At 38.5% G+C, this 72,089-nt stretch overlaps 1 protein-coding gene and 1 long non-coding RNA gene across 3 annotated transcripts; one reads left to right on the top strand and one right to left on the bottom strand.

Annotated features, from left to right (window-relative positions):
* Window positions 1-24,711: 24,711 nt before the first annotated feature.
* olfm1a (olfactomedin 1a) lies at window positions 24,712-41,866 on the bottom strand. Of its 2 annotated transcripts, none has more exons than XM_039669093.2 (6): window positions 41,404-41,866; window positions 36,921-37,070; window positions 36,639-36,794; window positions 34,132-34,351; window positions 27,864-27,970; window positions 24,712-25,588 (listed from the first exon to the last, which is right to left on the bottom strand). In XM_039669093.2, the coding sequence occupies exons 1-6, from the start codon at window positions 41,467-41,469 to the stop codon at window positions 24,914-24,916; spliced, it is 1,374 nt and encodes a 457-aa protein (XP_039525027.1). In that variant the 5' UTR covers window positions 41,470-41,866; the 3' UTR covers window positions 24,712-24,913. The 2 variants fall into 2 exon arrangements, with proteins under 2 accessions (XP_039525027.1, XP_039525026.1); XM_039669092.2 differs by lacking the exon at window positions 41,404-41,866 and adding an exon at window positions 38,662-38,911.
* A 24,946-nt stretch (window positions 41,867-66,812) lies between these two features.
* LOC120475705 (uncharacterized) lies at window positions 66,813-69,086 on the top strand. The gene is made up of 3 exons (XR_016168172.1): window positions 66,813-67,041; window positions 68,111-68,223; window positions 68,388-69,086. It is a non-coding gene; the product is annotated as an uncharacterized LOC120475705 (long non-coding RNA).
* The last annotated feature ends 3,003 nt before the right edge of the window (window positions 69,087-72,089 follow it).

Below are 72,089 nucleotides of genomic sequence, written 5' to 3'. Positions count from 1 at the left end.
GAAACGCATTTCCACAACAGTGGGGCTCGACAGCCTTAGTCAAACGGGTCGGCGCGTATGGTTGGGTTGCGGAGAGTTCAGGTTATGGAGAGTTTGTGAGATAGTGGTTTTCTAACACCGACTCCCGTATAATGGAAATCATTATGAACATCAGCTACGCTAATTATTTCCCATCTGCCTTTCTGCTGTTATCTCGGGAAGCTTGTCCCAAGAAAAATGGCATTCGTCAGGTCCAGTTTTGTATCCAGCCTCTCACGGGGAATTCGGATGTCCCAACGCCTGTGATGAGGGGACCAACGCCTGTGAAGAGACGACTCATAAATACATAAACATAAACATTATTTATATTTAATATTTATATATAAACAATATGAATGTAAGCCAGAGGAGAACTGGCCCCCGACTGAGCCTGGGTTCTCCCAAGGTTTTTTCTCCATCCAATCTGATGGAGTTTTGGTTCCTTGCCACTGTCGCCTTGCTTTTGGCTTGCTTTTGGCTTGCTCAGGGTTATTTAGTGTTTAGTAATGTTGTTGATCTGTGTTGTACTACTTTCATGTTATCACTGTGAAGCTGTTTTGATACAATCTGTATTGTGAAAAGTGCTATATAAATAAATGTGACTTGACTTGTCTTCTGCTCGTGTTCTATCCATTTTGACTACAGTAAGGAGTCTCAGGCTAGGTCAGGCCATCACTGTCAAACATTTCCAAAGGGTTTTGGGCCTCATGGCGGCAGCGTCCAACGTGATTCGTTTTGGCCGGCTCACATGAGGGCCCTGCAGTGGTGGCTCAGGACCAGGAAGTTTTCCCCGAGGGACAACCCCTTTCGCACTATCAAAGTAACGTGCAGATGCCTTCGTTCTTTGATAATGTGGAAGAAACTAGGGTTCCTGTCCCTAGGCCCTGCGTTGGGAGCACCGTGTCAGAGAAAGGTGATAACCACGGATGCTTCCCTCACAGGCTGGGGTACGGTTATGGAAGGCTGCTACACCAGGGGTATTTGGAGAGGTCGTCATCTCCTGTGGCACATCAATTGTCTGGAGATGATGGCAGTTCTCCTGGCCCTCAGACATTTTCTATCAGACCTAAGGGGTCATCATGTGTTAGTAAGGACAGACAGCATGTCAGTAGTGGCTTACATAAATCGTCAGGGGGGCCTGAGATCACGCCCCCTATGCAAATTGGCGCATCAGGTTCTCCTGTGGTCCCTAGGGAAATTTCTATCCCTCAGGGCCATGTTTATCCCTGGGGTCAACAATGTGGGAGCAGACATCCTGTCAAGACAGGGGCTGAGGCCCGGGGAATGGAGGCTTCACCCAGAGACGGTGGAGCTCATATGGAGGGAGTTTGGCCAGGCGGAGGTGGATCTGTTTGCCTCTCAAGAGAATTCCCACTCTCCGCTTTGGTACTCCCTCACGCATCCAGCCCCACTGGGGTTGGATGCCATGGTACAGACGTGGCCGAGGCTACGTCTGTACGCGTTTCCTCCCAGGGGTTCTAGGGAGGGTCAGGAGGTACGGGATCAGTTTGCTCCTATAGTAGCCCCGTACTAGCCGGCCCGAGTATGGTTTTCGGACATCATGGTTCTATTAGCAGGCCCTCCGTGGCAAATACCGATCAGGAGGGACCTTCTTTCTCAGGCCGAGGGCACGATATTTCACCCTCGGCCCGAACTATGGAAACTGTGGGTTTGGCCCCTGATGGGGACCAATTCTTAAATGCCGGTCTCTCAACTGAGGTTGTTGAGACCATCCTAAACTCTAGAACCCCCTCCACGAGGAAACTTTATGCCTTAAAGTGGAATGTCTTTAAGCTATGGTGCAGAGAACGCCAGGTGGACCCAGTTAACTGCCCAGTGGCTTCAGTGCTGGAGTTCCTCCAGTGTCGATTCTCTGATGGGCTCTCCCCGTCTACACTTAAGGTTTATGTGGCGGCCATAGCTGCCTTCCACATGCCTTTAGGGGTGGATTCTTTGGGGAGACACCCACTTATTATACGTTTCCTTCGTGGAGTTAAGAGGATGAGGCCTGTCATCCAGTCCAGAGTCCCCACGTGAGGTTCTCGAGGGGTTATCCCTGGCACCCTTCGAGCCTTTGGATGAAGTTTTGGAGAAGTTTATGTCTTTCAAGGTTGCATTTCTGCTAGCCATCACGTCTCTAAAGAGAGTTGGGGACCTGCAAGCGTTATCTGTTGCTCCTTCTTGCCTAGAATTCGCTCCTTTTAATGTAAAGGCTATTCTCCATCCTAGACCTGGCTATGTGCCTAAAGTTCCATCAAATGTGGCACGGTCTATTATTCTTCAGGCCTTCCATTCTCCACCACATGTGTCAGATGAGCAAGCGAAGCTAAATTTACTATGTCCAGTACGAGCCCTGGAAATTTATCTGCGTAGAACCTCAGGCTGGAGGAAGTCGGACCAGCTACTTGTGTCTTTGGGTCTCCAAAAAGGGGTTTGCCTGTTTCAAAACAAACTATAAGCAGATGGATAGTGGATACAATCTCTTTAGTTTACGAGGTGCGTCACTTGCCTTCACCTCTGGCACTAAGAGCCCACTCTACTAGAGGAGTGGCTTCCTCTAAAGCTCTGTTGGCAGGTGTTTCCCTTCAGGAGGTCTGTGATGCCGCAGGATGGGCCTCCCCTCACACGTTTATAAAACACTACAGTCTGGATCTACCCTCTACTCCCTGTTCACGGGTTCTCTCGTCTTGAGTGTGCCAGTTTGATTCACACCAGGGCGTACCTCTCAGTATGGCACAGTGGACATTTCGTTCCCCAATGTGTCGATTCCGATGCAGCGGGAGTTCCCTTGAAAGGGAACGTCTCGGGTTACGACTGAAACGCTGCGTCCCTCGGCCACACTGCTTGCGCCCTGAAACGACTGTCTTCGACCAATCAGAAGCTGACTTTGTTTGTTCCGGGGTTCCTTATATAGCTTCCACTCACCGTCACATGCCACGTCACGGCTGACGTCACGACGCAACACCAATCGAAATTGGACTAGTTTCATTCATGCTTCAGATGCTACACGCTAAGAGCATTCCCCAATGTGTCAATTCCGACGCAGCGTTTCGTTCCCTTCTCAGGGAACGAGGGTTACAGTCGTAACCCGAGACGTTTTCTAGATGATGAAGAATATGAGTCTCTTGAGTCTCCATTTTTATCTGACTTTGAATATTTAAAAAAAAAGGCTAAAAGTTTTTAAAATTTCCATTTCATGTGTGTGTGAGGTAAAAGGACACGAGCTCTTGAAGCTCCGCTCCCTGTGCCGAGAGTAGCAGCTCACTTGCAATTAAAGGGACAGACACAAAAACGGGTTGTTTTTGCTCACACTCAAAAAGTAACAAATTTTAATGTGCTATGTAAAAATATCTGTGGGATATTTTGAGCTAAAACTTCACATACACACATCAGAGATTAATTTTGCATCTTTTGAAAAGGGCATTTTTCAGCCCCTTTAAAATGTATATTAAATGTAGGGTAGGTAATTTAGGAGTGTCTCCAAAACCACGCTTCCTTCAAAACACATGAACACAATTGTCACATGAGACAGCGTTAAATTACCTCATGTCTCAACGCACATAGCATTATAATAATAATGAACGTAAACAACTAACAGAGATCTGACTTCTACATGACTGCTGTTGTCGATGATAGTGTTGACATAGATGTGATGGATTTATGTATTTAAATTGTCTAAAAGTCTGAGGTCTGAGTCAGCTTCGAGAACGTCACGGGTTGCCGTCTCTAAATTACTGTTCCAATATGGCGTGAACACAGCATGAGCTTGTTGTTTTGGTTCAGGAGGAACTGTAATAAGTGCAGTTTGTTTGTGGCACTCGGTGACTGTGTGCCACAACTCTGCATAGGCTAAACGGGAACGCGTTGATTACGTGTAATGTCTGCGTGAGCAGCATGTGCAGTGGTATGGAAATACATATGTTGACTTGACAGGCAGGTTGAATTGACAGGCACCATATGATTGCATTTAGACCAATCGTAATGATTGAATGATTTTTTTGGTCCAGAGACTTCCACAGATGATATATGTAATGTTTTTGTTTTTTTATTTTACAATTTAGTCCACTTAAATTATTAATTGCTATTTTAATATATTAAATATAATATTTTTTATTATATTTTATTATTTTAATATAATAAAACAAAAAGTGACGTTAATTGAAAAATGTGCCTATCCTATGTTTAACATAGTATATTTAAACATTTTTGACATTACTTTAAAAACAAAATTCTCTGCATTTCTCCTCTTCTCATGCTTGCTTCCTGTTTAAAAAACCTTGCATTTTAAATTACGAATATTGTTGGCTCTTTGAAAAATGTATTTTGCTTTGGATAAAAACCTCTGCTAATTGCATACATGTAAATGTAAAAATAATAACTATTAAAATAAGTAATAATAACAAAATAATAACCCAAAATATCCAATAATACCCAATACCTAATAATAAAGGTCAATAATAAAGGTCAATTTCACGCTGTCACATGCACTCTTGACTGTGTCCCACTTGCTCACTCAGTAGTGCCCTATCCAAAAACCCACAATTGCGGTCTTTGCACTTGACCACTTGTCTACTGCATGACGTATTTTCTGTATTTGGCCCAAGTGTTCAAGTAGGCATGAAGACAACTGTACTAAAACTTTTCCCGATTAGTCATTGCCCAATGGGACAGTTATTGTGTTGCAAAAAATGCAATTGTTTACAGAGCTTTTTTTTTTCAGTAGCCTGGTTTGCATTTTAAAATAAACTTTCTAAATGTCTGGTCAGTAGTCACTATGTAGAAGACGATTTTAAAATAGTGGTGCTTCTTATTAAGTGATAAAAAGCATATGCAAATGTTGTACAAAATTCACATCCCCCACTCATCTTTGCACCAATAAAATGTGCAACATTTTATGTTTTACCAAATTGTATGTAATATCTAATTAATTTAACTTCTCACGATTCCGGGGCTCGTGAGTTCCCGAACACAATGTAGGCCTATGATGGGATGTGCTTTGCTTCGAAACTAGTGTGGGTTTTATTGAGCATTAAGGGCACTGCATTTGGGCGTTTTGGTTGCAACTACACAGGGTTGTTTTAAGACACACAGTCTTCCCGTTGAGTGCGCAATCTCTCACTTTAAAAAAAGTGTTGGTTATTTGGACAGGGCATCAAGCACTCACCCATTCCTCATCCCCTAATTAGCCTACTAATTGAACACCCTTGATGTTAATCTAATTAGCCCTCCGGACATACACATATAAATCTTACCTGTTCATCTTAACTGTTAAAGTGTACCAGTTCATAATTGTCTGGGTTCAGTAAAGGATGATAGATATGTTTCTCCTGTGGTACAGTGGGGCCAAAAATTATTTAGTCAGCCACTGATTGTGCAAGTTCTCCTACTTAGAATAATGAGAGAGGTCTGTAATTTTCATCGTAGGTACACTTTAACCATGGGAGACGAAATGAAAAAAAAAAAAAAAAAAAAAAATCCAGGAAATCACATTGTAGGATTTTTAAAGAATTTATTTGTACGTAAATTATGGTGGAAAATAAGAATTTGGTCAATAACAAAAGTTCAACTCAATACTTTGTAACATAACCTTTGTTGGCAATGACAGAGGTCAAATGTTTCCTGTAAGTCTTCATCAGGTTTGCACACACTGTAGCTGTTATTTTGGCCCATTCCTCCATGCAGATCTCCTCTACAGTAGAGCAGTGATGTTTCGGGGCTGTTGCTGGGCAACTTTCATCTCCACAAATTTTCTATGGGGCTGAGGTCTGGAGAGTGGCTAGGCCACTCCAGGACCTTGAAATGCTTTTTACGGAGCCACTCCTTCGTTGCCCGGGCAGTGTGTTTGGGATCATTGTCATGCTGGAAGATCCAGCCACGTTTTATCTTCAAGGCTCTCACTGATGGAAGGAGGTTTTGGCTTAAAATCTCACGATACATCGCACCGTTCATTCTTCCCTCAACACGGATCAGTTTTCCTGTCCCCTTTGCAGGAAAACAGTCCCAAAGCATGATGTTTCCTCCCCCATGCTTCACAGTAGGTATGGTGTTCTTGGGATGCAACTCTGCATGCTTCTTCCTCCAAACACGAGTTGAGTTTTTACCAAAAAGTTCTATTTTAACCATATGATATTCTCCCAATCCTCTTCTGGATCATCTATATGCTCTCTGGCAAACTTCAGACGGGCCTGGACATTTACTGGCTTAAGCAGGGGGATACACGCCTGGTACTGCAGGATTTGAGTCCCTCTCGGTGTAGTGTGTTATGGTAGCCTTTGTAACTTTGGTCCCAGCTCTCTGCAGGTCATTCATCAGGTCCCTCCGTGTAGTTCTGGGATTTTTGTTCACCGTTCTCATGATCATTTTGACCCCACGGGATGAGATCTTGCGTGGAGCCCCAGATCGAGAGAGATTATCAGTGGTCTTGTATGTCTTCCATTTTCTTGGACACAGTTGATTTTTTTCACACCAAGCTGCTTGCCTATTGTAGATTCACTCTTCCCAGCCAGGTGCAGGTCTACAATTTTCTTCCTGGTGTCCTTCAACGGCTCTTTGGTCTTGGCCATGGTTGAGTTTTTTATACCGATAATGGGTTCAACCTACCCTATCTCACGACCAATTCGTACGAATTCGTACGAGTAATTCAAAAGTGGCTAATTCGTACTAATTCATACGACCTCACTCGTACAAATTTGTACGATTTGTGACGGTTATGTTTAGGGGCGGGGTCAGGGGTAGGTCATTCGGACGAATTCATACGAATTGGCTAATTCGTAAAATATGTACGATTTAGCTAAATCGTACTAATTCGTACGAGTGAGGTCGTACAAATTGTTACGAATTAGCCACCTCGTAAAATTCGTACGAGTTCCCGTGAGATCGGGTTGGTTCAACCGGTGCCAATAATACAGGTAACGAGTGGAGGACAGAGGAACTTCTTAAAGAAGTAGTTACAGGTCTGATTTCAGAGACAGAAATATTGCTGGTTTGTGGGTGACCAAATACTTATTTCCCACCATAATTTACAAGTATATACTATATATATAGTATTATATATCCAGATGGTTTTCCTGTATGTGAATTATTCTTTCCTGGACTCTTACTTGTATGATCTTGCTTTCCCTGCAAGTAGAGTTTGTTTAGTGTATTTTGGTTAAGAGCTCATCTGAAGCATTTAATGTTATCTGTATTAATTATATCTGTTTAATAATTCCTATTGGACCCTGATGTGCTTTTGCAATTTTTGTGCTGACTTCTGATGTTTATGCATGTGATGAAACACTTGAAGTGTACTACTTGAATACTTGGATGGTTTTACTTTGTTTGAAGAATAAACTTTTGCACCCGAGTTCACAACTTTCTCTATTGTGGTCTTTGGTTGCACATAATTTGAATAGATCTCCAATAATCAAAATACACATGTAAAACTACAGCATAATATGACAAGATGACCATGACCATCTGAAGCCTTATCTGCTAGTGTCTCTGTTATACTGGTTACCCCCTTTTTATCTCCCTTTATTTTATTTTTTGTACTGTCAATTATTTTCCTATCCATTTTTTTTAAATTTATTTCTTGCCTCTGAGGAAAAAGCTCCTGGCTAGGAGTATTCCCAGAATTCTGTGTTGTCAAATAGGTTTCTTGATCTTCCTTGGTGTCTCAGACCGTATATCTTCACGATAGCATAGCCCCCCCGGAAGACCGAACCGGAAAGGGAATCAAGAGGGTAAAAATAGCACAGAGCAGATGCTCTGTTTTCTGAAAAGCCATTATCAGTCAGGAAAGAGGTGTTGCTCTGGGCTGCTGCAGAGGTATACACAGCAACACTTTAGCACCCTCACACATCCCAGGTGAGGTGAGAAAGAGACAGCAAGGCAAGAGAAACAGCCAAGCAAAAGAATATTGTACTGCTTGTATAAAACATCTGCTAAATAATGCATTGACTTGGTCATGTTTTCAGATTATCAGTGCTTCTAAAGATAACCTTCAGCTCACTGCTTTGCTTAAGTCCCTCCTGTACCTCTAAAAATTTGAGATTATCTCATTTTCTCTTGATACTGTAGTCAGGGCAGTAAGCAGTTTTTTTTTCACTCAGAAAAAGTGTTGAAATACTTTAATGTAAAATATTTTTCACAATAGCGTGCTGCAGGGAATGTATTTTTGCAGGCTAAAACATAAAAATGAGACATGTCCTGAAGTCTATTTTTATTTTAATTGTTTTAAATTTTTGGATAATTGCCTGAAACATTCTCAAGATATTTTAATTTCTATTCCACAACATAAAAAACATCAGTAATAACCCCTTGTGATTTTTTAAAAGATTTACTTGTCTTGAAAAAGTTGGCTAACAAGTGGCTAAATGGGGTTAAACGGTCAACATGCTGAACAGATAATCTACTCTCTATTATTTCCAGCCTCATTGTATTTATATCGCACTCTTCTAACTCAAACATTTTTAATGTATGAGTTGTTAGAAGCTTGTAATGAAACAACAGTGGTAGCCTGCGTTCAGAGATGGGTGAATACATGAAAATTCCCCATCTCCTGCTGGAAATCAATCCTAGATAAGTACGATGGAGACCCCAGTAAATGTTTTTTTTTTTTTAATGCAATGCTCTTTGTTCTTACCCCAGCAACCCCATATTTACTCAAAAGATTTCTCAAATATTTTATTTGTATAGCGCTTTTCATATTATTTGTTTAAGCAGCTTTACAGAAAATGCATGTCTATATTACAATTTAGTGAGATCTGTTATCAGAGGTGACTGTGTCCAAGTTACGTATTTCAGAAATGTATATATACAGATCACACAGTTAGCTAAAAAAATTAGTAAATTGGAATAGAGAAAGAGCGTTCACCTCTACCTATCAAAAATTTGAAGAGCATTTGTGGGAAGTTGTTGAGCAACCCAGAGGGGCTAGAGACCCAGGGGAGAGCCTGCTAAATTTATATCAAAATAAACGTACCGCTGCTGAATATGTGCTGCAGTTTAGCACTCTGGCAGTCCAGGGTACCTGGATAGAGGACACTTTGAAGATCCTCTTTAGGGTTATCCTCTGACCCAACTTGAGTTTTACCTTTTTTGAATCCATTCAGCCGATCTCCGGTTCTGGCGGTACCACTTTTAGCATAGCTTAGCATAAATCATTGAGGTGCACAAGACCATTAGCATTTCTCCCAAAAAATTACCAAAGTGTTTAGATATTTTTCCTATTTAAAACTTGACTTTAAGTGCGCCAAGTTCAGACTAAAAATTACCTTAGTAGAGTCACATCAAAAACGTCATTTTGCTTCATAATAAGCAGGAAGTCACATTTCATTGAAAAGTGTAGAGACTACAAACATTACCTCCACATTATTCCAGGGTGTGGGACCCACTCACCATACAGGCCTATTACAGATCAGTGGGTGGGACTTCACTTGCAGATACTAAAATCAATATCAGCCATCTTGTTTGAAAGCTAAGATAACAAGTGCTGTGATAAGTGCTAATTGGATTTTTTAAAGAAGAAGAGTTTTTTTTTTAATTCTGCTGCTCAAATCCGATGTTCGTGGCTATTTTTACGAGCCGCAATCTAGTGAAGAGCAGCTGAGGCTAATGGAGGAACAGGAGGCGTCTGCCTGCCATGGATGAAGAGCCCGGACTGGCTCGAGCTGGGCGGACTGCTGGTCCCTGTGCTCTCGCTGTGTGCTACGGACACAGATAGAGTCCGTCTGCTGCAGAAAATGTAAACAATGGCAATTTCTCCTGGAAGAAATCTCTGAATCAGACGAGCACACGGACTTTTGTGTTGTAATGTGAACCATAGTTTCGCCTGACTGAACATCCAGGTATCATGCAGTAATTCACCATATATAAAGAAATGAAGAGTTCAGATGCAAAAGCCTCTAAATGCCATTTGAAATTTTCTTCTTTAATGATGATTTTTATCAAGCTTGTATATTTAAGTTCAGTAATTTCACTTAAATGGCGATGATAATTACCTATTAATTGCTATTTAAGTGAAATTACTGAACTTAAATATACAAGTTTGATAAAAATCATCATTAAAGAAGAAAATTTCAAATGGCATTTAGAGGCTTTTGCATCTGAACTCTTCAAATACAAACGAGGAGTAATTCACTAATGAGTGTGCCAATGCAACGTTAAGGGGGTTCGTTGTTGTGGGAAGAAGGAGGTGGGAACAGGCGGACATTTAAACATTTTAATAGCAGTGTTGTAGTACTTGAGACTCGGACTCGTCTCGGACTCGAGACCATATTTTAATGGTCTTGGTCTTGTCATGGACTCATGTGCATTTGGACTCGGAATTGACTCGTACTCGAACATTTTTTTTTTTAGGACTCTGACTTATTCCCGAGTCCACTCGAGTTCAATTCAAAATATTTTTCATGATTATTAATGTATGTTAATAAAATATTTCTTTAAATTGATTGACACGCCCAGTGATTGGTGATTTTGTAGTGCGCAACTGCGCATGACAAATTGTAATAAAATTACTTTTAACACCACCTACTATGTGACCTTTTTACCCTAAACTGATCATATTTGTTAAACTCTAAGTAAATTCAGTAAAAAAAAAGGATTTCTCTAAGTAAATAAAAGTAAATTAGGTAATCAACCCTCACTGCTCTCGACTCGGACTCGACCGTCTCTGGTCTCGGACTCGACTCTCTATGGACTCGGTCTTGACTCGGACTCGACTCTCTCTGGTCTCTGTCTCGACTCGGACTCGAGTGAGGTGGTCTCGACTACAACACTGTTTAATAGTAAAATGAACAAATACAAAACAAAAGTATAAGCCGGCAGGCCCTCATTGACGACTGCTGACCACACACAACAGAAACAAAACACAACATAAAATCAGGCCTGTTGTCGCTCCTCATTTTATGCTTCTGCTCCTCCGTGAGAGATGAGGGACTGGTGTGTCTCACAGGTGTCTTTCATTATCACTCACGCCACTGGCCTCCCGCTGCTCTCACCCCCCTCGCCCTCGTCCTGCTCACCACAGCCAAATAACTAGAAATTTTGTGTGAAATTAATTTCAAACTCTGTTGACAGCAAACTTTAGCCTTGTAGACGGAAGAGTGATTTCTCTGAGGTTTGCACTTTTCCGGATTAGTGGGTGTGGCTTGCGGAGCTGTGCAATGTGGTCAACACAGTCTCATCCCAAGACGTCATATAACTGACGTCTTGGGGCGTATTTTGACCATACGTCAATATCCGCCTTTTTAGGGCCCCCTTAAACGTCGGTAGATGGCGATCCCGGGCCGTCATACAACTGACGCTTTACCCTTAACGTCAGATAGGTGACGGGTTAGGTTTAGGGTTAGGTTTAGGTATGGGGTAGAGTTAGGATCCCATAACCTCATCTACCGACGTTTAACTCTTTCCCCGCCAGCGTTTTTAAAAAAAGTTGCCAGCCACCGCCAGGGTTTTTGACGATTTTCACTAAATTTGAATGCCCCGCTGAATATTTTCTTCCATGAATATATGAAGATGATATATATAAAAATAAAGATCTGAGCCTCTGCTTTTAGGCAAAAAAAACGTTTTTATTTTATCTTCATCTGTTCTTTTTTTATTGCCTCTTGAACAGAGGTAGGTTTTGTCAAAAACACAACATTTTGGACAAAAAACTGAGAAAAAGGTATTTTTATCAAACAAGTGCATTTAAAAGCAGAATACATTCAGATGTTGTTTCCTTCATATATACAACTTTCCAAAATAAATTAAAAACATAAAATAAATGTAAAATATATCAAATTTCCCAGGATGTAAGGGAAATGTAACTTTTGCAATAAAACTTCTGCCTCTGCCTCTCTGTGTTCTACCTGTGAATAATGAATAATTGGAATTACAATAAACAGGCCTAGACACACACACACACACACACACACACACACACACACCTACACACACACACAAATACATATTACAATGTGGTAAATGTGCACAAAGAGAGAAATAATTTGACAATTACACCTTCATATTTAGACAGCCACACATAAATGCCTGCACACACACACATATTATAGTGTCATAATATTATACGATCTATCTGCGGCACGTCCATGGCTAGAACTTTCTGTGACAACATGTGCATCTCTCTCACTGACTACTTCATCCCGATCAGATTCAGAATTATCAAATAAAGAGTGATCGGACTCCGAGTCCATTAATGTCACGGTTCATGAATCCACTGTCTCATTCTGATGTTTGTGTGTGTGTGTGTGTATGAGTGGGCGTGGTTACTAATTCCATTGATTGTCAGCACCAGCTGCGATTCATCACCGCTTCCTATATAATGTCAGTAATTTCAGTCTCATGTTGTCAGATCGTTGTGGCTTCCCCGGTGTTGTGTCCTGTTCCTGTGTGGCTTCAGTCTTCTCCCCGTGTGGATTTCCTGTCTCCGTGATCGTCATCGTCTTTACGTCTTCACGGTTGGATTGTTTATTGTTCCTGGTTCCTGTCACTGAGCACGCCGATCATCATCACATCTCTCCGGGTTGCCCATCAACGTCCCTGTGTCTTACCTCCACCTGAGTGTTTGTTCCCCGATCTGTGTGTCACCTGACCAACTTGAATAAACAGTTTTACTTGCTATTGTTTCCTACTGTTTCATAACAGAACGATCTGACCAATCATGGAAGCAGCAGGTTCGAAGCTGAATGATTTCATCGCACACAGCATCTCTAGAATGGATCATCAAGGAGAAGAGATTGCGAACACAGGTCGTGCGGTTCAGGCACTCGTGACACAGGTGTCCGAGCTCACCCAGCAGCTTCAACTTCTACGCGGTCCCACTGCGCCGCCCACACCGCCCGTTCAACCCCCACCGGTACCGCATGAGAGTCAACCGGAGCCCCGTCTTCCCACGCCTGAGGGCTATTCTGGTGAGCCTGAATATTGCAGAGCTTTTCTCACGAGATGTTCCATGCACTTTGCTTTGCAGCCACGGACATTTCATAATGAACAGTCTAAAGTAGCGTTTGTGTTGACTCTCCTATCGGGGAAGGCGGCACTCTGGGGAACGGCGGTGTGGGAGAACCAGGACAGTTGTTGCAACTCGTTCCAGGCACTCTCCGAGGAGATAAAGAGAGTATTCGATCGTGCGGTGGCGGGTAAGGAGGCAGCCAGATTACTCGCGGATCTACGCCAAGGGGATGGCTCGGTGTCGGATTACTCTATTCGTTTTCGCACCCTGGCTGCAGAGTGCAAATGGAACGAGGAGGCGCAGTGGGACATGTTCCTGCATGGGCTGGCTGACCGCGTTCAAAGAGAAATATATATCTTGGACCTTCCTAAGACTTTTAATGGTCTGGTGGAATTGGCGATGAAGGTCGACTCACGCTTAAATCGCGTGAATTCTCGTGCACGCTCTAATCGACCACAACAGTACTTTGAAGAACCACGAGGTGGCGACGGGAGCGCGGTCAGCCCAGTTTTCGACCACGAGCCCATGCAGATTGGAAGAGCTCGGCTTTCCCGGGAGGAGAGAGAAAGGCGGAGGTCCCAGGGACTCTGCCTGTACTGTGGTAAGGCTGGCCATTTCCTCCACTCTTGTCCAGTAAAAGAGCAAGCCCGATAGTAAGTATGAGGCTACTATCGGGTGGGATCTCCGTCGAGAAGACCTCATCTACATCATCAACCCTCCTCCCGGTAAGACTGAGATGGGCAACATCCACGCACCCCACTCAAGCACTTCTGGATTCGGGAGCAGAGGGTAATTTCATGGACTACAGTCTTGCAGTTAAACTTCAGATTCCCATCACTGCCCTTAACCCTCCTATTATCCTTGGGGTCAATTTGACCCCATTCAATGTTTAACGTCTGTAAAAACACAATTTTTTTTTATTATTATTTTTGCTTAAAATTTTATGACTTTTCCTAATTTAATGGGGACAACTCTGTAAACATAAAATTAACCTGCTAATATTTTTTTTCAAAATCCTGTACAAATTTTGTAACATCGGTGTTCCTTGGGGTCAATTTGACCCCAGGCTCTTTTAGATGTATAATAAAACAGAAGAAATATTAAAATTTCACACACATTTGTTTTGGTTGTTATATTGAGGTCATTATAACATGTTATAATTTGAATTTATAATGTTCATTGTAATTTTACATATTCAATATCATTTTCAAAAAACGTCCCTCTGTTTTAGGGCTCTAACCAAACATAACCATATCTGTAGTATTGCGAGAAGTACTAGTAGTTCACATGACATGTGACATAATTCTCAAGATAACTAATAATTCTTTCCTGTGTATTTCGGAGGGGAAAACATTATTTTTGTGAGACATTTCATGTTTCCCGTGCAATGGGGGAGGAGAAAACAATTTTTGTGAGATTGAGCCCAAACATAACTCGTGTTACTATCCTTGATAAAATAAATAGATTTTCTTTCCAAATGTCATAGATTACATAAATCTATACTTAGAAATATTATAAAACAAATAAAACACCAGATGTATTTATACTTTTCCAAGTTTAGGTCAAATCAGTAAGATTTTATGCTGATTTGTAAATTTGTCCATAGTCGTGCAATAGGTATTCTGGATGTATAAGGGGTTAGGTGGGGTGGGTGGTGGTGGGTGGATGTCAACTTAAAACATTACTTAAGTAGTCAACAAAGACATAAATTAACTGAGACAAACCTTTGTAAAAAAATAAACATATTGTGGAAGTTTAAATTACTGGGGTCAAATTGACCCCAGAGGGTAAAGTGTTATCAGATTTGAGGGTAACAGGAGGGTTAAACATGCTATTTCTGTCAACGCACTAAACGGACAGGAACTTCCCAGGATTTCTCACTCTACTGAACACATCACACTTGTCACATCTGGCAATCATACTGAAAGGATTTCGTTTCTACTCATGGACTCACCTCTGACACCGGTGGTTTTAGGGCACCCATGGCTCTCTAAACACAACCCCCGTATCGACTGGCACAACAATTCCATTTCCTCCTGGAGTAACCACTGTCATGAGTCATGTTTGTTGTCTGCCTGTTCGTCTGTGTCCGATTCTTTGTTTCAGAACGAGGCAATGGATTTATCTAACGTGCCCGCAGAGTACCTAGACCTGAAGGAGGTGTTCAGTAAGTCACGAGCTGCTTCTCTTCCTCCGCATCGTCCCTATGACTGTGCTATAGATTTACTGCCAGGTAAGTCTCCGTCTAAGGGCAAACTTTACTCTCTTTCCATTCCTGAGAGGGAGGCTATGGAGAAATATATTTCTGATTCTCTCGCCTCTGGGTTCATTCAACCTTCCTCTTCTCCTGCGGGGGCGGGGTTCTTTTTTGTTGGAAAGAAGGATGGATCTTTGCGACCTTGCATTGATTACCGAGAGCTGAACAACATCACGGTAAAGAATAGGTATCCTTTGCCGTTGATGTCTTCAGCTTTTGAGAGGTTACAGGGAGCATCCATTTTCACAAAATTGGACTTGCGTAACGCTTATCATTTGGTTCGCATTAGGAAGGGGGATGAATGGAAAACTGCTTTTAATACCCCTAGGGGGCACTTTGAATATTTGGTTATGCCATTCGGTCTGTCCAACTCCCCAGCGGTTTTCCAAGCACTCGTTAATGACGTGTTGAGAGACATGGTCGATCAGTTCATATATGTCTACCTGGATGACATATTGATTTTTTCTTCGTCTCTCCAGGAACATGTTCAACATGTCAGACGAGTGCTTCAGAGGTTGTTAGAGAATGGGCTTTTTGTCAAGGCGGAGAAATGCGATTTTCATGCACAGTCTGTTTCCTTCCTAGGGTATATCGTCTCTTCTGAGGGAATGCGCATGGATCCTGACAAGGTTAAGGCAGTGATGGATTGGCCAAGCCCGGATTCCCGTAAGGCCCTACAGCGGTTTCTGGGGTTCGCCAATTTCTATCGGCGTTTCATTCGCAATTACAGCCAACTAGCCGCGCCTCTGACCGCTTTGACCTCCCCCAGAACTGCGTTCAGGTGGTCAGATACTGCCGAGGCGGTATTTGCCAACCTCAAGAGTTGTTTTATTTCGGCTCCGATTCTTGTCACCCCTGATCCTACACGTCAGTTCGTGGTGGAGGTCGATGCGTCAGAGGTGGGGGTAGGTGCAGTTCTTTCCCAACGCACTTCCTCAGACGACAGGATGCACCCATGCGCGTTTTTTTCCCATCGTTTATCACCTGCCGAACGTAACTATGACATTGGTAACAGAGAGTTGTTGGCAGTCAAGTTGGCGCTGGAGGAGTGGCGACATTGGTTAGAGGGTTCAGGGGTTCCCTTTATCGTTTGGACCGATCACAAGAACCTTGAATATATTAGATCTGCCAAAAGACTTAACTCCAGGCAGGCTCGGTGGGCACTTTTTTTCGGACGTTTTGATTTTGTTCTCTCGTACCGCCCGGGTTCTAAAAACATCAAACCCGATGCCTTATCTCGTATTTTTGATCCATCCGAACGCCCGGTGACTCCCGAGTGTATTTTACCGGGGAAGGTAGTTATCTCCGCACTCACATGGGAGGTCGAGTCGAAGGTCAAGACGGCCTTAGAAGGGGTAACGCCTCCGCCCGGTTGCCCACCGAGCCGTTTATTTGTTCCGGAGGGGTTACGGTCCGACGTCATTCAATGGGGTCACTGCTCTAGCGTGGCTTGTCATCCAGGAGTAAGTCGCACCAACGGCTTGGTAAAGCAACGATTCTGGTGGCCATTAATGGCTCGTGATGTTCACGATTTTGTTTTGGCTTGCTCAGTTTGTGCCACTAACAAGACGTCTAACCGACCTCCGGATGGGTTACTTCGACCGCTGTCTGTCCCTTCGAGACCCTGGTCCCACATCGCGCTAGATTTTGTCACCGCCCTCCCGCCGTCTAATGGCATGACGGTTGTTTTAACCGTGGTGGACCGGTTTTCGAAGGCGGCACATTTCATTCCCTTGCCCAAATTACCCTCAGCCAAGGAGACAGCGGTCGCAGTCATTGATCACGTCTTTCGGTTACATGGCCTCCCGAAGGACGTGGTGTCTGACAGGGGTTCCCAATTTGTGTCCAAATTTTGGCGAGAGTTTTGTAAGTTATTGGGGGCTACGGTCAGCCTGTCATCGGGTTATCATCCCCAGAGTAATGGTCAATCTGAGCGAGCCAACCAAGACTTGGAGAGAACGTTACGATGTTTGGTAGCTAAGAATCCTTCATCCTGGAGCCAGCAGCTCTCTATGGTTGAGTACGCTCACAACTCGTTACCAATGTCATCTACGGGCCTCTCGCCATTTGAGTGTAGTGTAGGTTACCAGCCACCTATTTTTCCCAGTCTGGAATCCGAGGTCGCGGTCCCCTCCGCCCACGCATTCGTCCAGAGGTGTCACCGTACTTGGACCAGAGCCCGGGAGACTCTGCTCCAAGCAGGGAGGCGCATGAAGGCCAAGGCCGATCGCCACCGGTCTAAGCCTCCCGTATACGTCGTGGGTCAAAAGGTGTGGCTTTCTACTAAAAACATTCCGCTCCGCTCCGTTTCTAATAAGTTAGCTCCCAAATTCATTGGCCCGTTCCCTGTCACCAAGATTATTAGTCCGGTGACAGTCCGACTCAAACTTCCTCCGGCGTACAGGAGAATTTGTCCCGCCTTTCATGTATCCAAAATCAAACCCGTATTTTATTCTCCCATTAATCCGCCTGTCCCGGTTCCCCCCCCCGCCGCGACTCGTAGATGGGGAGCCTACATATTCGGTACATCGTATTCTGGACTCGAGACGGAGGGGACGAGGATTTCAGTACTTGGTGGACTGGGAGGGTTACGGTCCGGAGGAGAGAAGTTGGGTTCCTGCTAGAGACATTCTGGATCACTCCCTTATCGATGATTACAATCAACAGGTAAGTGTGGCTGGGAACGCCAGGAGGCGTTCCTAGGGGAGGAGGTACTGTCACGGTTCATGAATCCACTGTCTCATTCTGATGTTTGTGTGTGTGTGTGTGTGTGTGTGTATGAGTGGGCGTGGTTACTAATTCCATTGATTGTCAGCACCAGCTGCGATTCATCACCGCTTCCTATATAATGTCAGTAATTTCAGTCTCATGTTGTCAGATCGTTGTGGCTTCCCCGGTGTTGTGTCCTGTTCCTGTGTGGCTTCAGTCTTCTCCCCGTGTGGATTTCCTGTCTCCGTGATCGTCATCGTCTTTACGTCTTCACGGTTGGATTGTTTATTGTTCCTGGTTCCTGTCACTGAGCACGCCGATCATCATCACATCTCTCCGGGTTGCCCATCAACGTCCCTGTGTCTTACCTCCACCTGAGTGTTTGTTCCCCGATCTGTGTGTCACCTGACCAACTTGAATAAACAGTTTTACTTGCTATTGTTTCCTACTGTTTCATAACAATTAACCTCCAGTACTTCAGCCATATACCTCTGCATTGTCTGTCTGATACATTCTCACTACTCCACTGTTTGAGACGATTGCAATCTGTTTCTCTGATCAAAGAGTTGCGCACTCATTCAGGACATGCGTGCGGGTCTTCCTTACCGTATACCACCTAAAACACGGATACCCGGAAAAAACCGTGTTTGGCGCAGATGCGTTTTTTCATTAAACACGGAAAATTCCGTGTTTGGCGGGGAAAGAGTTAAGGGGGCCCTAAAAAGGCGAATATTGACGTATGGTCAAAAGACGTCCCAAAACGTCAGTTATATGACGTCTTGGGATGAGACCGGGTTGATGTGGTGCATTGTGGGAATTGTTGTCTTACATACAAATGCGCCCTTCTGTTATTTTCTTGGCACCAAATTCAAAAATTATTTTACATTTCAACTACATATGATCCACTTTCAATAAAGATTAAAGTTGAAAGAGGTGAAATGCTCCTTTGAAGCGTATTAAAAACACCACACAGGCATATAAACCTTAAAAACTTGATTTTCACCACAGGGGGACTTTAAATACAAATTACACTTGATTCTTTTCAAAGGCTTAAAATACAAAAATAGTCTTTTATATTTCAAATACGTATTTTAAATATGTATCGGAAATACGGCCCATCCCTGCTCTATCTCTGTAATGGCACAATGGAAATTGTATTAAGGTTATTTAGTGGCTATTAGAGTATATTTTATTGGCTAGGATAAATCTCTTTGAGTGATATCCCATAATAGAAACTTAAGAGGCATTTGGAGCAAAGCAACATGGGAAATACTCTTTAGAATGTGGTTCACTATGTGATTTATTTAAAAGCCATTCCCACTTTAGGAAGACAACCGAGAGCGGAAAGATGTAAGAGGAAGAAAGTCGATGCTGTAGCTAAAAAGATAAGAGCGCATTTAGGATGTCCATAGGGACAAACCGAACCCTATTGGCCCCACATCTCAGATCCCGATGAACAGGACATCAGAGCAGCTCAACTAAAACTGGGCTAGCAGATAATTTTGAGGCAATGGCTTTTTGCAATGAAAGCTAAGAACTTTTAGAACCAAAGCATGAAAAAATAACATTTTAATCTGATTTAATTTCAAAACACCAGAAAATCTGTCTTAGTTTGTTTCCATGAAAAGTTATACCTTTAGTTCATCTTTGAAGAAACCTTTGATTTGATAAGGATGTTAAACATCAAGATGAAATCAAACTGTTCAATACTGTATTTAATTATTTGCATGTTAAGGGTCTTTGATGAATGATTTATGAATGAATGTTTTTCCAAAGAAAAAATGGTTTGTCTTAGTAATCTATCATCAAAATATACTGTAAGTTGTTGCTCCTTATAGTAATGTTAACAATAGCATAAATGCACTGATGTTTGCTGTGGTTGGTATGGTCACTTTTTTACCATCACTGTTCATTGGTTATTGGGTCAAGAGCGAAAATCTATGGAAGCTTGTTTTTTTCCGCCACAGAGAAAAAAAAAAAACTTTTTAAAAGATAATTGCAATTGTGAGTTTATATCTCAAAATTCTGACTTTATAACACGCATTTGTGATTTATAAAGTCCAATTCTAAGGAAAAACAAAAATCCTTAGAATTGCGAATGTATATCTCACAATTCTGACTTTATAACATACAATTGCACAATTATGACTTTATATCTCACACTAGCATGTTAAAAAGCCATAATTTCAAGATATAAATATGCAGAAAAGAAGTCAGAGTTGTGAGTTTATTTGTAAGTTTTTATCTCACAATTCTGACTTTATAACACTCAGTTGTACAGTACAGTACTTACAGGGTAGTGTAGAAAGTACTGGCTAATATAAGGTAAGTTCATGGAACAGGGGTAGGTTTAGGGGTAGGTTCAGGGTTAGTACTAGTTATTACCCAGTAACTGTAGTTACTAAAATAAGTACATACTGTAGTATTTACATGGGTAACTGGACTTTAAAAGGAAGCGTTACCATTACGACTTTATATTACACAATTCTGGCTTTATATCACACAATTGCGACTTTAAATCATGGAATTCTGACTTTATAACTCGCAAATTGCGACTTTACATCACGTAATTAATTTTTTTTTATTTATTTTTTATTTTTTATTCTGTGGCCGAAACAAGCTTCCATAAAAATCTAAAGGTCATAGCATAATTTATTCAGTTCACATTAGGAATATTAAACAAATGCTGGTCAGATTTGTCAAATTCATCAACACAGGCAACTAAAAAAAAAAAATTCTGATTAAGTCTTCAGTTCACTTATGTTTGTGCTTGTAATACGCACAAACTGGAAATGTGTTCAATACTGCCATAGGGCCCATAACGATCTCCCCTGAGGGCCCCAGCATGATGGGGCCCAATGCAAGAAACTTTAAAGGGATAGTTTACTTTGAAATTAATTTTTGATATGTTTTAGCTTACCTCAAGTGCATCCAAGATGTAGGTGTCTTTGTTTCCACAGTATTTTCAATTTTGATATTTTTCAGTCAAACCGTTGTTGTCTATCAGTCATACACTGGAGGCAAAGGGGGTCCACCAAAAAGCATGCACAGAGAAGTCAAAATTAAACATAATTTAATGACTCGTAAATGTAAGTACACATTGATGGCCTAAGACACGAAACGAGTGGTTTTTGTGAGAAAACGAACAGTATTTATATAGTTTTTACCTCGTGTAATCCAAGTGATCTGAATCAGTTTTTCAGTGTCCAACTGAACCGAACTGAATCAGTTCAATGTTACGCTGGAAGTGATCGCTTGCGTGTGACGTCACTCAATATTTACGCAGAGATTTTGGAAGTTTTACCTTTTACTAAACATATTTAGATATACCGAAATCGTCTTCCATTACGGTTTCCCATATATCTAAATATGTTTAATGAAAGGTAAAACTTCTGAAATCTCTGTATAAACAAAGAGTGACGTAGGCGCGCAAGCGTTCATTTCCGGCGCATGCGCAAACCGAAGCGCCCGTGCATCAGATGATTTTGTCATGGCTATGATTACAAGAGGTAAAACGATATAAATACTGTTCGTTTTCTCACAAAAACTGCTCGTTTCGTGTCTTAGGCCATCAATGTGTACTTACATATACGAGTCATTAAATCATGTTTAATTTTGACTTCTCTGTGCATGCTCTTTGAGGTGAACCGATTGAGGACCCCCTTCACCTCCAGTGTATGACTGACAGACAACAACGGTTTGACCAAAAAATTTCAAAATTGAAAATGCTGTGGAAACAAAGACACCTACATCTTGGATGCCCTTGAGGTAAGCTAAAACATATCAAAAATTAATTTCAAAGTGAACTATCCCTTTAAAGTGGGCCTAGAAAATGCCAGGTTGGGTTCAAGAAGGCCTTTAGCTGTCCTGTTTATCTCAATGGTAGTTTCCTGGGATAACATACAAATCAGCATAACCCCATAATAATCAATCATTATAGGCATAATCAGATTCCATTCCATTTGAAAATGAAAGGTTAATACTGCAGGCTGTTACCTGAAACATGTCAAAACATGTATATTTGCTTGTATTCATCAGAATGTACTGTAATGCACTGCTGATTTTGAATGGCCCTCAATGGAGAGAGATGCTTTTTTGCAGCCAGATGGTGTCAGTCATGCCACCAGTAGGGGCTACAGCAGCGGACTAGCCTGCCAAACCGCCCGTTAAAGAAATGCAATATGGTTCAATATGGTATTAAAGGGATGGTTCACCCAAATTATGTCATCATTTACTCACCCTCATGATGCTTCAAGCAATGTTTTATTTAAAAATGTTTTTGTGGAAAAAAATAAAGCTAAAATAACACAAAAAAAAAAACCCAACAACACTCTGCCTGAGTCATTTTTCCAAAATATCAGCATGAGTGCCAGTAAAGGGGTAAGAAGAGATCTTTCTGATCTCTTTAAATGTCCTCTGCATCTGGAAGCATTATTTTTTTTTTCATTGTGAAATAATTACATTAGTTGTATATTGCTTAATTATAAAAAGGGAAGATGACTTTCATCACAATGCGAATGTAACAGAGAGGCTTAATTATGACTTTGGTGGCTCCATGGCACTGACGAGTTGAGGGGAATTAGATTAGCTGATCTGATGGCTGCCTTGAGATGAAAGAAGAAAGAAATGCATTAAATCTAAGCACCTTTAGGGCTTCATGTCTTCCCTGAATAGTGGTTTGCCAGTGTCATGGTGGCTTGAATTAAATGTGTATTTGCTGAGCTCAGACAAACCAGACAATTCAATTTGACACTGCCTTTAGAGAAGAGCTGAGGGCTAATGAGTTGCTCTGTCTTTAGTGCATATCCCACTGCTTCCGGATCAGCTCTTTCACTGCAGCCAAACAGATGAGGTCATCACTTTCAGCCCCCGTTACCATGGAGAAGGCTGGTAATGATATCTACCTTTAGACTGTTTTTTTTTTTTTTTTTTTTTAGACTATTCAGTCCCATTTGACATTTCCCTTGGCTCCAGAAGGCTTCGGAAGCTGAAGTTGGGTCATTATATCCGCAGATATGTTTTTCTACACACAAAAAAGAGAATACTGTTTTCTTTATTTATAGAACTTTATTTTGGAGACTGCATTTGATCTACAGATCTGGCTCATGATTTCATTTGCTTCAGGCAAGAAGTGTAAAATAACGACTGGCTTTATTGATATGAATCACATTGCAAGTACAACACAGACGCAAGCATAACAGTTTTAGATGACACCATCTATTTTATCTAACTAAGATAGCTGACACATGAATCTGTCTTAAAATACAATCATAGAATAATACCTTGTAAATATTTTTTTTTCTCACATTATCTTTTGACACCTTTTTTGTGTATATATATATATATATATATATACACAGACACACTAATTGGCTTTTTCTTACAATCCAACCTACTAAGTCACTGAGTCACTTTATAAACACTTTTTTTTTTTTTTTTTTTAAAGATAACCCATAACAAATGATACAGCAAAAATGAGACATGGCAGGAAACATTGCAAACCCATTACTAATCAAATCTCTTTTTCACATTCAAGGTTCATATTACTGCAACAAAAGAATTAACAAAAACAAAACAAAACAAATCATGTGATTTGTAATGCTAAAAAATGTTCATGCAAATGTTTGCGAAGATCAGAAACTACATTGTCACAACAGCACACTGCAGTTCTTTAACAGATTGCCTCCAACAGTCAGTGCCTTTAGTTGATGTTAAATAGTTTTGATTGCTCTCAATACAAAGAACATACTGTAACTGGGTAACTTAATGACATCTTTCTTTCATCAGGCTTCAATGCCCTCTACTATGTAATTGAATCATGTTTGTAAGCTGTACAAGTATACTGTATGTATATATATATATATATATATATATATATATATATAGATATAGATATATATATAGATATATATATGAAGAGTTCAGATGCAAAAGCCTCTAAGTGCCATTTGAAATTTAGAAATCGTAGTCGAATGTTGAAATCCAACATGGCGGCGCCCGTGTAACAAAAACAACACTTTCAATGTACCATTTTATCCCTTTTAACAAATTCTGCCATTTTAAAAATTGTACCAATGAGAATAAATAAAATACATCTGTTATATCACCTTTTCTCAAATTTCAGTTCAGTTCATCTTTAAAGGTAATACTAAACCAACCGACTGTTATAGCATTACTATAGCATCCCCCCACCCCCAAAAGGATTATTGCAAAAATTAAGCTCTGTGATGAACAAAAGTTTATGATTCTTACTCATTTTGTCCATCAACTTCATTTTCACAGATGAACACCACTTTTATAAATTTTGAAGCCTAAATGCTGATGTTCAGCCTGTATATGAAGAGTTCAGATGCAAAAGCCTCTAAGTGCCATTTGAAATTTTCTTCTAAAATGATCATTTTTATCAAGCTTGTATATTTAAGTTCAGTAATTTCCCTTAAATGGCAATGAAGATTACCTACTAATTGTCATTTAAGTGAAATTACTGAACTTAAATATACAAGCTTGATAAAAATGGTCATTTTAGAAGAAAATTTCAAATGGCATTTAGAGGCTTTTGCATCTGAACTCTTCATATATATATATATATATATATATGTGTGTGTGTGTGTGTGTGTGTGTGTGTATTATTTTTGTTTTAAGAATAAATCGAACCAAATTTTGTTCAATTTATGCTTAATACTAAAAATGTATGCTTAATAATAAAAACGTATTATTGTATGTAATTTTGCTTAATCATGTTTCGACATTTTTGAATGTACAAGAAAATAAAATAGTAGTTAATACAATCTTTTATTTTTTTAGCAGTGAAAATTCAAACACAATCATCTATGGGAGCTTAAAAAAAGAGATTTTTTGGCAGCTTTTCATTAATGTTGCCATTAACTATTACTTTTGATACGCCTTCTTTTATTGAACAATCATTAGGCTTTACTCTAATTTTCAGTAATAAATTCCCTACTGTATAGCTTGGACGGATGGAGAATGCCACTTTAGAGTTCCTCAGAGCGAATGAGGTGGAACAAGGTGACGTTATACAGCACCTGGTGCCCATTGTTCCATGCATAAAGAGCTCTGTCTCTAGGGTTATAATCCAGCATGGAGATATGGGAATACTTGTTCTGTAATGGGATGTCGATATATTCATAAGTAGAGGAGTTGGTATGGAACGCATAGTAGACCTTTGTCCCTCCTGAGTATCCATTGGTGACATAAAGCGTCCCGCAGATCATGAAAGCCTCACCTGCGCTCCTCTTTGGGTGGTTGGTGGTGTAGCTTTTGATGATCTGCAGGGTTGATGGGTTGAGCTTGCTGATGATAATGTTTCCAGCATTTTGATTAGTGGCATACACGGCCCAAAGCCCACCTTCGTCCACCATTAGGTCAATGTCGGAGTGACCACCCCAGGAATAGTGGTAGCGGTTGTTGAAGCCGGCGTAATCCAGCTGACCAGACTTGCTGATGGTGGCTGTCTTAAAGTCGAATTTGATGATGGTGTTGCTTTGGAACTTATTGAAGTAGATGGAGCCATTGTAGACCACCTGTCCTGTGCCCGACCAGGGGTGAGGAAGTCGATGGGAGGTAAAGTTGTCCGAATACATGAAGTCGGCCATGGACTTGTATTCCCGGACAAAGCGATTGTTGTGGTAACCGTCCATGTACCACACCTGGTGGTGGAAAAATGATTGAGCATCAGTGTCGTAGCTATTCATTTATTCAAAAAGGCATTACAAATGCATACAGTGACTCATGCTATAGCGAGGAGGTTTTTAATTCTGAAAAATTACTGGGTAAAAAATGTCAGGGTGAGACAACTGTAATGATATGAAAGGTCCTGGAAAGTCTCATTAAAAGAATTAAATTCTAGAAGAACGTCTAATTAAGCACTTTGTTATGGTCTTTTATTATTATTAGAAAGTATTAAATGGTCTTTGGCTGCACTGGCTTTGATATTTGAAAACTTCTGTCAAACAAGTAGCCAAGTCATATGGAGAGACCAAAATGCATCATATGAATGCATTATATGAAAAAACGAAACAAAACGAATCAACATGACATGACAAAACAAAACAAAACATAAAATGATATCATAGAGAGGACCGGTGCAGACCCTAATGGCTACGTCAAGATCAATAAGCCTCTTAAATTATCAGAAAATCTGACCTTTCTGTGACAAGTCAAAGTGAGTTCAAGGTTGTAAAATGTCTTGTGGTATACTAAAAAATAATGACATTAATGAATTAATAAATATGAATTATTAATTATTTATGAATAATTTATAAATGAAACATTCATTTTATTTGTCAAAAACCTTTTACTTAAAGGAACTATGTAAGATTGTGGCCAAAACTGGTACTGCAATCACTTTCAAATGACTGTATAGTACTGTATCCCCTCCCCCCTGACTCGAGGTTGCCAGATAGACAAATTATTCTCCGTTTTCAGACGTCTCAATCTTTCAAATGCATCTCCTATATCAATCCTTGTTTTATTTCGGACTTTGTCACAAAGTATTTCAGAATCATAACAAGTTTTTTTTGGATTCGTAACTTTAGACCTTTTTTTTATCTGACACGTTTGTGGTAACTACAGTAGAGCTGGCCACCCAATTGCTGCAACACTACTGACTTTGGGATTGGTAGATAGATGGAGAGTGGCGCATCAGACCCAAACACAACATGACATCAACATCAGTTGAGGGCTGCAACTTCACTATTAATGACAATATCCTGGCCGGAATACTGTTGTCAGTGACATAAGTATTTGAAATGAACATGATTTTGTAATGTCTAGTGACATAGGGTCATTTTATGATTAATTGAAATACATTTCTTAAATATGGTTCCTTATATATTTATATTTATTTAAAAAATAACTAAATGTGCACACTCACATGTATTCGAGGTTAAAGGAAAATATGTTATTAATGTTTACACCACATGACATTCGTTTGGCTTGACACGTAATTATTTTTTCCTTTTCTTTAATGTAGACAATCTTATGTCATTGATCTCGTCACAGTCAAGGTCATTATGTAACCTTAGGATGTATGAGTCCTTATCTGTCTGTTTTTTTGTTTTGTTTTGTTTTTTACTTGCCTATATTAGCATTAAAACCCAATCCTTAAAACAAGCACTTTTTTTTTTTTTTTTAAACGGTCTGACCCTGAAATATATGAAAGCTGCACTCTAAGGCTATCAGAGGCTTCACTCAAGGGCAACTCTCTGACCCTTCATCAATCATTTAAGGCTCAGACAGATCTGCAGGTCAGATGCCTTTCTGTTTATGGGCTTTTCTACTGGATCGATCCATCTCAAAGAGGCTAAAAACTCCACAGCTTCACCTTCAGCCATCCTCTTTGAAGTTGTTGCATTAATATATGATGGGATCATGGATTAGTTGTCAAGCAACTTACTTGCTGCTGACATCTAACCAAGATGGATGTTTTTGATTTGTTCAAGAAATTGGAGAAAGACAGAAAGCTTGCAAAGGCAGGGAACTAAATAGTCTTCCAATATTTTTTTGTTTTTAGCACAGACTGCTAAAGTAGCTATGTGTGAAAACAAAGATATGAAACCAACAGCAATATACCAACGCTTGTGTGTGGGAAACACTGACACAGGAATTAACAGACATCATTCAACTCTTACTGGGAATGACTTTACTGCCACACTAATGAAATCTAGCAAGATTTACTCTTATCATTTGCATCTTAATGTGTGCTGGTAATTTAATAAACCACAATCTTGGCATGTTTGCAAGAAACTACACTGTAGGGATAAAAAGATTGCTGATAAGACAAAGGCAAATACGTTTTAGCCAAGAAAAACTTAAACAGAAGAGAGCCAGTTGTGATTAAAATGAGCGGTGATCATGGATATTTTCTCCTACACAAAAATCCAAAGGAATTGAGTTAAGACAGTTAAGATTTTATGAACTCACCCTCGTATCACCGTCAGGGGCAAGCGGATCCGTCATCCAGGATCCATATCTTGATCCAGATGTCTTCATGGTTATAGCATCACTTATTCCTGTCAGCTTCCCACAAGCTGGTAATAACAGTAAAAATACAAATTTATTTCATAATTTTTTATCAGTTACTCACCCCCATGTAGTTCCAAACCTGTATGTCATTTTTTGTCTGTGTTACAGTGTAACTTTTAAGTAATTATAACTTTCTAATTATACATTTAAGTGTATTTGAAGAGTTCAGATGCAAAAGCCTCTAAATGCCATTTGAAATTTTCTTCTAAAATGACTATTTTTATCAAGCTTGTATATTTAAGTTCAGTACTTTCACTTAAATGACAATTAATAGGTAATCTTCATTGCCATTTAAGTGAAATTACTGAACTTAAATATACAAGCTTGATAAAAATGATCATTTTAGAAGAAAATTTCAAATGGCACTTAGAGGCTTTTGCATCTGAACTCTTCATTTGTATTTAATGTATTTAATTATACATTTAAGTACTAATTAGCTTCATGTACTTAATATAGGGTTAGGGTTTATGATTGGGTCTGTTTTTGCATGTATTTATAGTAATTAGTAACTATGGAACGTATAAGAAGGATACTGCAAAATAAAGTGTTACAGAATTTTTTTTTCTTCAGTAGAACACAAAAGGAAATATTTGGAAGAGTTTTTATGCTGCTCTTTTCCAAGCAATGAAAGTGAATGGTGACCAAAAGCTGTCAAGCTCCAACAATATCAAACCAAAATGTGTGCTTTATGCAATGCATTCTCATCCTAGGGCGTCATCTAACTGACGCTTTTGATATATGCGTCTAAATCCGACGCACATGGCAACCTCTAGCGTCAGTTAGATGATGCTCATCCTAGGGCGTCATCTAACTGACGCTTTTGACTATGCATCTAAATCCGACGCACATGGCAACCTCTAGCAGTTAGATGATGCTCATCCTAGGGCGTCATCTAACTGACGCTTTTGATATATGCGTCTAAATCCGACGCACATGGCAACCTCTAGCGTCAGTTAGATGATGCTCATCCTAGGGCGTCATCTAACTGACGCTTTTGACTATGCATCTAAATCCGACGCACATGGCAACCTCTAGCAGTTAGATGATGCTCATCCTAGGGCGTCATCTAACTGACGCTTTTGACTATGCGTCTAAATCCGACACACATGGCAACCTTTAGCGTCAGTTAGATGATGCTCATCCTAGGGCGTCATCTAACTGACGCTTTTGACTATGCGTCTAAATCCGACACACATGGCAACCTTTAGCGTCAGTTAGATGATGCTCATCCTAGGGTGTCATCTAACTGACGCTTTTGACTATGCGTCTAAATCCGACGCACATGGCAACCTTTAGCGTCAGTTAGATGATGCTCATCCTAGGGTGTCATCTAACTGACGCTTTTGACTATGCGTCTAAATCCGACACACATGGCAACCTTTAGCGTCAGTTAGATGATGCTCATCCTAGGGCGTCATCTAACTGACGCTTTTGACTATGCGTCTAAATCCGACGCGCATGGCAACCTTTAGCATCAGTTAGATGACGCGGGTAGGTTTAGGTCTGGGGTAGAGTTAGGGATGGACCACTAGGAGGCGCATCTCATATTGACGCTAAAGGGTGCCATATGAGTCTGATGTTGACGCATGGTCAAAAGCGTAAGTTGAGAACGGGCTGCTATATAAGTTCAGCAGTAAATATTTGATGAACTCGCCCATTTTAACATCAGGGGATATTTTAAGTTATTTACTGATAATATTCTAGCCTGGGAAAACTTCCAGCAAATTTAGATTTGCTCATTCAAGCCCATTTTCAATCCGTCGAAATCACGGCACCAATCAGAAACGTTGGGGCGGGGTTTACACGATGACGACAGCGCTGGGATTTTGAAGCAGATTTTGTATCCTACATTTGTAGATCCGTCGAACATCACTCGTTCGAATCAGCTATCGCGTCTGTTTTTAAGCGATTTGAAGGTTTTCTTTTTGTTAAAAACTGAGCAAAGAACATCACTCTGAGATGTTTCTCAGCCAGCCGCCGCTCTGCATACAGTACATCATCTCCTTCATCGCTCTGATTGGTTTTAGGTCTACCCGTGACGTCCATTGGTGATGCCCCCCTGGAAATGATTTGTCTATGACGCTTTGCCAGACCATAACTCAGTTACAACTGAGAATGGTCTGGTTTTAACCAGGATAATAATATTCTATTGTGCGTCGGGCTGTATCACACCAGGTTTGACGTAAGTGACACCAAACGTCATTGGTTCTCATGTGTCTCATAATGTGATATGCCACATTTGAAATTTTTTGCATATTCAAATTGCATGAATGACTTGGAATATAGTGCAAGAGTTGGGACACCTGTAATGCTACTTTTATCATTTCTGGAGCTTGACAGCCTTTGTCACCATTTGCTTTCATTGCGTAGAAAAGAGCAACATGAACATCCTGAATGTAGAATTGTAATGACATGAGGGTGAGTAAACGATGAAAGATTTTTTATTCTTGGTGAACTTTTCTATTTCCTTTAACGTGTTTTTCTCCTTTAACTCCTTTGCTTTCTTATGAGAGAGTGAAATGCTGCTAAACTTCAATGTTCTGCACTTGTAAATGGGCTTGTGGTGGATGGGGGAGGCGTTAAGAGTTCCTGTCATATTCTTCCGTGTGTTAGGCACTCAGGCAGAAGTTTGCAGGCATCAGTGAACCTCTCATACTCTCTGTTTTGACATAGTGTCAGACAGACGCACTGGAGCATAACTTCTGTCGACGTCTGCAGTGTTGTAAGAGTCCTCACAAGGAAGCGTGTTCTCTCATTTATATACTTCTTTCTGGACCTATTTTTCTGTCACTTTATCAGAGAATTGATGCTGTATCCCTTTCTATCACTTTCTCTTTCTCTCTGGTTGAATTGTTCTGGCAGTTCACTGGAGAATAGCAACTGCTTTAAAACGAAATGTACATTTATAGATACTACTCTGTTTCCCCATGATGTTTGTTACAATATTCTGTTCTTGACACTGAAATGTGATCATTGTGATGCTTTATATAAAACCTAACTGGAGCCAGTTCTGGTGGAAGAACTGTTTTAAATTTCACTGACCTGGCTATCAGGTTTCATTACATGGATCTCTTTCTCTTACATAATAACACCAGCCCCCCCCCCCCCCCCCCCCCGGCCCCCCGTTCTGCTTTACGTTTGGGTTTATTTTGCGATCATGCCCAGATGACTGTCCGTTTTCTCTTATTCATTTTATATTGTGCTCTTCTTTCAAATTAAAAATCAGTGGGCCATATAATATATTTTTAAAAATACAAGCTTTGGCATAAAATCACTGCAATCAAATAATACTGATTTAAATGCACTGCAAATCCCTTGAACAGACTGACCTCTATACGATTACTCATAATCTGCTAATATTGACCTGTGCAATTCCATAATCCTTTTGGGATTGAATGAGTTGTGATTGTTTCACCCAATTCTCTGTTCCATAACCTGAATTCAAAGATATTGTATGACACACAATATTGAGTAAGCACCAGCCTGACTAACTGACAATCTTTCCACCAGACCTGATGGCCATATGTTAGTTGAATTTATGTTAGTGTATTTTGGATAGCAATGTACCTTTTCTAGGATTGCAAAACAGTGGTACAACTGAATATACTGTGACTATAGTGAAGGCTTGGATCTCATGCACATGATTTCTGACTGTTGATGCAATTATGTTGAAATATATAGCAAGCATAACCGAGTTCATAGTCCTACATCGCTAATGTGTGACAGCTGCTCTCCACAGATAACATGTTTGTGTAATTTTCCCAGGTATTTACATAATGCCATGGCATTAAATGTTTCTTCAGCTAAATATGCATAATGGAATGGCATTGGGTACATAATCGGTTAGAGAAGCTTAGCAGGAACCCATTAATAGTTTTAATGTATTAATAACTCTTTGCGTTGACTTGCCGATTTTATTCAAGCAATCAACTGAATGGATCATTTATGGCACAACATATGAACCTTAATAAATGGAACTGGAAATGGTTGTTGACTTTTTTCAATCAAGATTTTAGATAAAATTTTACATATGTATGTAAATACAACATAAATATATATATATATATATATATATATATATATATATATTGGGGGGGGGGGGGTTTGGGGGGGGGGGGGGCATTTCGACTAATTAATCGAAAGTCACAGTAAAGAAAATTTTACAGTTTCAATTAAATGCTGTTCTTTTTAACTTTCTATTCATCAAAATAATCCTGAAAAGAATGCATCACGTCACAGTTTCAATCCACAAAAATATTAAGCAGCAAAACTGTTTTCAACATTGATAATAATAATTATAAATGTTTCTTGAGCATCAAATCAACATATTCAGCAAATCAGAATAATTTCTGAAGGATTGTGTGACTGAAAAAATACCATCAAAATAATACAATTACAGTCAGGAAAATATATTACAATAGAAAACGGTTATTTTAAATTTGAATAATATTTCACAATATATGTTTTTACCATACTTTTAATTAAATAAATGCAGCCTTAGTGAGCATAATATACTTATTTCAAAATATAATACAATATATTGAAGCATTTCAATTAATATAACCTATTACAGGTAATAGTAATAACTGAAAATGGTTTAAAATATGTTTTGATGTATTATAACATCATATTGCAGGACACTGTTAAAAATGCTTGCCATTTTATGGTAAACAGTCCAAAAATAGCTTGCTTCTCAAAACATTATTGACTACAATTAAGGCCATTTCATTTATATTGCACTGGTGTAGAAATTATCAGTGTTTTTTTTTTTTTTTTTTTTTTCATCCAGTGATTTAACTCCTTTGCGTAATGCAGCATTAGAAATTCATGCAGCCAGGAGATTACTGTACTGGGAATAGCAATCTTTCATTAGAATCCCATGATCATATTTAGATGGCTCTCTTTATCACGGCAAGTAGCTTTTGGCTCAGTGGAAAACTCGAGGGTGCAGCTCTTTTTTTGGTATGTATTGTTAAGCACCAAACCTTGCATGCTGTACCCCTTTAATCAATCAAAGTAAGGCTGCCTTTGCATTATGCATGAGTTATAAATCTGTTATTCGTCTGAATCTAAAATAAATGCTCCACAAAAGAAGAGCAATTCTCTATTGTTACTTCTGACCTATATTCCGATGTATGAACAGTCATTAAAACTTCTGTGGAAAACTTACATTTCACCGTTGTCTATAAATCATACACATGCCAAAGACTGTGTCCTGTCATACTGATTTTGATAACGTTATTTAATTTACCTGTAAAGTCACTATGAATTCATGCCATGGCTCAGGTGGGCCCAACGGCATTTTGTTAGAGCAGCTTCTCATTAGTCACGTCTGTGTCTAACATCCATATGAGATCCATTCCTCATTTTAGAATAAGGCAACATCTGATTCTGCTGCTACTATCTGTATCAGATTAGCTATGCTGAGATACAGCATTTCAAACAGGGAAAGTGACAGGGATAAAGGAAGGAGCGGCGCACACATTGTGTTGTGTAGATTCAGCATGCTAATGCCTCCAAGCAGAACGGTAAATTACTGTGTTTTGCTCAATCATCATTCACTGAGTCAGGACCATTGTATCTGAAGGGAAGTATCTTGAATTTGCATTAACACAAACATAATAACGCTAGATTATTAGCTCTGTGTACTGATAATGTGGTGTACCTTTATTCCTGCTGTTTTTACTTTTTTAATATAACTGTATAAAAGCAACACCAATATATGAAGAGTTCAGATGCAAAAGCCTCTAAATACCATTTGAAATTTTCTTCTTTAATGATGATTTTTATCAAACTTGTATATTTAAGTTCAGTAATTTCACTTAAATAACAATTAATAGGTAATTATCATTGCAATTTAAGTGAAATCACTGAACTTAAATATACAAGCTTGATAAAAATCATCATTAAAGAAGAAAATTTCAAATGGCATTTAGAGGCTTTTGCATCTGAACTCTTCATATATTTTTCTAGCTGGGTTTTCTGGGCTGTTCAAATGGAAAAAAGTGAAATATCTTACAAGAAATATCTTATTATCATGCATGCTAAAGTGTGTGTGTGTGTGTGTGTGTGTGTAATAAAAACAAATTGTTCTTCTTGTGCACAGTCGTAATATTATGCAATGAAATGTTGAGGTTGTTTGTGTTTGTGCTCAATCTCATCCTACCTAATTTTTGCATGCATGCACGGAGCCTCTCCTCAAGATTAGACACCCTGTTGTGAAGCTCCTCGTAGTCAAAGGCCCCGATCTCCTCCTGCAGTTCATTTAGCACTGATGTCAGATTCTTGACCTCCTCTTTAAACTGCATTACCAATTTTGCATCGGCCTTGTATTCCTCCAACACTGGTATCATTGGCCTAAGTTCCTCCATTTTCGCTTTTATGGCCTGAAAGGTTAAAATAGGCTTGGTTCAGTAGGCATGCGTGCAACGATTGCGTCCAAACACCTGTCTTTCCCTGCACTTGCCCTCTCTGCCTACCCTATCGTGATTTCTGAGTGTGCCTAGCAAAACAGATGTAGAGTTCAACATGGCATAAAACAAGTTCTCAGTACACCAGCAAAAATTTGAAAAAAACTCTCTTTATTTTCCAACGTTTAAAATGCAAGGTGTCGAAGGTTACATGCTTCACATACAACAATAGTTTCTCTTTGTTTCAAAATATCCAAATGTGCATAAACAAATCTGAATTAGGAAAAGACATGGAGAAGATGTCGTGACATAAGAAAATCTACTCAAGGAAGGCTGCAATAGTGGCATGCACAAAAAGAGCGCAAACAGAATTCAAAGGTGCTTTATATTTAAAATAAACTGAATGATGCGATCAGTTGACCAGCTGAGGATTACAATGGGATTGAACTTGTTCTTCAGTCTCTGCAGCTTTGATTTAATTCATAAAGTTAGCCCTGCAAGCAAGAAAATAAAATTTTGTTGAATAGCTAACTCGCTAGCCTTTCTAATACACACATTTTCACAGATACAGCTGCATGTACAGAAATAATGCAACACATTTCATATGAAAAATAATTAAATAGGATGAACTAACACACAAATGCATGGTTGAAATTATTTGCAGATTTGCAAATAATCATGATGGAAGTTTATGCACATAAATGAGGACATAGATTAAGATATACACCCACACTACCATTAAAAAAGTCAAGAGCCAGGTAAATATCTTTAAATATTATATATTCAGTCACATTATGAAATATTATAATTTTAAGTCTTTATATATATGTATATATATATAGTTTATTCCTGTAATGGCAAAGCTGAATTTTCAGAATCATTACTCCAGACTTCAGTGTTACATGATTATTCGGAAATCATTCCAATATGCTGATTTGCTCCTCAAGAGCAATGTAATTAACATTATCAATGTTAAAAACATTTGTGCTGCTTAATTTTGTTGAGAAAATGGTGATCAATTTTTTTCCACATTTTTTCGATGAATAGAAAGTTGAAGAGAAAAGCATTTATTTGAAATAGAAAATCTTTTGTAATATTATAAATGTCATACTGTAAATAAATGTAATGCATTCTTTATAAATGCATTCTTAAAATTGAAAGAAAGAAAGAAAGAAAGAAAGAAAGAAAGAAAGAAAGAAAGAAAGAAAGAAAGAAAGAAAGAAAGAAAGAAAGAAAGAAAGAAAGAAAGAAAGAAAGAAAGAAAGAAACTTACTGACCCCAAACGTTTGAAAGGATGTTTGTATTATATTGTACTGTAATCATAGAGTGTAAAATAATCTTTGTCCAATCAAAAAAAAATGCATTTCCCAAGTCCTTTGATTCCATTTATCAAATTAATTTCCTTATGTTTTCCTACTTCAGCTGAAATGCCATGTTTGTATATATGCACCTGAACTTCTAAGAGTGAACAGCGCTGGCTCTGGTATAAAGATCATGACAGTGTATACGGTGACATTTCCCAGTGATTGCATCCAAATATTTGATGCTATCAAGTAATAAATCTTTAAAGGTCAAGCCTTAAAATCTTTTGAGTAATTTTCTTACTTGCTAAATGAAAAATAGATGCTGCCAACACTGGCCTTCTGACCTGCCAGATTTGTGTACACATTCCTGACCATTATCATATTCCCTTTAACAAAAACTAAATGTCCAATGCGCTTTTTTTCTTTTAAAAGACTTTGATTGGCCAGATGATGCTGAAGGACCTAAAAGACTGTGCTAGACAGATCTATAAAATCTATGTCACTTTGGGAGCTTGATAAGCACTGAAAATTGCAATGCGCAACAAATCACTGCGCCTCCATTTCGAAAAATAGCACCGGCCTCATTAGCATGCAGATGCAATTGATATCAGGCAGCTAACAATACCTAAGATGGAAAATGAATCATAGTTTGTAATTCACTTCTGGTGGAAAATGCCTGTGTCATCCACTCAGGAGGAGAAATCATTCATAACAAATATTCTGAGCTCACTTGGCATACAGATATACAGAAAATTAATATGCTCAGTTGTTTTCTCAAAGATCGATCAGTTAATGTAATGTTAAAGGCCAGTGTTGGGAGCGGAATTAAATAAGTGAGTTAACCTTTTTGTAAATGGGAAACATTTTTTTTCATTTGCGGTTACAAATTAAATATGACATTTATAAATGGAATAACCATGGTGAAGAATATTTGGATGAGTTCATATATTTGTACACACCTTGTATTGCTTTGCGATATTCTGCTTGTGGCTTTCCTCCACCTGTTTGAACTTAGATTCCAGGCCTTTCAACTGCACCTCCATTCTTTGCACATACTCCAGGTCTTTCTGGGTCCTCTGGTCAAGACTCTGGATGGACTGAGTCATATTCTGGACCTGAAAGAGAACATATAGACAAGTAATAATCCATGTGCTGGGTGATGGCCCTGCCGAAAAGATCTATGAAAGTGAGCTATTTTTTGTGTGGATATGTGTGTGTGTGTGGATTATTTCAAAGGTTACTTTTTCCAAGAGCTGTCTCAGTTGTTTGGTCCTGGCGTCCCGTGAACACATGGTCTGCTGAGGGGCCACAACAGTGCACACACACCTGCCCTCACTGTCTTGCGCTGAGCTGTACACCTGCCACGACTCCTCGGGGTTAGCAGGCAGCACCTGGACAAGGGGCAAAACCAAGAGGAAAAAAAGGTCAGTGACTGATCGGGATGTGCTGTTGCAGCTTTGTAAAAATGTACCCTTTCTTCCACTGACTGCATTCTTTGGGAAGGTTAATTGCCTGAACACTTACACAAGGGTCAGACCGGAAGAGTTTTCTAGATAGTTGACGGAAACGGTCATGCCAATTCTTGCGTTTCTTATGAAATGTCTTAATGTGTATGTTGCAATAATCTTACAATAATCAATCACGTGTTTCTTTAAACACTTGGTGAGTATGGTTTATGGAGTGTTGCTTTTGCTTTTCTGCTGAAGTATGTCACTGAGGTAATGTTATTTAGCTGGCTGATATAGATGAAGGTTTTGGGATTGTAAGAACGATTTTCTAATCTTGGAAGCATGAGATTTATTCAAACTGAGATGAAAATGATAGACAAATCAGTAATGTGTCACACTGTGAGGAAACTTATACTGTATAAGGAAACTTGTTATTGAGCCAAGCTACAGTATAGTCTCAGTTTCCTCTCTCTATCTCTCACTCTTTCACACACTCTCATCTCTCAGTGTATTAGTGGTCAATATATACTGACAAAATACCGTTTTCTGAGGAATTTCATAATTGGTGCTTTGATGTGAAATGGTATTTTCTCGAAGGGGTCGGATTTTATGACCCAGTGGTTTTACATAAAAGAGCCATCTGGAAGAGTGAGCGTTTCCGTATGTCTTGCCCTAATCCTGAATAATCTAATGAATAATCCATATTCAAAACCAGAGCGGACAGAAAGCACTTTTTATTAAATCTAAGGAACATCTTTGTAAGTCTGCTGTTCCTGTAATGCTGAATTCAGATTAAAATACAATCTATTGTTTTTATTGTGTGAGGATAGAGCTTACCATAATAGCACAATGAATGGTGAAGGCATATATTTAAACAAATGTAGAAAAGATAGTATATTTGTCTTGCTCACAAATAACTGATTTAAATAGTATAAATTTCAACACAGCATTTACATAGGTTATATAGGTAGATAACAATCACCCAAGACTACAAACCCACTCAAAGTCAATAATCACCTGCAGTTTTAGTTTTTTTCAGGTTCATTTGTATTGATATCCAATGTTATGCATCTCTTTATCAGGTTTAAATCTGATGCACAAAATCAGAATCTGAAACATTAAACACTTAAATCGTTGCAGACTGAAACTCTCCCTATAAAAAGAAAATACCATGGTACTACCATGGTAATGATATCACAGGGTAATACCATATACTTCAATCCACAATTCTAAATAATAATGGTTTATGTTACTCTCCAATGAACAGTAGCATACTTAAAAGAATACTATGCATCCTGAATAATACATGATATTAGCATATAATCTACAACGTAAAACTAATTATTTTTTGTTCTTTTGAATAGAATTGGAATGTCTTTTATAGCCTGTACTGTATGAATTACATTTTTTTTTTCATTTTATAACATGCATTATTCAAATAGAACAACCATTTGTAACGTATAAATAATAATTTCACATATTTTTGCAGCTCATATTGTCTAAATTGAACAACAAAGAGAATAAGGAAACTCACGCCAGTGCTCCGGTCCGGCACACCCGGAGGTGCCACGCTTAATTTGGTGCTATTCAGACCAACTAGAGAGGGCAACGTTTGCGACATCCAGTTGGTGATCATTGCCATCGTGCTGAGCACTACTCCAATTTTCAGCAAAGGCACCGACATCTCTGCTCTTCTCTTTCCCAGTAACCTTCATTATACACATTCCAGTAGAGAACTGTGCTGGTAACCTGCGCTACTGACAGAGGTGATGTGCTTTTGTAAAGCACTCAGTGTAAATGAATTCATCTCGGACGTTTCTGCTCGCACCTATACTATACTAAACTTTATAATTACGCAAGCTCTCTCGGTTTCTAAGCAGAGTGCTGTGCTGTCTCCTCTCTTCACGCGAATAACGAACGACGGCAGTTCAGCAGACGATCTCATCTCATTGGTTCTGTGCCCCCGCCCAGCCAGTATTGGTGAAATATTCATAAATATCACAAACCTCCCCCTGGCGCTCGACGCACGAACGAAATCACTGAGCAAGTACAAAGTTTTCCTTAGTATCACGATACTCACACTGACAGCTTACTTAAAACAACTTAGACAAGATTGCACTCTGCTTCTAAATAGTCTTAGCCTACTGCAAGAGCGAGCCGCCTCTTTGATGCAGACAGAGAGTGATGTCTTAATAAGTAAGTACATATTAATAAGTAACTTAAAGTAACTAAATATTTAAAAAGTGTAATCAAGTGTAATCAAGTTGGATAACGGACTACAGGTTTTTCAGAATATGTGCTAAATAGATGGTCACGAACAGAAAGGCGCATTCTATTGAACGGAAACGGCAAAACATCCATAAAGGCTACTGTTATTTATTTATTTATTTATTTATTTTTACAAATTTAGCCTACATAACACACATAGACACGGGGGCTGTCAAATGTGCAGGAGACAATATCAAATTTGGTTTATGCGAGAAGACATTATAACGCGCGCAGCGCGCTGTGTATTGCGCATCATCGGTGAAATAGCTAGTAACGATTACAAAAGTAGGCTACATCGACTGTCCACGGTATGCAACACACACATTATGTGCTAGATAGAATAAAGTTGATTGTTAATGCTCACTGAGCATGTAATTCAACACTAAAATGTCAGCAGATGTTAGATTAAAAAGATAACTCACTTATGCACACTTTAAAACAGTGCTTTATGAGTACCATTTATGAGTCACTTCTGAACAGGGGAATTTTGAAAGGATAGCTAGATGACAAATTGTATTTCAGCATGTCATGATATTATTTGACCAAAAGAGGGCAGTATAGGTTTCCTTCTCATTTTTTAACATTTGTATCTTGGACAAGTTCCAATCAGATCCCATGCCACCCACCAGCCCTTGCCCAGCATACACTAGATAATTACTTTTTTAATCTTGTACTTGGCTACACATACACCATAGACATGTTCCTAATGGACATGGTGACAAATAACAGATTTAATTTAAGAACATCTTTTTCCTCTCTATCATCTTCATTTTCTGTACCTTTTAGTGACTTTGGCTAGCAACATTTGTTTTCACCTGCACTAACACAAAAGGGGGAATACCTGATAGGTCAACGATTTACACATGAGAAATTTCCTTCCTATGCAGGTCAATCATATTTACGAACGTTTTGAGCAATTTTATAAAATAATAACATGCAAATCAACTTATTTTGATTAAAGATTAGTTCAAGATTAGTATCATATAAAATGATGTTTTACTTTTGAATTTATAAGCATTCTGTAATATGAAGTGCTTCTATATATATCAATTTTGTATCAATCTGCATTTTTTATCAAATGAAACAAGTTTTTTTTTTTTCTTTTTTTTCTTCAGTGATTTATAATTTGGGGTATATTACAATTCATGGCACAGGGCACTTAGTTTCAGACAACTAATTCAGTTAAACTAATCATACAATAAATTCACAGTTCATAAACTGGCATAATTTTAGCATGTTTTCTAGCTTGTATTATAGGTGAAATAACAATAATGAAAAAGCCTAATGAAAGAAAAAATGAAGAAAAGCAATACTTGCATTTGGTTTCTTTCACAGAACAAACAGCCTATTCGATTAATGAAAAGAGGCTAAATTATTTTTCTGTAAAAGCAAATGACCTTGCTGCTTCTGTAAAGCTTTTTTTTCCTATTTGATTAACTCACCAACAAAATGTCAAAGGCGTGAGAGAAAAAAAAAACAGTTAGGCTACTGAAGAGAAACATCATGACTGTGGAGAAAGCAATTTGCTTGCTATTTCTGTCTTCAAAGTGAGATTGTAGACTGTCAGAGACAATCACAGTGTGGATAATGAGAATACACTGCACAAGCCCTGGAGTGTTTTATCTTGAATAGGAATAATCATACAAATGATACAATGATACTGATGATCACTCACACAAACAGACTTCACTGCTTCCAAGAGGCATTTATCTTTAAAACATAATACTGTCAACTATTACTATGAAATCACATTCATTAACATGCACAATAACCTACATAAAAGTTACTATAAAATAACCCCTCTATAGCCATGTGGTACAAAGGCTCGAGATACGAGAAACCCCGGTGTGATTTTCTTCTAAATGTGGTTTATCATATCAGACCATCCCGATCTTTGCTGCCCAATAGATTAATCTGCGCTTATGATAATACATGAAACTGGCTTATTTTGAGCATATCTGCCTAATTAGCCCGAGATGTGGGCTGAAAATGGCGTTTATAAACCTACTTGGGTGAGTTCAGTGCCCATCAGTACGAGGAGGGTGAGACTCAGGAGCTTGCTTGCAGGCTGCATCTTCTGCTGCCGATGCCACCTGATCCGAAGATATCACATGCAGAGCTGTTTTCTGTCCAGCTGTCCGGCTCTCTCCTCTTGAAATTGCGTAAAGGCTATGATTTAATTCAGCGCCAAAATAATGGGAAAATAAGATTGGAATGGTTTACAGATGCGTCTCTTTGCATATTTATCTCATCTCAGCTCCTCGACGCCTCCTCGTCCTCTTTCCTCCTGGACCACCGATCCGATCGCGAATGTAGGGATGTGCACGAAAGCTGCGAAAAATATTACTTCATCACTGGACAAACTTGGCTTGGTTAATACGAGAGGGAAGGTGTGGGCAGGAAATTTGAGAAGCGGGGCCAAGCAGTGGTGCTGTACCGGATGTGACACGGACTGAAGTGGGAAATTCAAGAAACGTATCAGAGGGACACGAGCAGCGCGCGCGCAGAGTGAGAAGCTGAGTGGAGAGCGCGCACTTGAGCTATCACTGTTGGACATGAGCTCTCAGTGTGAGGAACAGCACAGTTCACAGCAGAAGTGCCAGGGTTTGACTAAAGGATAATAAAAAGTGTGGCGAGGTTGCCATGGAGACTCCTCCTTGGGTATCCCTGGTGAAAAAAAAAAAAAAATCAATAAAAATGCTAAGTGTACTAGCAAGACTAATACTTCAAGTGGGTTATTAAGTAGTTACTGTAACTTGAAGTGTGCTATTTTGAAACAACTAATTGTGTAGTTCTATAAAGAGTTTGTGCACTATATTATAATTAAATTGTAAAACTTTAAGTTTATTTAGTGTACTTTTGTGTGCTAAATTGGAACAACTTCTAGTATACTTAGCATACTTTAAGTATATGCCTGTAGGGACTAATTGCATGCTTGATTAGATTAGTGATATTAAAGTGGTACATTACAAATTCATTATAAGTGTCTTCGAAACATACAAGCAACATACCAGAAGTGTATCATAAGTGTATCTGTATATACAGTGTGTGTATATACACATCTGTTGTTTATGTACATTAATAAACAAATGATACAGCTATATATTGTACAATAACATAATGTATTTTGAAAGTATACTTTCATTGGATTGTTTCATTGATTATTTCCATCACAGTTTAAATATAGCCTACCTAAAATATAGTGCAAATGAATAGACTTTTAAAAATTAAACAGAATTTTCACTTCAAGTATATTTTTCTAAAATATAATAAAGTACAATTATATTAAAGCGTGTTAAAAGTTGTATTGTTAATATTGATAAACTTTTAATATATTTTACGATGGTAAAAAAAAAAATGTGTTGGTGTATTTGCAATTTACAATTGAAAAAGGGAATATATGCAATACAATAAAGTGTACTTTACACAATGTATACAATGTATTACTTGTTAATAATTAATAAATTAAATTCACAATACTGTAGGGGTGAGCTGCTGTGGGGTTAGTTGTCACACATGGTTTAAAACGTTCCACACATGACAAAACTTAGTGTACATACTAGTTGCCATATCAACACTCTATAGAGAAGAAAATAGGCAATATATATATATATATATATCTGTCTAATCTATATGTACTTTATATGGTTAAATATATATATATATATATATATATATATATATATATAAGTACAAGTATATAAGTATAAGTACATTTCAGTTAATTTTATCATCTTTGGTTTTTTTTGTGAGTGTGTGTGTTTTTTTTTTTATTAGCCAGATCTGTTATTAGTTTAATCGCATATCTGTTATTTAATGATAATAGTTATTTAATGCTGATACAACCAGCAGAAGACATTCCCCAGGTTTAATGTTGTTTCATTCCCAGTTGCGCAGATGGGGAATGTTGTAATGCTGTGTTACAATCTGCCCCTATTAGAACTATGTTATTCTATTCTAGACTAGACCTTATATTAATGAATTCTATTAAGAAACCACGAGAAAAGGTGAATAAAGACTGAGAGTCAATGTTCAGATTATGTTTTGAAATATACTGTGTATAACCAACATGATCTCATGAAAGCGCGTATCTATAAATTAAATTTCTCATGCCATTTATATGACAAAAATAGTTTTTGCGTGTATATGATACACACTTTTTGGCGTGTAATATGCACCCACTCAACATATGCATGCATGCATGCAAAAAAAAACAAAAAACATTGTTGGCGTATAAATAGCACAAATAGCAAAAATTTGTTTCTTTTTAATTATTAAAAAAGGCTATTATTTTATATGAAAAAGTTAGTAATTGTTTTATATTGACAAAATATTTTAGTTTGTCTTTTACATTTCTTTGATTAGATCAGATATCATTTTGATCTGTCATATGTTACAATGTGCCCCTCACATGTTACAACATCTGGGGCATTGTCACATTTCACTTCCATTCGTTCTGGATAAATCAAGAAAAAGGTATACACTGTATGAATGAAACAAAAGCACATAATTGTACTAGACGTTGGGAAAAAATGTGGGAAAAAAATGAATGAAATTATGAATGAAAAAAAAAATGAATTTACACAAACTGAGAAAGTCAAACAGTGTTGCTTGTACCCCGCTCTCCCCCTTCTTGCCTTGGACTAAATATTTCATAAATATCCTAAGTTGTTTTATATGGCTATGGCCTAACCAACAAACCAAACAAATTTAGGACATTAAAGTTTCAACATTCTAATCTAATCAGTAGAAACGACCTTAAATGCCACCGTTAAGGTTTCTCTACTTACGGACTGTAATTGACTCACCCAAAAGAGCAATAGGCTAAATGCCATCACCACGGTGGCCTTAAGAAGCACAGTCTAGAGTAAACTCCTCGAGAATTAAAGGTCGAATTAACACCTGCTGTTGCAGTAAACTAACAGAATGTGCAAACAGTCTTTGTTTGAAGATTATTTGTTCAATTTACATATACAAATAATTCTTTTTTTTTTTTTTCTCATACAAATTTGACTTTAGGGTACTGCTGATAATTAGGCCGATGCTATAGGCCATGACTATGTCATAAGTTGCGTAAGTTGCGCTTTAGTTTGCTAGAATTTGTTAAACAAAAACTCATCACTTTGCTTCAGAAGGTCTTTATTAACCCCCTGGAGCCATATGGAGTTCATTTATGACTTTTTTAAGCTTCAAACTTTTGCTTGCAACACCCAGCCATTATCAAGCTTGGAAGAGATATATATATATATATATATATATATATTTTTTTAATATAACTCCTATTGTATTTGTCTGAAAGAAGAAAGTCATATACACCTAGAATGGCTTGAGGGTAAGTAAATCATGGGGTAATTTTCATTTTAAAGTGAACTTCTCCTTTAATAATGTGGTTGACTTAAATCTCTAGCCTACTTTAAGCCATAGAGTGGTGCAGGTGACAATGAGTATTAAAGGTAATACTAAACCAACCAACTGTTATAGCATCACTATAGCATCCCCCCACCCCCAAAAGGATTATTGCAAAAATTAAGCTCTGTGATGAACAAAAGTTTATGATTCTTACTCATTTTGTCCATCAACTTCATTTTCACAGATGAACACCACTTTTATGAATTTTGAAGCCTAAATGCTGATGTTCAGCCTGTATATAGTCCCATTTAGACTTTTTTTCGATACACATACTGGAACAGCTTAAAAAAATCAGGAGTGGAGTTATACTTATGTATTTTATGTCAGAGAATAAAATGTGAAAGTGTCTTGAGCTTGTGTTCACCACAGACCTTATTTAGCCATTTAACCAAAATCCCTCTCAAAAACCCAATTGACTTCGAGACAATGGAACCGGAAGTGCTAAAATGCTTGCTTCCGCGGGCAGAAATTGTGAGTAAAAATATACACATTTTAAATCCTTACCTTTAATATTCATCCATGAATTTAGAAAAGTTGGAAAAGTCATAGATATTTGAATATTGTGGACACTGGGAAGAACATTTAAGAATCACTACCGTAGACAGATGGATATATGTGTGAATCCATGGTTCTAAGGTATTGACGTTAACTTTCTAGATTACCACAACACAGAAATAAACACTTCAGCCTGGAGAATTCTGTTAGCTTGCTAAAAATGTTGAAAGCACTGCATAGCTTGTAGCTGTGTTGTCTGTGACTGTCTGGTCCACAAGTCTCTATTTGTACAGAGCCTAGCCTGCATCGATGGAAAACTAAAATAGTGTGAAAATATAGGACATGTGTTGAGAGAAGGGTGAGGTTGAATAGAACACGGCACCCTGAGTTGCTTATTACCATCTCTGACACACAAAAGTTACCTGTCAGTACAAGACAGTCCATGACGCAGGAGACTCTAGGGGAGCCCACCTGCATCGAATTGTGCTTTTTAGCATGGGTATAGAAGCACTGGAGGATTGGAAGAACACAATTCTGTTTGTGGATATATATAAATATTCTTTTCATCTAATATCATTCTAATAATAGATACCAAATGTATCCCAAATGTGCTCACAGGCTCTTGTATCACTATCAGTGCCTATACAGTAAATAGTTTGTTTTCCACTGCAAATACTTGAACCGGGCTTATAAATGAATGCATAAATAGACTCCCTGCTTAGGCAAAATGAAGCTCTTGAGAGGTTTTGAGACAAGCTAGGGGAGATGTCCCACTTTTCAGTCTCTTTCTCCTTTTGATTTTGAGATGTGTTTTTGTTTCCTTTCAATACCTTGCATCTGGCGTAATCTGTCTTTTCTATTCAAAGAGATTTTTGTTTTTATTTCAGAATAAACTATATGCTAACACAAAAAAAATATGTAGTCTTCAAACATGTTTGTGTGAAAGGGAAAGTAGAATTAGATGGCAAATGAATGCTTTGAGTTACATTATGGGTGACTTGTAAATGAATCATAGCTCAGTGTAACAGAGGAACACTCATTATTTTTCAGATTGGACATTGATTGATACCTCTAGAGAAGTGAGATCCAACATCCAACACTTTCATTTATAGAAATTCAGGTCAGGCTTCTTTCGCACACATCAATTTCTTGTCTCTATTCACCCTATACCATGCTTGTCATTTATCATTTCAGTGAAGAGATCTTGGTTTTCACAAGTGCAGTATTCCATAGTTGAAGTTCCCTTTCGAACGGTCACTTCATATTGCGTAGCCATACACAGTGGGGAAACTCCTTTTTCTCGATTTAAGGCTATATGTAAAACGCATTTGCAGCTGCACAGCTAGCACACTGAGCGTCTGCCACGCTCATAGGCTGTGCTGCAGCAACTGCACATCCAATGTTGCAGGCAACTTTGATGTGCGAACAATGAGCTAGCCCGACGTCAGAGCCCAGCTAGGGGGAGCCCCTGAATTCGCCATTATTGCAGATTTCTACTCCTTCAGCGACAGTACACATGTCCCTGAGCTTTTTACTGTTTATTTGCCGTTGAACAAGTCTTTCAGCCTGAGTGAGCTTCTCTTCAGCAGAATTCGCCTGCACGCCGTCATCTCCTGATGCCGTCTCACCTGTGACTATCGGGCGACAGCCTATTTCCTTTCTACAAAGCATCGTGTTTTATTTCAGATGCCTCATTCATCCTGCGCCATGTGCAGAGGCTGTCTGCATGAGGCAGACCAACACTCCAGCTGCATTTCCTGCCTGAGGGTCAACCACGCGCCGGCGGATATGCGGCCTGCATAAGCATGCCTATCTTCGTGCACAATCGGCAAGCTCTCTCTTTAGACAGCGAAGCTGCTTCAACCAAACTTTCTATTCTGAGGAAGAAGAACCGTCGCAGCCAACGCCAACTGGAGGGTATGGAAGTTGGTGAATGCACACCGGCTGCGTTCCCAGTTCCCACATACTTCATTTTCTTCTGCTTGGATGGTCCTGTTCGTAGGAGCACTGCAGCTAGCTGGCGAGCTAGAGCCACTCATCCCAACGAACCCTGTCGAAACACCTCAGCCCTCGCTGGACGCGTATATTCCGCCTCCGGTCAGGCTGCATTGGTCCTGCACACGAATGCCATCTTGCAGGTCTACCAGGCCAAACAGTTCCAGTCCATGAACGAGGCTGTCCCAGACCTAGAGGCCTTTCGAGACCTGAGAAGTGCTACAGACTTAGCGCAGCGTGCTACTAAGGCTACAGCACAGGCCATCGTAAGGAACATGGCAAGCTTGGTTGTGCTCGAGCGCCATTTTTGGCCCAACCTCACGGATAACAAAGAAGCCAACAGAACTACATTTCTTGAAGCCCTGGTTTCCTGCTCCGGTCTCTTTGTCATAGCGGTGAAGGGATTCTCGGAGAGGTACATAGAGGCACAGAAAGCATCCCAGGCTATGCAACACTTCTTACCGAAACGCTCGAGCTCCGCAACCAGCAAGCCCGAGCCACAGTCTTTGACCTCATCCAGCCAAACCGGTGAAGCAGGCCTCTCAGCCTCGCCATGCGGCTGCTAGCAACCACCAATCAAGGCCTGCGAAGCACTACCCACTCCCCTGGTGTAAAGGCCCTCAAGAAAGAAAGATGGCAGACTCATACCCATACTAGATCTGGGGCATTTGAAGGCTCTCATGAGATGGCCTTTCAAAATGTTCACACTCAAACAAATTTCACTCAAACAAGTTTGCCCAGGCAATTGGTTTGTTACAATGGATCTGAAAGATAAATATTTTCCTATTCAGATCAACCCTCGTCACAGGCCAATCTTGAGATTCGCCTTCCAGGGGAGGGCATATCAATACACCGTTCTGCCTTTCGGTCTGTCCCTGGCAGCCCGTACATTCATCAAATGTATAGATGCAGCACTCTCCCCACTGAAAAGCCAGGGAGTGCACGTGCTGAATTATCTCGACGACAGGCTGGTGCTGGCGCAGTCGAGAGACGAACTGATAGTTCACAGGGATTTGATTCTCGGCCGTCTAAAATGCCTGGGGCTCACAATCAATTTTACCAAGAGCAAACTGACCCCTAGCCAGACTGCAGTCTTTCTGGGCACGATTTTAGACTTGGTGACAATCACTCAAGAGCATGTACTTTCTGTCAAACCTCAGGGGTCACCACGTCTTAGTCTGTACGGACATGTCAGTGTTGGCCTACTTAAATCGCGCACATCCCGGGCGTTCAAAATTTGGGCGCGGATATGCTCTCACGGGGCAACACTCCCCTAAATGAGTGGTCCATGAACCTTCAGACGGTCAGTCTAATGTGGGAGATGTTCGGCGAGTCCGAAGTTGATCTTTTTGCATCACAGCCCATCATGCTTTGGTGGCTGGCCAATCACTGGGAAGAAATGACCTGGTATCTGAAAGGTGCTAGGAGGATTAACCCCTCTAGGCCCCCTTCGGTGCCACCTGGTTTTGTTAGTATATTTTGATAAGTTGTTACTGAATCATATATATTGTTCAGGCCTGACAGTGTCTGGTCTGATATATATATATATATATATATATATATATATATATATATATATATATACTGTATATATATACTGTATATATAATTATATAATTGGGTTATGGCTTGTTTTGTTAGCTCAGGTGTCCTGAGTTGCAGTGCAACCAGTTACTTAGGTTGTGGCGTTTTGCATGGCGTCCCCACTGTGTATAGCTAAGCAATACGAAGTGACCGTTCGAAAGGGAACTACTTGGTTACTAAAATAACCTCAGTTCCCTGAGAGAGGGAACGAGTATTACGTAGCCGCCCGCACTATAGTAATTGGTGAAGTTGTCACTTCAGTCGTATAAACCTGCTATAATGGCGAATTCGGGGAGTCTATATAGGCTAGGCCACGCCCCCTCGGTGGGCTCTGACGTTGGGCTAGCACATTGGTCGCACGTCAGAGGCACACCATTGGATGTTCAGTCGCTGCAGTGTGCTAGCTGTGTAGCTGCAAATGCATTTTACATATAGGCTTCAGTAAATCGAGGAAAAGGACTCACTTTTCCCACTGCAATACTCGTTCCCTCTCTCAGGGAACTGAGGTTACTATAGCAATCGAGTATTTTTTTTCCTTAGTTGCCTGGTACTTGTAATTTTGCAGATTCTATAGTAAAATGTCAAAGATGGTCCAATTGAAGAACCTGTGGTAAAGTGTCTCACTGATGATACAGTATGGGAGACGGAGTAAGCCTTTCAAAATAATGGGATGAATCGAATAAAATACAGCAGTGTGTCAGGCATAACAATAACCAAACAACTGGTATCCGAAGAGATTGTTCCAAAATAGAAGTGTGAATTAAAATCATGCTGTGACATGCGTCAAAAGGAAATCTTTTTATGTCGCTTATGCTAATCAACAGCATTCACTCTTCAGCTGCAGTGTTCAATGGCACCAAAGAGCCAGATTAAATCACTTTTACAAACCCTCTCTGAAACTATTTCAATGGAATGCTGAGGACTAACCTTTGATGTAGGATCTAAAACACAAAGGATATAAGAAAATTTGTCTCATTTTTGTAATGTTATTCTTTGATGCAAATCTGCACATTTTTCATTCTTGAATGTATAAGGCCTGAAATGGCTGTGATAGCTTGGTGATGCATCAAGTTTAATATTTTCAAGTAAACATTCAGAGGTGAAAAGGAGGTTTGAGGGGGATGAGTAGGTGGTTGGCTTGAGACAGTGGAGGTGTATTTAAGAACAGTCTTGTCCCGTCACAATGTCTTTTTTATTAGGCATGTGTGTGTGCGTGTGTGTGTGTGTGTGGAGGAGGATATGGAATACAGTTAGCTACATAATGCCACAATACATTTGAATCAATCACAAGAACTAAGAATGCAGGAAATTAGCTAAGTAGCCTACAATTCAAATCAATACATACATTCTCTCAGCCCCATACTTTAACAATGCCTATAAATACTCAAAAGCACATATTCTTATAATTAGTGATGTGACATTATGTCGAGACGAGGCGTCGGAGCCTGTGTCGAGACAAAATGGGCATGCCAGATGATTCAAAGCTTGTGTTGTTAACATGAAAATCAAATGACTAATGACAAACGAGGCCTCGGTTTGTGTGAAAACGTCATCGGTTCAGTCCACTAAGCAGCTGTAATAGTGTCAGAGAGTCCAAGAGTTAGAGAAATCTTATTGGCATTGTTGTTATTGTGTCATATATGTGTTGGCTGTATTTTACATTATATCAGGTTAGAATAGGCTACTCATACTCACCTAAAGGATTATTAGGAACACCATACTAATACTGTGTTTGACCCCCTTTCGCCTTCAGAACTGCCTTAATTAGGGATGCACCGATACCGATACCGGTATCTGGTATCGGCCTCGATACCACATTTTCTAAAGTACTCGTACTCGTTAAAAGTCCCCCGATACCGGGGACCGATACCATGTTCTGAGAAATGGGTTAATCACAGGCGCCGAGTGCCCACCCCCAGGCTCCGGCTGCAGCTCAGAGCGGGGAGATGGGGAGATGTCAGCCGTGTGGAACAGTGATGCGCGGGTCAATGTATAAACAACCCGCACACTACCAACGTTTTCAACTACCCGCCCGCTACTCGGACCGCAAAAAAAGTAAGAAAATATTGTACCCGACCCTCTTCCTGACCGTATTTTTTAAAAGTTGTACATGCTCATCGTAGCGTCATTGGGCCATAAACGTGTAACAACACAGCTTCGCAAGAAGACGTAGCCTACATATAACAAAGGCAGCACTTTGGTCATCATCTTTCATTATTTCGGTAAATGTCTCCCACACTTACTCTTTCTATTTGTGTATTTGCGGAGCTTCCACTCCCCAGTCTTCACCTTTTCTCTTGCCGCCTCCATCTCTCTGCAGACTAGTGATCATAGACATGGCCGGTTCGTAAACGAATCGGTTCTTTTTAATGAACCGGTCGAACCAGTACGCTAAATCGAACTGAATCATTCGCATCAGTTCACGTCTTGCGTCAGTGCTGATCCACAAGTTACTACAGTTACTCACTTTCAGACATGCCTGACAGTCCCTCCGAGTTGAAATAAACCAATATCCCGAATTATATTTTACTCCAGTAACTCTAACAGTTCACTGAACTGAGACATGTTGTTGATACTGCTGATACTGCGCATCCGCGTATAGTAATGAACGCAGAGGTACAGCGGTTCTCGGATCACACCAGTACAGAACTGAGAACTGTTTAGACTGAGCTTGTGTGTCATCTTCGTGCCAGTTATTCAGCCAATAAATAAATTCGGCCTATATATTTCATAGAAAATTCTATCTAGTACTATATAAATACAAAGGTTTAATTGGCATTTTTTTCCCAAACGACCTGACCGACCGCGACCCGAATATCATTAAAAATATTTTTGGATGACCCGTAACTGCGGGTAACCGCGGGTGACCGCGGCGCAGGCACCCGCTCATTTTGGATCAACCCGTGCATCACTGGTGTGGAACAATTTCAAAGTGAATGGCTTTGGATTAGGAGAATAAGTTTACTTGTAGTCGCCAAGTTACTTATAGTCAGTTGAATGTCTGTTGGGGGACCAAATAAATAAAGTGTTATCAGATATTAAGCTGATCGTACTAATACTCTAGTCTACTAATACTCTAATGACAGTTAGTTGACATGTAATTGAAAAGTTACTTATAGTTAGTAAAGTGGACTATCGAAATAAAGTGTTACCCAAGTAATTTAATCAAGGACCTAAAAACCCGTATATAAAAATATTTAAATCATGTTTTTTTTTGTTTTTTTATTAAGTACTCGGTATCGGTATCGGCGAGTACTGAAATGCAAGTACTCGTACTCGTACTCGTTTTCCAAAAAAGTGGTATCGGTGCATCCCTAGCCTTAATTCTCCGTGGCATTGATTAAACAAGGTGCTGAAAGCATTCTATAGAAATGTGTGCCCATATTGATAGGATAGCATTTTGCAGTTGATGGAAATTTGTGGGATGCACATCCAGGCCACAAAGTTCCCGTTCCACCACATCCTAAAGATGCTCTATTGGGTTGACATCTGGTGACTGTGGGGGCCATTTTAGTACAGTGAACTCATTGTCTTGTTCAAGAAACCAACTTGAAATGATTCAAGCTTTGTAATATGGTACATTATCCTGCTGGAAGTAGCCATCAGATGATGGGTACATGGTGTCCATAAAAGAGAGGTCAGAAACAATGCTCAGGTAGGCCATGGCATTTAAACGATACCCAATGGGCTTTATGCACAGCTGCACTACTTCCTGAACTTAAGCCAGCTCCTTGTTTCCTGTCTGCCATTATTGGCCAAATTGATTAATGCAGGTGTGCCTGACCTCAGTAGTCACGGCAACAATAATCAGACACACCTGAATTAATCAATTTGGCCAATAATGGCAGACAGGAAACAAGGGGATGGCTGAAGTTCAGGAAGTAGTGCAGCTGTGCATAAAGCCAATTGGCACTAAGGCCGTGTTTCCACCAAAGCGTTTTTAGCCAGCTGAAAACGCAAGACGCTCTGCTGAAGACGCCGTGCTTTGGGTGCTTGAGAGCGTTTTGGCAGCGCAGCGTTTTTTCCGTTGAGACGTTTCATTGCTATGATACAGAATATCCGCAGCAGTTGAATGTTGTGACAGTTGGTCGGTGTGGTATTAGTCCCGCCCCTCCTCCACTGTGATTGGATGGCTGGGTAAAAAGTGACAGTGATGAGCGCTGCGTTTTATCCAAAGTTTAACATTTTTCAATTCCCAGCGACCAGTAAAAAACGCTGGGCGCTCGGTGCTTCAGCGTGAAAAAAAAAACGCTCAGCGCCTCGGTACGCTCATGGCGTTTAAAAAACGCGGCGCTCCCATTGAAAACAATTGAAAACTTACGCCAGGCGCGTGGAAAAACGCTTTGGTGGAGCCGCACACGGCCTAAGGGGCCTAAAGTGTGCCAAGAAAACATCCCCCACACCATTACACCACCACAGTGGCACAGTGCACAGTGGTAACAAGGCATGATGGATCCATGTTCTCATTTTGACTCGACTCATCAGACCAGGCAACATTTTTCCAGCCTTCAACTGTCCAATTTTGGTGAGCACTTGCCAATTGTAGCCTCTTTTTCCTATTTGTAGTGGAGATGAGTGGTGGGGTCTTCTGCTGTTGTAGCCCATCTACCTCAAGTTTGTGTGTGTTGTGGATTCACAGATGTTTTTTTGCAGACCTCAGTGGTTATTTCAGTCAAAGTTGCTCTTCTATCAGCTTGAATCAGTCGGCCCATTCACCTCTGACCTCTAGCATCAACAAGATATTTTTGCCCACAGGACTGGTGCATACTGAATCTTCTTTGTAAACCCTAGAATTGATTGTGCGTGAAAATCCCATAACTGAGCAGATTGTGAAATACTCCGGCAAAAACCATAACTCAAAATTGAGTAATGGTTGTTGGTGATTTAAGCTCAAAATTTCTTAAATCACCTTTCTTTCCCATTCTGACATTCACTTTGGAGTTCAGGGGATTGTCTTGACCAGGACCACACCCCTAAATCCATTGAAGCAACTGCCATGTGATTGGTTGATTATAATTGCATTTATAATTTATCTATAATTATAATTGCATTTATAATTTACAATTTATAATTATGTGGATTGCTTTGGATTTTTGGATCTGGACTGGGCTGCTTTTTGTTTTGATTGAACCTTTTGGATTTGTTTGCTTTTTGCGACTCTTCCTTTTTCCTGGTAATGGAGCCAGCAAGAAAGTCGAAATCCTCCCCTGTCTGGGCTCAAGAGAAGCATCAGTATCCTTATTTATACCAACTGGTACTGGCATTTTTATATTCTCCTGCATCCTCTGTTCCTTGTGAAAGGATCTTTTCCAAGGCTATAGAGGGTTTGTCCAAAAAGAGGAATAATCTAAACAACATTATTTATGAATAATTAATGAACTGTGTGTGTGACAGTTGTCTCTGCATAAGTAAATTCAGACAGAGAAAGATACATATTTTATTTTATACCCAGGCAATGGACAAATGTCTGCTCAGGTCTTTTAATTGTTGCAAATGAAAGGTTACAGACATTAACAATGAGAGGAAAAATAAATAAATAAAACAGAACTGGGGGGCATACGGACATCGTAAGTCTGCTCAGGTCATTGGTTCAGAATTAATTAATTTGTCTGTTACTTTTTTGCTAGTGTCACTAGTGAGCAATGCTGATTGAAGTTTTGACTAATGAACCTTTGGGTAAAGCAATGGGCTGCGAGGTCTCAGTGGTTCAGGAAGTCTCATTTTGCCATCACTAGTGAGTCATGAGCAATATAAGCCAAGTTGAACTGTTCAATCTAACATTACATTAAAACAGACGACTGAAGGGAATGCAAAATTCATGCCCACTTTCTCATAATTAACTCAACATGCCATCAAAGGAGAAACATTGGATAGTTCAATTACGCACACAAGGAAAGAGACACAACATTTCCAGCAGCAACACACAAGGATTCCTCCATGCGGCATGAACAAAGGAAAAGGCTGTGTGTAAAGGAGCTGTCTAATGAAGCTGATTGAGGCGAATTAGTTTGAGGTGTGGTGAACTGCATGGGGAACTGAGTGGCAAAGGAAAATGGCCGTGGCAACTGCAGGACAGAGAGGAAATTTTCCAGACAAGAGGGTTAAAACTCGGTGTTTTTTGTAATCTGCGTTATGATACTGTACTTTGACAAGCAAGACAATGTGATGTCTTCGGTGGAAAGCATACGTGACTTGAACTGAACTGATAAGTTCTTTGGTTCCAAATTGAACACATGACTAACTATTCTGCTTATAATGATTGTGATAGAGTGCTGATATAATTCTCTCATGCTCCCATCTAAACATTTCCCCAAGGAGTTGGAGAATCTGAATTGTTTCTTAATCTTTGTGATATAAATAAATTTCATGAGACATTTGTATCATTATGTTATTCAAACATCTAAGTATGATGCAGATTTTTAAAATGCTCTCAGAGTATGCAACGCATTCTCACCCCAAGGCGTCACCTTTTGACCATGCTTCAATATTCGACGCTTTAGGCGCCCTTTAGCGTCAGTCACATGACGCGATCCTACGGCGTCATCTAAATGACGCTAAAGGAAAAGTGTCAGTTAGATGACGCGGGTATAGGTTTAGGTCTGGGGTAGGGGTAGGGTTACACGCGATCCTAGGGCGTCATGTAACTGACGCTACAGGGAACGTTCTCAGAACATTGGCTAACGTTCTCTGAAGGTTCTCTGAAAGTCATCAAAAATGTTCTTGCTGTAACGTTATATTACATTGATAAACGTTCTGAAGACGCTAGCATTAAAACGTTATCCTCACGTTGTTATTGGAACGTTTTAAAAATGTTATTATGTTAAAGATATATTAGTCATTACAAATTAGTAATACAGCTTTTTTTTATTCTGCGTTCTCTGAAGGTTCTCTGAAAACGCTCTTGCTGTAGCGTTATTATAACGTTGTGCAAACGTTATATATTACATTGATAAACGTTCTAAAGACGTGCGCATTAAAACGTTATCCTCACGTTGTTATTGGAACGTTTTAAAAACGTTATTATGTTAAACATATATTAGTAATTACAAATTAGGGTGCCTAAAGCGTCAAATATTGAAGCATGGTCAAAATGCTTGAGAATGGGCTTTTTTATTCAACATAATTTTATCTTTTTAAAAGAATAAGTTATCACAAAATGAAAATTCCGATTTACTCACCTTAATTTTAAGACTTTTGTTTTGTTTTGTTTTGTTTGGTAATTTTTGGTTGGATAGATATTTTGGAAAAAAAAAAAAAAAGGAAAAAAAAAGTTTTTTTGGCCCTTATATTAAAATGCAGTTGTGTTCAATGTTGTTGACACCCTCATGTTGTTCCTCATGTCATTCCAATATTTTTTTTTAGTGGTCCATAACATTTTATATCATAAAGAAAGATTGGAGACTGCTACTTTTGACTTCCTACTACTTCCTATACAAGTTCTTATTGAGTTTACATTTCCTGTTCTTATTAGTAAAAAAGGCTGAATACTATAATAATATTTAAAAAGACCTTTGCCTCCAGTATGCTGTTCTTCAGGGGAACAGATATCGTCTCTGTATGTTTACACTTTTGCTCGTTGGAAATAACAACAAGTGATATATTTTTTATTTAAGAATGACTAACAGGCCTCTGAAATATCTATAATGTTCTTCCACACTGACTGCTCATTCACAGTATCTACGAAAATCACAGTCACCAAAACCATTCCGTTAACTCAACACTTACACGCGGTTCCAAAAGCTGTGTCTTGAGTCATAGGCTGTCATGTTTGCTGCCAAGAAGAGGAGGATGACGTTCCAGATCTGACTGTGGGGACCATCTGCCTCTCTCTAATCCAGTATTCAAACAAGAACCTCTCTCTGGTTCTTTTCCTTACCCACAGTGCACTGCTGCTGAGGACATGCAGGCACTGGCAACTTACTAAAGAGCTGGTCAATGCAACTTTTCCCAGTGGATGAAGTGTTGGTTAGGTGAGGTTGACTTTTTGACTTTTGCTTATTGCATTAGTTGGCTGTTGTACTGTTGTTTAAGGTGGAGGTGAATGATTTTGACATTGCTAAATGTAAAAAAGCCAGTTAGCTAAAACATGACCAAAAGATATATAGCATTATAAGATATATGGCATTTTATTTTCACCTCAGAATAAAACAGTCACAAGTGGGAATTATAGGCTGCTTTTACACTTAAGGCCTTGATGCCCAAATCCAATTTTCTGACTATATCAGATTTTTTTTGACGACCCGTTTACATCATCTTTAAAAGTGCACGGAATGCGAATAAAATTATCCAGTGTTTTGCTTTCCACAATATTTTCAAAAGTCAGCAAAAAAAGTCAGCAAAACATTGGTCTCATACAGGGGACAAAAAAGAGGAGAGCCCTTATTGGCAGCTTGGCCTGTCACCAAAAAGGCCTTCCATTTGGTCAAACAATGGGAATATTCCTCTTATTGTTGTGGTCTTTTATCGCTTAGTATTTATTTATTAATATTCAACAGTATTATTGATCTGACTTCAGTTGAACTTTGATGCAATTTTCTTCTAGAAACAAACTTTGTTGTATTATTTTAATGTTATCGCTGTGAAGCTGCTTTGATACAATCTGTATTGTAAAAAGCACTGTATTAATAAATGTGATTTGACTTGACTATTTGTTTTTTTAAGCTTTTTATCTTACATTGGCACTGTAGCCATGAGCGCTTTAAACCACGCCTCTTCATATCTCGTGAAATGTCTTCAAACACGGATTTATTTCTGTAACAACGCTACATTTTTGCTTGCACTGTCTCTTCGCCCTAAACACTCAAAAGACATGAAACCTCTGCATTGCTCCACTCTCTTTCAAATAAACGTTCCACAAAAGTGTGATGTATCATTTTCGATAGTCACATTTTAACATGACTTTTTTAGTAATGATGTTTGAATAATCATGTAAACCTAAGTTGCTTCAGTTGATAATCAGTTTTGATCATGTATATCTTTTAGAAGCTTTTAGAAGAAATTTTGGTAACACTTTAGAATATGGTTCCTTCGTTAATGAATAACTACACAAGAACCAATAAGTAACACAATATTAACAATCTAACTATTATTAATTAACAAGAAACTCTGATTAGCTAGCGCACAGATGAAAGGGGTACTTCACTATATAATCAAAAACTACTATTTTTTAATGCTTCCCAGAAACTGAAAAAGTTTATCAACAATCTAGTAACTACCATTACCTAAAAAAAAAAAAAAAAAAAAAAAACTCTGATAAACGAACTAAGTAATAGTGCACAGATGAAAGTGTTACTACATACTTCTGTGGGAATTACTAATTATTTGGATCCATATTAGGCTATAAAGTGAAGACCATATGAACTAACTAGTAATTACTCAAGTGTTACTAAAGAAACTTTCTAAAAGTATAATAAAGTACACTAAAAATCTCAAACGCTTGAAAAGACTTTAGCGTTTTGTTGCACACATCATGACTAGATCATGTAGTAACACTTGAGTCATTGCTAGTTAGTAATAACTCTTCACTTTATAATACGGATCCAAATAATTAGTAATTCCCATAGAACTATGTAGTAACACTTTCATCAGTGCACTATTACTTACTAATTCATAATCAGAGTTTCTTTTTAGTTAATAGTAGTTAGATTGTTAATTAACTTTTTCAGTAGTTCTCTGGGAAGTAAAAAAAAATAGCAGTTTTTGATTAGTTAATAGTGAAGTACTTTCATCTGTGCGCTATTACTTACTAGTTCAAGGAGATTCAACCATCAGTTTGACAAAGCAAACTTTGGCGCTGTAATGGCGACAGGCAGCAGCAGTGTGTGCAGAGTGTGTGCAGAGTGAGAGCGTTGTTTTTAACGTTTAATCAGTTTTAGTTTTATATTTAAAGTTGTTTTTAGTGATCTGCGTGCGACGGTGATAATAATGACTCACCTAAGTTTGACGGGCTGTTTCATCCTCTTGACGCTGTTCTGTAAACTTTTGGGAGTACTATGTGAACACGAGTCCCTCCAATACACCCGCGAGTTTCTCCTGTTCCTGCGCAACTCTGATACGGGCATCGTGGACCCCTCGGCGGCTTTTCCATCAGAGATCATCCAGTCGGCAGCCGCCCCCCACGCAGTGAACCAGAGTGGGGCACCCAGGACAGGAGTGAGGAAAAGGGGGAGACGCGGTGGTGTACGGCAGAGACTGAAGCGACAAGGCTATCGCCGGATACCTCTTCCTTCAATCATCCTCGCAAACGTCCAGTCCCTTCGTAATAAAGTGGACGAGCTCCAGGCAAAAGTAAAGTTCCTCTCGGAATATAGAAACACCTGTCTCATCGCCTTGACAGAGACGTGGCTCAAGGAACAGGATCCACTCTCTGATCTCGAGTGTGACGGGTTTGGGGAACCTGTCCGTCTTGACAGAGACTCCACAGTGACGGGAAAATCACTTGGTGGAGGCTTATGTCTTTACATAAACAAAAAATGGTGCAATACGGTTATTGTCAGAGAAACACTGTGTACTTCTGATATTGAACTTCTGTCGGTGTCTCTACGCCCCTTTTACCTGCCCAGGGAGTTTCCACAGATATTTGTGACACTTGTCTACATTCACCCGAGGGCTAATGCGGATCTAGCAACTCGAGCTATAGTTAATTGTGTGCAGCGGCTTCAGGGGATTTCACCTGAAGCACCAAACTTTATTATGGGCGATTTTAACAATTGTAAACCAGGGAAGTCCCTGTGTAACTTTTATCAATATGTCACTTGCGCTACCCGACGGTCCAGAAGCCTGGACCTCTGTTATGGATCTGTCAAAGGCGCTTATAAATCCTACAGCAGAGCTCCGCTCGGTACGTCTGACCATAACTCCGTTTATTTGGTTCCGTCCTACAAACCGGTACTGAAGAGAAACAAGCCGGAACGAAAATTGGTTCCGGTTTGGTCAGAGGATTCAATTCAGTGTCTACAGGAATGCTACAGCTGCACTGACTGGGATCTATTTAAAAACGAATGTGCGGACATTGATGAGCTCACAGAGACTGTTTCTGCATACATTACCTTTTGCGAGGACATAGCCATCCCTCGTAAATCCATCTTCATATACCCAAATAATAAACCATGGGTTTCTAAATCTGTCAAAAGCATAATCAATCAACGAAACATTAGCTTTAACCAAGGCGATATGTCTCAATACAGAGTACTTCAAAAACAAGTTAAAAGGGAACTTAAGCTGGCCAAACGTAATTATAAAAACAAAGTCGAGAACATGTTGAGCACAGGCAACTCACGTCCTGCATGGGACGGCGTGAAAGCCATGATGGGGATGCAGCCTAAGAAGGGTCCGATTTCCATAAATGGTATGTCAGATCTTGCCCTCTCTAATGAATTAAACACTTTTTATAATCGCTTTGATATTTATGATTTTAGTGAGGAGCTGTCAGTTTTTAATAACGTTGCCCCCGGGCAGTGTAAAGTCCAGATTGACAGAAATAAGGTCCTGTCACTCTTTAGAGGTACAAATGAAAGGAAAAGTCCCGGCTCTGATGGCATTGGTGGCCGTATATTGAAGAACTGTGCTGAACAGCTCGTAGACATTTTTTGTTTTATTTTTAGAATGTCTTTGCATCATCACACTGTTCCTCGCATTTGGAAAGACTCAATTATTGTTCCGGTGCCTAAAATCAAATCTCCAGTGTCCCTTAATGACTTCAGGCCTGTGGCGTTAACGTCACTCATTATGAAAACATTGGAGAAGATCGTGAAAGACGAACTTTTAAAATCTGTCCAAGATCTACTAGATCCGTTTCAATTTGCCTATAGGCTGAACCGGGGTGTGGAAGATGCTGTCTGTACTCTCTTGAATTTAATTCATACCCATCTCGAGAATGCAAAGAGTTTTGTGCGGCTGGTTTTTATCGACTTCTCTTCAGCTTTTAATTGTATCCAACCACATATTTTAGCAGGGATTCTGAAAGGTACATTTAATATAGATCCCTGTCTTATTTGTTGGTTGATGAATTTCTTAACTAATAGGTCTCAACGAGTAAGAGTGAATGGTATGCTATCTGATGTTCTCCTTTCTTCCTCCGGCTCCCCTCAGGGCTGCGTCCTCTCCGCGATCCTATTTATTTTATACACAAACGCTTGCCAAAGCCGGCATACTGGGCGTCATATCATTAAGTTTGCCGACGACTCGGTAATAGTGTCATTGCTGACGCATAACGACCCTGAGCATGGTGCTATTTTAAATGATTTTACAGAGTGGTGTAAATCGTCTTTCATTAAGATTAATGAAACAAAAACTAAAGAAATGCTGATTGATTTTAGCACAAATTCTCACGCCGTCTCTTCTACTCTTATTAATGACCAAACTATAGAAGTGGTGAAACAATATAAATACCTAGGCATTATCATTGATGACAAACTCACTTTTGAGCCACAGGTTGACGCCATCTGTAAGAAATCACATCAACGTATGTTTTTTTATCGTAAACTTCGCAATTTTAATGTCGATAACACTTTTATGAGGATGTTTTATTGTTGCTTTATTGAATCTATCCTTTCTTTTGCTCTTGTGAGCTGGTTCGGGTCCATCACACTTAAAAATAGAAATAGGCTACAATATTTAGTGAAAGTGTGTGGCAAAATTTCCAATAACCATTTGTCCGATATAAAAGTCATATACGAGACAAGGACCCTCAAGAAGGCACAATCGATATTGGCCGACCCTAGTCACCCCTTGAACAGTTGTTTCATCTTATTGCCGTCGGGCCGCAGATTCAGTTTACCTAAATGCAAGACAAATAGACATAAAAATTCTTTTGTCCCTTCAGCTATAGGCCTTTGTAACAAGTCAATGTAAGTTGTATCCGTGTGTAGCATGTAATTGTTTAGGTGTTTTAAACTTTATTTTATTTATTACTGTTTGTACGGCTGCTGTTTGTATTTGTATTTATGTGTATGTGTTATGTCATATGCTGCGGCACAACAAATTACCCCTCGGGGTTAATAAAGACTCCTTGAACCTTGAACCTTGAACCTAGTTCATGTATCAGAGTTTCTCGTTAGTTAATAATAGTTACAAGACTGTTAATATTGTGTTACTTATTGGTTCTTGTATAGTTATTCATTAACGAAGGAACCGTATTCTAAAGTGTTACCGAAATTTTCATACCAACTATGACGTAAAGGGAATGGAATTATTTTTTAAATTTATGGAATTATTGGAATTATGGGAATATAATTATTTTTAAATTTAATTTTAAATTAAATTTGCAATTAAAGGGAATGCAAATTTAGATAGCCTGGCCTCGCCCTCCTACTGTACATACTTCCACTTCATTTTTATTTTCCTTCAGTGGTACGTCTGGGATTGTGGTGTATTCTTTGGTTTTTCTCTGGTCAATTTTTTACCGGTCCAATCAGCGAACAGAGGGAGTGGCTGAGAACGATGACGTTGATGTTGTGAGCTAGTTTGAGTGGTTTGAGTCGTCATACAGTACGTCATGACCAAACATCAGCAATTGGTTATGGCAGATCCAGAGAGGCTCTGGGCAGATCCAACAGTTTTAAACTTCAACAGAATACCCACCTTCAAGGAAGTTTATGCTTGTCAATGGAGCGAGGCCACACTCTCTGTATAATGAAATGTACGAGAGTCTGGTGGGACCAGTGCAACGATTCGACTGGACTGAGCACATTTGTGAATCAGAGATTTTGTTTTCTCTAATCTGCTACAGTAAATGCAACTGCAAAAATCCAGAGACATAGAGATATCATGATCATTAACATCATACTTTTCTGTAATGCTGCTTTGCAACTATGTTAAAAGCGATATACAAATAAAATTACAATTTAAATTTCTGCATTTTTGACAAACACTTTCCCCCCACAATAATTGCACAGTTTTATTGTCAAAGGTAAAACACTTTGAGAAGTTGCAAAACGTTTAATAGACAACGTTTTCTATTGAACTCTTCCTTACTATACACCCATTTGTGGAGTCTGCTTCAGATTTGATCATTTTTCAGGTGGTTGAAAGATTGTGTTTAATCTCAGGTAATGACTCCACTTTCTTTTAGATTTACAGTACTGTAGGGTGTGAACAAACCTGTCAGTTGTTCATCTAAGAAACAGCTCACTGGAGCACAGTATGCCTTGAAGCTATTAAACAAGCAAACCACAGCAGCCAGCCAGCACAAGTACAGACCCCCATAATTTCACAAGAGTTTAGAGAAGAAAAGGAGACAGAGGAAAACAGCAATAGTGTGTCAGCCTTTATGGACTCAAACATGGATCGAATAGGGGTTAAGGCAAACAAAACACATTCATAAAATTACATTTAGCTTTGATTTGACAGCAGAGACTTTGCGTTGTAGCTATAATAAATAAAACACTCTGTAAGTGAGTATGACATGCCCCAGTAGTGCTGTTAATAAAAGCATGGGAGCTATCAAGACTTTAAAAGAGGGAAATAAGAGTTTCAAGGAACAAGAGGTGCAACCAATGTTTTCTTTTGTTTTCGCACAAACAAAAATTAAACATCAGCAACAACCTAACCAAACCAGACAATTGCATTGTTTTGAACAGTACATCATTTTTATATTGTGCACAGTCCGAGGTGCCTTGCGACGCAGCCAATTATCTTCTGGTTTTGAGGTACTGAACAGAAAGGTCACTAGCAGAACTGTGTTGTGTGAATAGATTGGGAGGGATAAAGGATGAGAAGCTTTCACTTACCATCCTCTCACAAGTCAAGTAAACAACACGTAGTTCAATACTCCCATTTCTCCTGAATACTTCAATTCTCTTGCTGCTCGGTAAAAGCATTAAAAGCAGTAAAAATGTACTTAGACAGGTTGTTTAGACCCGGGCGGCTGTCAGAATGGTGTGGGTTAAACAGCCACAGCTTTGCATATAATTAGCAGAGCTTTCATGCCAAGCTAGATTCAGAGACACATTCTCTGTTTACAAGGTAGTTTGTGACGTCAGAAACATTCAAACCAAAATTTTGATCGTTTTTGTTCACTGCAGTTTTAAGGAGAAAATAGCAGATTAAAAACATCATAGACATAAAAAAAAAAACATTAAAAACTTGATTTTCATCACAATTAGATGTTAATGGTAGCCTGACTTCGTCATACTCATATTATATTCAGAATGTCAGTCTGATACTGCTCTACAGGGCTTTGATTATGAGGCATGTCTTAATTGAACCAGGAAAAAAAACAACAACAACTCGGCACTCAATTGGATAGACCTACAACCAAACAGAGAAACACAGTAAGTGACGTATGTTGAGCGACTTGTCAACAGAACCGAACTGCATTCACTCTGGGAAAAAGTATTAAAAAAAAAATGAGTAACGATTAATTAACGATTAAGTAATGTTGCAAAAAAGAATTTTTAAGAATTCACTGATTACTTGCAAACTTAAAAAACAACAAAAAACAAAACATTTTTTGAACGAAATAGAAAATGTGAATGCATATACGATTAGATTTCGACAATAAAGCCAACAAATCTGCTCGCATTTGTCGGAACTGTCTCAACTTTATAACACGTTTGGAACGTGACTTGACTGATTTTAATAAATGGAGAGACGACAAAAGACACCAGGCTGAAGAAGCATGCTCATTTGAGTCTTCAGAGAAAAGAGACAAAATAATTTATTTTTAAAAAATACACCGCTTATAAGAGGTACAGTGACAACCAGTATGGGTATGGTGTGAAAGTGGTATAACAAAGCGTCACCATTGTTTAAAGCAGCGATAGCTTTGACATGAGTTGCATCGCTGTGATGCCCATTTCGGTTGCTTCTTTTACCTGGTCTTTCGTGAGTGCGACCAAAGGAGAAACCACAATGACAACTGGGTTTTCATTGCATCCCTTCTTCTCAGCGACCATCGGAGCCAGCTGATAAATTAAACTTTACCCGAATCCTGTTCGAAGGATGGCAAACACATCTTGACGATCGACAAATGTCTTTATTGCAGTTCTCTGTTCATCTTGTAAAATGAATGCGCTGTTGATTTCTTCTAAAACAGACGAGATAGCGGAATCTATACATCTCAATTATCCAGCTGCAGTCATCTTTGTTGTAAACCAGTTCAAACCAAGTGCTCTATGATGATGTGAGGATAACGTAACTGCAGATCATCTGTCCTTCATCGTATAAACCCCGCCCTGGCAATTTGATCAGCCTGACCATTTTTTTACTGATCATAATTACTCCTCAATGGATCGAGTCCATACATAGACAGTAAAAGAAATGGACACATGCAACCCCATTGATTTCAACAGAGAAGACTGAAGCCCGATTATTGCACTTCCTGTCTGATGTCTGAGTGACTGCACAGGCTCAAACTGAGCTTGACGATAGTCTGACAGTTGAAAATCTTCTAGTAGCTGTCACCTAATTTCTCAAAAACGTTGACATATTTTGTCCCATTGCTTTTATAGACTATCTATCTATGGGCTTCTCCCTTGACTTTTTGCCTCCATGTCCCCCCGATTGCCTCATAGACAGTAAAAGATTGCTTGCGAGCTTCTCCTCCTGTCTATACGGTAATTTTTCTATTGTGCGACAAAAAGTCCCATGGTTACCCAGGTGAAAAAGACGTTGTATTAAATGTATTAAAAATATATTTGAAATACAAATAGTGTGTTTATAATACATTTGTATTTACAACATGCTTATTTAAAGTGTACTAAAAATGTATTTTATTGCATTTTAGTATATTTCTAAAAAGTATACTAGAAGTACATTGGTAATAAATATATATTTAATTACACTTTTAAGAAATATACTATAGAAAAGCATACTTTTAATGTATTTATAAAAAGTATATTAGTAATATATTGGTAATAAATGTATGCTTTATTATATTTTTAATAAATATGCTAATGATAATTATACTTTAAATGTATTTCTAAAAAGTATATTAGAACTACATTGGTAAAAAATATATGTTTAAATACACTTTTAAGAAATACACTATAGAAAAGCATACTTTTAATGTATTTCTAAAAAAGTATATTATTAGTACATTGGTAATAAATGTATGCTTAATTATATTTTTAATAAATATGCTAATGACAATCATGCTTTAAATATGTTTCTAAAAAGTGTACTAGAAGTACATTGGTATTTAATTACATTTTTAAGAAATATGCTAAATCCAAACATATTTTAATTGTATTTAAAAATGTTTTACTAGAAACGCAATGCTAATAAATATACACTTAATTACAGTTTTAGAAATATGCTAAAAACAAACATAGTTTTAGTGAAATTTTAGTGTATTTACAGAAAGCATACTTGTTGCTAAATTAAAGTAATTTTTGTGTTTACTTTGTGTGTATAGCAATTTGTAACCTTATAACTTATTTAACCTTGTATAGGACTAGCAATATATTTTTAATATTTATGTTAGCATGTGCTTCAGCCCTGCTTTAAAAAAAATTTGTGAAAAACAAATGAGACATATATATATATATATATATATATATATATATATATATATATAAAGTTTAAAAATTACAAGTAATGCACTTCTATACTTCTGCATTAATTAATCAAATAGTCTTTTCCACAAAACTGAATACCAGTACTTGCACACATCAACATAAAAGATCAGGTGTACATACTAGAAAAACAAAATAAATTTGTTAAAGCTTGACTCTTACATTTGTTTAGCCAAAATGAATAAAAAACCTGTTTATAAAGCATGTTATGTTTATATTAACAGAGTTGTTTCTTTTTTTGTGGCCGTTAGTTATTTAGTTAGTATTTCCAGCTGCATTCATTTGGACCAATCAGAGCCAATCTTTTCAAAACAAGCTTGCCGGCAATTGTCCAATCACACACTGCTATTTGAACTTACATGTTGGGCGGGGCGCGGACAGCGGATACTGACTGTCTGTGGTATTCCGTTATAGCTTCGGATATTTCAACATGAAATCATGTATTTTCCAAATTTTGCTTTGTTATTTCACTGACTCTGACCTAGTGAATGTGGATAGCACCGATCTAATATTAAGAGAACACACGAGCAGATTACCAGGTCGTCAGCTCCCGCGAACAATTTAGCAGTGAAGAGGACAACGCAGAGGTGCGCCGCCACGACATGGACAGCGCAAGATACTGCCAGAAAAGATCTTACTTCTTGGTGGTAAGTTTATTAGTTTAAGTGATTAGTATAATTGGCTTTATTCTCACTTTGGGTTTAGTTTAAAATATTTTCAGAAGTTGATGTCGATGTTCTGTGGATTACTGGCGTTTCTGTTGATTTGACACTAAAGCGAGTTAACGTCTAACAGTTATCTGTTGACGTCTATCAACTTAATGTTATAGATCTAGACAGTGACATAAAACAACTATAAAAACATTGCACACTGTGTTTGCAGAAAAAAAGGTTATTAATGGTGATTACACAACAGGCTTGATTGTCCCTAAGTAACGTCTTGTGTTTTAAATATTATATTTTAAGCTCTAATAAAACTTACACATTTGTGATATTTAATTCATAGTAAAATCTAATTAATTATAAGTAGGCTGTCAGTTTTCATGTCAATTCGATAAATAAATTAAGTTGTAATCACCAACTATAAGCTTTCACAAAACCAATTATTAAATATCTTGCACTGAGAAATTAAAACGATGTTAAATAATGAAATGAGAGATTTTATATTTAATATTTAGCCTAGCCAAGGAATTTGCACATTGCAAAGACATTTTTTTATTAAACCTGTGAGTAGATGAGGAGTAACGTTAAGTAGTAGTTGATCCTCTTGATTTGTAACTTTTTGTTGGTGAAAAACAACAAAAACAGTCAATAGTGTGTCATGTAGCAGCTAAGTAGTTAAGTGACCTATTATATATTAACACGTATTTGAAAAATTGCCTCCCCCGCATGAATATGTATTTTGCCTGATTATGCATTGAATATTATGCAATCGCATAATCGTGTTTTTCTCGAGGGACTGATTTATATGATTTTATGTGTGGTATTCAGCTTTTTTACATTTAATCAAGTCGTTATCAGCTGTCACCAACTTGTAATTTTCAATAGAATGTTCTGTCTTTATTAATAATGAATAATTACTTTAATAATAGCGTGGAAGTTACAGTAATGGTTCGTTAAATCATTTAAACAAAATACAAATTATATATGAAGAACACAAACTAGTGTTTGTTCTGCCCTAACTTTGTATAACATGCAACTTTATTTTTTCTTGTAGAGCTTCCAGGGATATTAGCATCTCTCAAAGAGGCCCTGGAGTCCATGAAACGAGGTTCATTCAGCTCAAGCCCAAGATCATCTGAGCTGTGTCTTCCTGAAACCTCAGAAATGGTAAGAAAATTCTTTATGATAAAGAAAAATCCTATTTGTTATAATAATTATATCTGACTTTTTGTGCATTAAGTGTTCTGAATTAAGTAACAAAGTGACAGCTTTTTATTAGAATTATAAATGAACAAGTTTATACTAATGCTTGTTTTATTTATTCTTTCTAGATTTCCCTCGGTGGTTCTGATGTCCCCAAAAGAGTCTATGGCAGACTGAACAAGTCACGAAGTTCTCTTTTTACTCACGACTTGGCCACTTTACTTTTTGCTATTGAATTTCACTTTGTTTGACTTAAAGGATTAGTTCACTTAAAAAAAAAAAAAAACTTTTGCTGATAATTTACTCACCCCCATGCCAAGATATCCAGGTCATTCTTTCTTCAGTTGAAAAGAAATTAAGGTTTTTGATGAAAACATTCCAGGATTTTCTCCATATAATGGACTTCATTGGGAACCAAACGGTTCAAAGTCCAAAAGACAGTTTCTGTGCAAACTGTTCAAAGGGCTTTAAACGACACCAGACGATGAACAAGGGTCTTATCAAGCGAAACGATCGCTCATTTAAAAAAAAAAAACAACGTTTAAGTTTTATAAGCTCAAATGGTCGCCTTGCTCTGTTCTGTTATACGTGTTCATGACTCTCCTATTCGAACTCGTTCATCAAAATTAACAAATCTTTTTCCGAGTCATTAGGTTCATTCAACGAACGAAATGAATGAATTGACTCGAAAAAAAGTTTTGTCAGGGCTGCCAACTCTCAAGCATTCAGCACAAGACTCTCGCAATTGAGCCAATTCTCATGCTTTCACGACAAATTGACTGTTAGCCATTGGACCTTGAACCGTTTGGTTCAGTGAAGTTCATTATATGGAGAAAAATCCTGGAATGTTTTCATCAAAAACCTTAATTTCTTTTCGACTGAAGAAAGAAAGACATGGACATCTTGGAAGACATGGGGGTGAGTAAATTATCAGCAAAAGTTTTTTTTTTAAAGTGAACTACTCCTTTCAGTTAGTTTATTTATTTATTGCTCTGTTTAATACCTCTGAAAATCAATGCATTTTATGTTAATGTATTTTGTTTAGTTTTCATAATGCTTTACTGATGTAGTGCATTAAAGTTTATCTTTCAAAGAGTGTTTGTGTGTGTTGTAGAAATATTTGTTTTGTTGAATTAAAATGTTTAACTGTATTTTTAATACATTAAAATATATTATTTTTATATTAAATGGTTTTTGGAAAAAATATATTTTTAATATGTTAATAGTGGGTCCTACAGTGTTCTACTAATACATTATTAATAAGCTGAAATTATATTTAAAATATACTTAGAACGCATTATTGTGAAGCTAAAAATATACTAATGCTGTATTTCTTAAGTCGATTTAAAGTGTATTAAAATACACTTTAAATAAGTGCTATTATATTACATTAAATGTACTTAAAATGGTTCCATTTTAGCACATTTTAGTATAATAAAATATATTACTATTACCTTAAAATTGAACTTAAATACATATTAAAATACACTTAATATACTTGAAGTTGTTTCAATTTAGCACATTTAATACATATTTAATACGGTACATTTAAAATACATTAAGTATATCAAAATAAGTACAATTTAAATATATTTCCTTTTCACCTGGGTATGGCGCAATCTTTAGCCTATTTTTACAAAAACAGCTTCTATGGGGTCGTAACGTAAGATACAAAGTAATGGAGCATTTTAGACATTGTTGTGTTTCTTTAGAAATAAATAATGGACAAGTTAAGTCTTTGGACGCCTCAGATGTAAAGTTATTCGCTGTCAAAGTGACGCCAAAATAAATGGTAGTCAATGGTAGCATCCAGGCTACTTTAATGGTTTATGTGTAATGTTTTTTTTTTATTCTGTTGTTGATAAAATCACACATTGTCTTGTATTATTACTACAGTGCTACCCATGACTCCACATACAAATTAGTGCCAAATGAATATGTGCAAATGGCTATTTGATTTGTTATTATTGGTTATGAGACACCCAACAACCCATTACGTTTGAAGGAGATATGAGAACGGTATGAACTAGTTTTATAATACACACATGGAGCTTTTTCGGTCATTTTTGAAGTTTGACTGTTGGTCGCCATTCACTCTCACTTTATGTGAAAAAAAACCCAAAAAACAAACCTGTGTGTTCCATGAGAAAAAAAAAAATCATTCAAATTTGAAACGACACAAGGGTGAGTAAATGATGGAAATATTTTTCTTTTTGTGGGGTAAACCATTCCCTACAGTCAAAACCACAGCATTTCAGTAAAACAATGCATGTTAAGCATCTTCACAAACCTCAATTTTTTTGTATTTTTGTCCGTGTTGCATTCCTGGATTTTCAACCAAGGAAACAGCAATACATTTCTGCGGAGCTCTGCTCTGCAAGACCTGGTAAGCTCCGAGTTAATGCCTGATCATTAATGTACATTTCTAGTTCAACACACACTCTATTATAGATTGAGCTGTCATTGTTCCTAGTGTTAATGTGTTCTGCTCATGTATAATGGAATACTCCCTAGTCTTGAGCCAGAACCAGCTGCCAGCTGCATTACCTCAAAAGCAGATTGAAGTGGAGAGAGACTGCATCTCCGTGAATAAAATGCGGGTCACCAACATAGCCAGTTCTAAATGCATCACTTGCAAGGGTCCATCGGGTCTCCACAATCATGACTTCATAATACACTTTCATGTTAGGTCACAATAGGGACTGATGAGCATAATACTGTTGTATTTCAGATTGGACTTGGATTTCAGGTTAGTGTTTTTTTGTTTTTTTTGTCCTCTGATTTTCTGCTTTTAATTTTCTTAGCATAATTCCCACTTGCACAATTTAGATTATCATGCAGTTGCCTGTTAAGTCTGAGTCCTTTAGCAAAACTTAATCAATCAGAGATTCAGTGTAAGTTGTCTAACCACTCTACCAAAGGTCTAATAATATGGCTTCAGTGAAGCTTATACAAAAGAGCAGAACTGAATCTATTGAGGTTGTGATTTTTCTTCTCTCTGAAACCTAGTTTGAGGCATATTCAATCACAGGTAGAATAGGATTTGCCATGGCCATGATGTTTTCATATCTGTGCAAGAAAAGCGCTGTTACATGGGCTTTGAGTGCAACATTTAGTCCAATACATATCCACGCTATAGCAGATGGTTCCTGTATGGGTGGTAGTAGAGTGGGTGTACTTTCCTGTACTCATATGATGAACCTGCAGAATTGTTTGGCTTGCATCTATATACCTACTAACACTTTAGAATAATGTTCCTTTATTAATGAATAACTATATGTAGGAACAAATAGTGTTCAGTCGAAAGTGGTAGTTCACTATAGCAGTAACAACTATTTTTTCATACCTCACTGAAGACTACTAGTACTATTATGTTCATAATATTAATAAAGCATAATATAATAAGGTAATGGTATTACGTATTAGTAATGAATCAAGTGTTATTACATCCTTGTAAGGGAACTACTATTCATTTAGATCAGTATTCTAAAGTGAAAAGCTTAACCCCTTAACTGTCACCGTCCCGGTACCGGGACGCCTAACTTTACTTCACTGTATTTCTATTAAATCCTAATCTAATTATGACAAATTATATATTTTTGGAAAGGTCTAAGACTTCTAATTAAATATTCGACCCCTGTTTTGTGTTAAAAATTATCTAGGAAGAGTAATTAATGAATTTATGACAAGAGTGCACCTAAAAAAATCTGCATCATAACAGGAGGTCTGACCTTTGTCACAAAAAGTTGATGCACCCACTTTTAATCATTGAAACTTCTGTTTTTATGCTAAAAGTTCATAATAAAACATATAATCTAGTATTTTTCAAT

This window comes from Pimephales promelas, chromosome 4 (genome assembly GCF_988280905.1).
Source record: "Pimephales promelas chromosome 4, fPimPro1.hap1.1, whole genome shotgun sequence".
NCBI classification, from domain to species: Eukaryota; Metazoa; Chordata; class Actinopteri; order Cypriniformes; family Leuciscidae; genus Pimephales; species Pimephales promelas.
Note: the sequence above shows the minus strand (reverse complement) of the source record. Positions and strands in the feature narration are given on the sequence as shown.

Coding starts and splice junctions, on each gene's coding strand:
- olfm1a (XM_039669092.2), bottom strand. CDS start 38,811: ATGTCGGTGCCTTTGCTGAAAATTGGAGTAGTGCTCAGCACGATGGCA. Junction 36,795..36,920: donor TGAGACAGCTCTTGGAAAAA/GTAACCTTTGAA, acceptor GTTCTCTTTCAG/GTCCAGAATATGACTCAGTC. Junction 34,352..36,638: donor ATATCGCAAAGCAATACAAG/GTGTGTACAAAT, acceptor TTAACCTTTCAG/GCCATAAAAGCGAAAATGGA.